Source organism: Malania oleifera, chromosome 3, assembly GCF_029873635.1.
Source record: "Malania oleifera isolate guangnan ecotype guangnan chromosome 3, ASM2987363v1, whole genome shotgun sequence".
In the NCBI taxonomy this organism is placed as follows: domain Eukaryota; kingdom Viridiplantae; phylum Streptophyta; class Magnoliopsida; order Santalales; family Ximeniaceae; genus Malania; species Malania oleifera.
In genome coordinates, this window is record NC_080419.1 from 99,213,444 (window position 1) to 99,284,598 (window position 71,155).

General features: G+C 35.6%; 2 protein-coding genes across 3 annotated transcripts; one reads left to right on the forward strand and one right to left on the reverse strand.

Annotated features, from left to right (window-relative positions):
• The first annotated feature begins 26,200 nt into the window (after window positions 1-26,200).
• LOC131151904 (cyclin-A2-1-like) lies at window positions 26,201-35,532 on the forward strand. 2 transcript variants are annotated; one of them, XM_058103379.1, is made up of 12 exons: window positions 26,201-26,323; window positions 27,953-28,308; window positions 28,591-28,846; window positions 29,634-29,767; window positions 30,208-30,300; window positions 31,178-31,311; window positions 31,733-31,808; window positions 34,004-34,080; window positions 34,196-34,229; window positions 34,316-34,465; window positions 34,567-34,701; window positions 35,063-35,532. In XM_058103379.1, the coding sequence occupies exons 2-12, from the start codon at window positions 28,015-28,017 to the stop codon at window positions 35,114-35,116; spliced, it is 1,437 nt and encodes a 478-aa protein (XP_057959362.1). In that variant the 5' UTR covers window positions 26,201-26,323; window positions 27,953-28,014; the 3' UTR covers window positions 35,117-35,532. The 2 variants fall into 2 exon arrangements, with proteins under 2 accessions (XP_057959362.1, XP_057959363.1); XM_058103380.1 differs by having other exon boundaries at window positions 26,233-26,318.
• Window positions 35,533-37,671: 2,139 nt separating this feature from the next.
• LOC131151905 (serine/threonine protein phosphatase 2A 57 kDa regulatory subunit B' kappa isoform) lies at window positions 37,672-51,185 on the reverse strand. The gene is made up of 2 exons (XM_058103381.1): window positions 49,178-51,185; window positions 37,672-38,364 (listed from the first exon to the last, which is right to left on the reverse strand). The coding sequence occupies exons 1-2, from the start codon at window positions 50,321-50,323 to the stop codon at window positions 38,008-38,010; spliced, it is 1,503 nt and encodes a 500-aa protein (XP_057959364.1). The 5' UTR covers window positions 50,324-51,185; the 3' UTR covers window positions 37,672-38,007.
• Between the last annotated feature and the right edge of the window lie 19,970 nt (window positions 51,186-71,155).

Below are 71,155 nucleotides of genomic sequence, written 5' to 3' on the forward strand. Positions count from 1 at the left end.
AATGCAAACGTTTACACAAACGAATTCCTTCCTTGATTGCTTTTAATTCCGCACTATTATTCATACCATTGCCAAAATAACTTAAAAAAAAACCGCTTTTACCATGTCATGACAATCCCGAATAATTCCTCCACCTCCTGAAGTACCTGGATTGCCCCTACAACTCCCATCACAATCAAGTTATCCACCTTACTAGAGGTTTAATCCACGAAATAATTTTTCTAGGCCTGTCACAAGCTCCCTGATGCTTTATTTGAAACTCATTCAAAATCTTAATATCCGACTTCTTCAATTTTTGAAAAGAATCATTGCTCTCGACAATAAAACTAACCTAGAAACGAACATTTCTCCATATCTGATCTGTACTTTGATAAAATTTTTCCATTCTCGCTTTACATCTTCGATTCCATAGGCACCACGTAATCAAACACAGAATCAACCCGAATAAAATACCTTTGATAGATGATTTTTTAGCATAGTGGAACCAATTTGCCATTTTATTTTTCTAGGGAAGGGATCGTTGGAAAGAAATCCCTGACGCCACACTAGCCCGATGCCAAACCTCTGAAGCCACCTCACCTAAAGAAAGAATATGATCAATGTTTTCCTGACTTCTCTGAATGCAGCAATCACAAGCTGAAGCTATCGATATTCCCTTGGCTTGAATTCTATCATCTACGGCCAGACATCTAAATCAAGCTCTCAATAAACACATTGAGATTCTTTTAGGCAATAAAGAATGTCAAAACCAGTCATTCCACACAAAATTATCACTTCTACTCCTCACTGTCTCCCAAGCCCTTTTTGTATAAAAATTACCATTAGGTGCAGGCTTCCAGACAAAAATATTCTGCCCACTTTTACCTGCTGGCACCTGGTTCAAAATTTCCCTTGTTTTATCGGTACCAACCAATTCAGTACTAAATCAGAGTTTCAATTATTATTTAGCCAGCAATCCTTAATACACAGTTTCTTGTTCAAAATATTATCAGTACTCATAGTTAACAGGCCTGATGACAGCCACCTGTCGAACCAAAAATAAGAGTTCCCACCTCTCACCAAAATTTTAACATTATCCATAACTTCTGGAATGGTGGGCATAATTGATTTCCAAAACCAATAGTCATTTGGTCTACCCTTTCTTATTAATAAATGCTCATTTCTGCAATATTTCGCCCTGAAAAAATCTACCCACAAATTGTTAGAGGTGAGCAATCTGAAGGCAAATTTCATGAGAAGAGATTTTCGAACTTCTTTAAGATCTCTCAAGCCCAAAACCCCTTTCAAGGTAGGTTTACAAATTTTTCTCCAAGAGCACTAATGAATCTTCCTTTTATCTTTCACCTCTCCCCATAAAAAAAATAGAAAAAAGAGAGTTAATGCGAGAGTAAGCGACCTGCGAACCTTAATAACAGACATCAAATGAATAAACATGCTAGACAACACATGCCTTAATAAAATCAATCTTCTACCTTGCAAGAGCAACTTAGATTTCCACCTTACTATTTTCTTTCTAATCTTCTCCACGAGAGGCTCCAATGTCCTAGAAGACAATTTTCCAGACACCAAAGGCGTACCCAAATAAGTAACTGGGATTTTACCTTCCATGAAACCCGTGATTCGCAATAGACCACGCTTCCGAGCAGGAGTGATGTATTTCTAAAAGAATAATGCTAACTTTTTCTTACTGATTTTTTGACCTGACCACTTCTCATACATTTCCAGAGCGTAAACTAAATTTCTAATAGACCTCTTCCCACCATTCGCAAAAATAAGAATATCATCCGCATATAACAAATGTGAAACCAATGGGGCCCCAATCGGATGATTAAATTGACCAATCCGACCAGTCTCATAATTTTTCCTAAGCAACCTTGTCAAAACCTCCTCCATTATGATGAATAAATAAGGAGAGAGTGGATCCTCTTGTTGTAAGCCTCTCGTAGATTGAAAAAACCTTTTAAAGGTTTTGTTCATCAAAACAGAAAATCATGGGAACTCCACACAAATTTTTATGATATTGCAAAACCTCTCAGAGAAACCAAAAGCCTTAAGAACCTCCAGAAAAAAAATTCCAATTTACTCTATCATAAGCCTTAGTCATATTGAGTTTTACCATCACATTGTCGCCAACCATTTTTTTTATGCAAAGACTGAACCATTTCTTGAGCAAGAGTAATATTTTCAAAAATGCTACGCCCAGGAAAAAAAGCGCCTTGTTCATGCGAGACTAACTTATCAACAACCTCGGTTAGTTTAAAAATAATAATCTTGAAAAGAATTTTATAAGCCACAGAGCATAAACTAATAGGCTGGAATTTATCAAAGCTAGAACGATTATCCACCTTTGGAATTAAAACAATAAACAAAGAGGAAAAAAACTTGGAAAGAGTAGTGTCATGAAAAAAATCCATTTCCGCATCCAAGAGATCTTTTTTGACAATGTCCTAACAAGATTTATAAAATTCAGAGCCAAATCCATTTAGTCCCAGACTGCTTTCTTTGGGAATAGAGAACACCGCTCTTTTAACTTCTTCTTCTGTCGGTTTGGTGTAGAGGAAATTATTATCAGCATCTGAAATTTGCCTATAAATTAACTCGAAGAGATCGCAGGGTTCAACCGCTGAAGACTCTAAAAGAAACTTCTGGAAAAGAATAGCTGCTTCATTATGAATTGCTTTCGCACCCTCCAAAATCCTCCTGTCATTTAGAACCATACGGTCTATACGACTCTTATTCCGCTTCTGATTGATAACTAAATGGAAGAATTTAGAGTTTTGATCCCCCTTAATCAACCATTTTTTTTTTCGCAATTTGACCTAGGCGAGATGCTTCCCTATTCTCCCACACCTGAATCTCCACCTTTGTAGTCAAATAATCAGCTTTGACGTCCTCAGAAAAACCTGCTTGCAGTTGATTTTCTAAATAATCCATCCTTTCCTCAAAAGCTTTTAAATTTTCTCTCACTCTCCTAAAGACATTTTTATTCCATGCACGTAATGCAACTTTAGTTCTTTTAAGGTGAATAGCAAGTTTCAAAAGACCCGATACCAAGTCATTCCTTATCTAGGCATCTTTAACGCACGACAAAAACATATCATGCAAGCTCCACATATTCAAGAACCGATATAGGGTAGGGTCATACCGAGAGAAAGACGTATTTTTATACACCACCGGCTATGATCTGAGGATTTCTGACTCAGATATTTGAATTGAGCTGAACCATATAGGTTGGAAAAACCATTATTAATAAGAACACGATCAAGCATAACCCAACTACGAGCCACCCCTTCATGGCCATTGCACCACGACATTCGTGAACCTGTGTTTGATAAATCAAAGAGACCACAATGATGTAAGCATTCATTAAACTCCATCATAGGTAACAGTGGTCTTGGATTTCCACCAATTCTTTCGGTATCCGTTCGAATAACATTAAAATCACCCAAGACCAACCAAGGAAAATATGATTGGCACTCCTCCAGTTGCCGCCATAATTCTCTTCTTTCAACATAAGAACATTTGGCATAGACAAAACTCACCAAAATTCTTTGTCCGTCTTTAAAAAACCACATGGAAATCTTCTGAGTCGTGATTGAAATCACCTCAAAGGCATTAACATCCTTCCAAAACAACCACAATTTACCCCCCTGATTTTCATTGGATATAAAATGGTGATAATTCAGAAAATTACCCTGCATTACAATCCACTCCTCAGCCGCGAAAGGTTCTAAAATAGCAAACAACCTAACATTAAACTTCTTAATTAGCTACTTTAACCTACCTCTAGACCTGCCCAACCCCCTAATATTCCAGAAAAGAATTGTATCCATCATGAATTTAATTTATGCGGTCGGATGAGAACCCTCTGAGATCTCCTCACAGAATTTTTTACGGAAATCCATCCTTGCCCTGTATCCGACTCATACATTTTTTCTTTGCCCTTTAAAACTGATATTTCACCTTCCTCTCTCTTGGACAAATAACCCCGAGCCAATTCCTCCTTATGCAAACCTTGGTCCCTACCTTTAGTTAGTTTAAAACTATCCACATGATTCACTTCCTCTTGAGATATAGGTTCAACATTTGAAACCTGAGGATCATCATCACACCCGACTTCCTCACACTCCCCTACATTCCTCTCTGTTGAACCTTCATTCCCATTATTTTCCAATCCTTTTTGCGGTATCTCAGAATTTTGCCTTGCATGATTGCCTTTTCCTTGAACCACAGGAATTTTCGCTATTTCAGGGCCCCTATCATTAATCTGCTTCGTCATACACACATTACTGAGTCCTACTTCTTGCACCACCTTCTTTGCCCCTTTATCCACGTCGGTACCAGTTTCTATTACACCGTCATTAGTCTTTGGTTTCCATATCTTTTTTTCTTTATCTTTTCCATCCTCCCTTCGCTTCTCTCCTACCCTACAAACAATTGAGGTATGTCCTTACATGCAACATTTAGAGCAGAAAAACCTCATCTTTTCATATTTGGCCTCTTGCCAAATACATTGTTTCGGAGATAAAACAAGAGGAAATCCCTTTACTGGCTCCATTGTTAGGTCAACTTCCACGCAAATACTTGCCCCCGATGCTCTTTTACGATTGATTGTTGCGTTATAAGTTCCAAGATACCAACCAAAACGAGTCACTTATTTGAAGAAAATTCGTTCGGCAAAGATGCATTGGTAACCCCGGTAAGAAAATCCATTGAGGAGCCAATGGAGATTCTTTTTTGGTATCAAAATCCTTCTTCCACTTGAACAACCGAAAAGAATTGGCTTCCATCGTTCTACCTTCCCTTGCCCAACCATGCAGAAAGTCATGTTCATTTTTCATGTGAATTAACACGTGATAATCATCCATAATACTGATTGTTGGAATTTCCATCAAACCCCATATTTTCACAATCGATAAACAAATTTTATCAATAGATGGTCGATTCCTAAAAAAATTCATTACAATTGCAAAACGAAATTCTTCCTCAGCCTTAACCATCTCTGCTTATGAGAAAATAAATCCCAATTACCCATTGATATTAACGGGCAATCTCATAGGAATTTTGAACGCAGGCATCTCCACTTTTTTATTCACAACTTGCGCATACGACTGCACCCCGGGACTAGCCGGGACGGCATTCCCTGCCGACGGTACGACCATTGGCAGGGGACGACACTGGATTGCAATATATTGAGATTAAAGTTACAACTTGTTTTTAAATGGAAAAGGGATTGACCTGCATTGTTCGGCAACTCCCTGAGCAGCGACGGCGTGCAGTTTTCGTGATCTGTCCTCAACAGTGACGACTCTCAGTTTTGTCTCCAATCATTGTTATTCTTGATAATTAATTGATTGAATAGAGTCTACGACCACCAGTCATAGACCAAAAAAATTATTAAAAAAGAAAAAAGAAAAAAGATAATCCTTGACAATCACAACACTATATGAGTAATTATCTAAATTACTCTTACTTCAATACGCGAATTAATGAGTGAATTATTTCTTAACTCTTTTATCGGTCTTTGTCAAAAAAAAAATAAAACGGCTGATGTGATGATCCTAATTCAAAATTTTCATAAGGGGAACACCCCTAGGCCCATTTAAAACTCAAAATCATTTAAAAAAAAAACAATAATCATTATATATATATATATATTTAACTTATTTTTGTATTTAATTGTTAAAATATAAAAAAATAAAAATAAATAATCAATTAATGAATAATAATTTAAACTTATACATTATTAACATTTGATGTCTTCATAAATTTTAATCAATTTTTTAAAAAATTTTAATAGTATTAGATATTAAATATAAAAATATGTTCAACCGGACTTACTCAAGTGGTAAGGATGAACTTATGACTTTGGTGACTCATAGGTTCAATTCCCCATTTGCAGTTTGTACAATGAATTATCAGGGGTACGTCAATGGGCAGGCGGCAACATTTCTACCACCGTAGGTTTGGTGCCACACTGGGAGTTCAAAGGGCTCGTTGGTGGCTGGAGTTTCCACATCATTAAACAATATATACATACATATATATATTTCCTCTTTTAAAAATTAAAATCCTTAATCAAACCTTATAAAAAGGAGTTTTTTCCCGGATTAACTTTTAAAAAAAAAAATATTAAATAATACCCCTTTCTGGGAAGTATTTCCCAAAATGACTCTGACGTAATCTTGCTACTCCAAGTGGCGAGATTTTCCATGTGTTGACCTTAAGCAAATCTCGCTACTTGGAGTAGTGAGATTTGGTTGCCACACGTCTTTGCCAGAATGGGTCTGACATTTAAATCTCGCTACTTGGAGTAGCGAGATTTTCTGTGCACCAAGTTTTCATTATTAATTAAATTGTTTTATGAATTATTTGAGTGAAGAATCAATTATTAATTTAAATTTTCACTTATAATAATTTACAGTTTGTAATTTAGTTAAAAATATTTTTTTATCAAAAATTAATATAACAGACATACACTATAAATATATACTAATTATATTTAATTAAATAGGGAAATCTTCATATATTTTATTGAGTAGGAAATATTTAAATATTAACATGTTCCATTGGTTGCCGCTATCTCTAGCACAAAGAGAGCCGCTAATCCATCAATTTATCATACTGTTCCTTTTGATGGAGTTAGGATTTTAATTTCCGCATTTCTGGCATTTCGTATTTTGTGTTTGTTCCTCTATTATCCTCTCTCTCTCTCTCTTTCTCTCTGTTTCTGTTCCACCATTTTCCCTATAAATTCTAATGTCATTTTTATTTTGCTGATATGGGTGTTTCGATTTTCTTCTGTTAAGAGTTAACCGTTTTTTAAAAAAAATTACAAAGAAAAATGGAATGATGAAGAGTAGAGAATAAAATGTTGATCATGAGGATAACTAAAATATTGGGATCTACCTCCATTTATTTGGATTGTTAAAATATTAGGATCATGGCTACCTCCATTATTCTCTCTCTCCATGTGTCAACTAATATATTAGTTATTTGTCATTACTATAATTAATTTTGTTCCTTGGGAGCAGTCAGGTTGTGGGATGACCGCCTATATGGCTTATAGGATGAACAACTTGGCTAACCAAGTAAAGACTTTGACCTCTAAAGAAGATAAGACATGCGAGGATGATAAATTGAAGCAAACTTCAAAGAAAAAAGTGTACAATGGTAGCAATAAGAACAACATTGTTGCTATGGAAAAATGACCTCTTGGGTTTGTTAAGGTTAACATGGATGGATTGCCAATAGGGAGGAAAGTGGATTTAAATGCTTCTTCTATATATAAGACTTTAGCCCAAGCATGGGAGAACATGTTTGTTAATCCAACCACAAGCATCACTTCCATTCGTGAGTGTAATCTTTATTTTTTATATTTTGTTATCAGTAATGTATAATTTACTTATTTTCTATCAATTCGATCTTAAATGTTTTGATGTGAAACTATTGTTAAATCATTGTTGCATCTCAATCTAACGACTAACTTTTAGAACCAAGTTGTTTAAGATGACATAAACATTTTGATAATCAAGATCAAATTAGTAGGACTAGGACAATAATGAGTTGCATAGATAATTCCTTTCTAGTTTTAAAATGTAATTATGATTGTGTAACTAGGTTCGAGTGGAGAGAGTGAGCAATCAAGAAAGGCCACCAAGCTTTTAAGTGGATCATTCGAATTTTTGCTCACTTATGAAGATAAGGAGGGGGGCTTGATGCTCGTACGAGATGTTCCTTGGGAGTATGCACCTTTCATTTCATTTTAAATGATTATACTAGTGCAATATATTTATACTTATGTATATATGTTTTTTTGAATGAGTCTTTGTGTGTATATATGCACATATTTATGCCTGATGTTTGTATATGCACTACTAAGCCCCAAATGGCATCCCATCAAATGACAAGGCTAGCCTTGTGGAAGACTAGTTGGTCTATTTCGAGCAACATTTTAAGGTGTAGGAGCAGTAGCTGCACTACTAGTAACGTAATATTAAACATTTTGGACCATGCTTTTAAGGGTTGTTTCATTCAAGTTCCTAGGTACTTTGGACAAGTAGAGGCCTATGTCGTTGGAAAAGACAATATTGTCTTTGGAAATTTAGATGTTATGTAAATGCTAACAATATATATGGTAAACATATGTTTGTTAGTTTGTATATAGGATGTTTCTCAACACAGTGAAGAGGCTTAGAATCATGAAGACATCGGAAGCTAATGGACTCAGTACCTAAGATTATATTATGAAGACATCGAAGTTTGGAAATGCCTAGATGATACGAAATTATATGCTAACTAATTTATTTAACACAATTATAAAAATCAAGAAAATGTCAAACAAATAAAGGAAAAACACTTTAATACCTATAAACAAAAATAAAAAATATATTTACCATTGTACTAATTACTCTGCAATTACGTTTATGAGTCATGGAATGGAATTGCAGTAAAGGATAGTGGAACTAGCATTAAGGTTAGAAGCTAAGGTTTCCAAAAATCAATTTAGTTTTATACTTAGAAGCTCCATTACAAAAGTAATATATCTTCTAAGAAGATTGAGCATATAAAAATTCAATTCACCAGTTTCGTACACATTCAACCTATCAAAATACTATAAAAATTTTGGCAAAGTCCTCTTTAAAAATTAAGCATATCCATCCACGCACCTGTGCAAAGAAAACATTCTTCAAATACAATTGATACCAGTATGTTCACAACGTTACATTCAAAAGTTTCGTACACATTCAACCTATCAAATTACTATAAAAATTTCGGCAGAGTCCTCTTTAAAAATTGAGCATATTCATCCACGCACATGTGCAAAGAAAACATTCTTCAAATACAATTGATACCAGTATGTTCACAACGTTACATTCACAATTTTCATATACAGTCAACCTATCAAAATACTATAATAATTTCGGCATAGTCCTGTTTACAAATTGAGCATATCCATCCACACACTTGTGCAAAGAAAACATTCTTCAAATACAATTGATACCAGTATGTTCACAACGTTACATTCACAAGTTTCGTATACATTCAACCTATCAAAATACTATAATAATTTCAGCAGAGTCCTGTTTACAAATTGAGCATATCCATCCACGCACATGTGCAAACAAAATATTCTTCAACTACAATTGATACCAGTATGTTCACAACGTTACATTCACAAGTTTCACAGACATTCAACCTATCAAAATACTATAATAATTTCGGCAAAGTCCTGTTTACAAATTGAGCATATCTATCCACGCACCTGTGCAAAGAAAACATTCTTCAAATGCAATTGATACCAGTATGTTCACAACGTTACATTCACAAGTTTTGTATACATTCAACCTATCAAAATATTATAATAATTTCAACAGAGTCCTGTTTACAAATTGAGCATATCCATCCATGCACCTGTGCAAAGAAAACATTCTTCAAATGAACAAATTAACATGCTTGCCAATTTACATATGGGTCCTCTACACATTTAGAATTAAGAACAAATACATTATGTACAAATGAAATAATGAACAAATACATTATGTACAAATGAAGTAATGAACATATATATGATGTACAAATGAAAGAATGAACATATACATGTTGTACAAGTGAAATAATACAACGATCATCTCCTAGTCGGTGCTGTAGGGAGGTTGTCTCTGGTGTTGGGGTGGCTGCCGTCTGCGTTTGCCCTCGTTTGGCTGCTCATCTGCATCTACCGTCCGAACACATCGATGTGCTGTATGTCTGTCGTCTCCGCCCAGAAGGCACCACTCCTAACAATCTCTTGCACATGCGGTGCAATGCTCCCCCCTGACCGGCGCCTCCCTCCTATACTAGTCCAATAGTACGACCAGTGACGGGCATCCCATCAATCGGCAGCCTGAACAACACTGCCACATCCTATAGGGTGATAGTCGCCTCCCTATGTAGTAAGTGGAACGTATGTGTCTCCGGCCTCCATCGCTCCACCAAGGTGGTCACAAGATGCTAATCCAACTGGATATGGCCAATCTAATATATCCTATAAAAGCCCGCCTCTTGTATCCAATCAACAATGCAGGGGTCTGTGCCTATCCTGTTGTGTATGCTCTGAGTGCACCCTCAACAATATAACACGTCAGCGTGCGAATCGGTCCACGCCCAACTGGACCGGTGATGATCATCCATCATCAGTACACTAGGATCGGACGGCCCTGGATTGATCCTACAAACAACGCAGCATTGTTAAAGAGTCAACATAACAATAATCAGAATTAAGTATCTGTCAAGGCTACTTTCTCTGGGGTGGAACTGAACGAAAATCTCTGGTTTCACCCTAGATGTGAACAACTAAAAATATCCCACCTAACTTTTGTTCTCAAGATGCATTATTCCCCTTGATCAACAGAGTGATTGAATTGCTCCAAGGCCACCGATAGCATGGAAGGAGATGTGTTCACTGAAAAAGGAAGGCGGCCTGGGGCTCTTAGATTTGGAATCCAGGAATAAGGCTCTCCTTACCCGAGCTCAAGATCTGGAATCTTGGGCTAAATGGATGCACCAGATTTATTTGAAAGATTCACAGTTTTAGGATGCAAAGGCTAAGCATGATGCTTCCCAACTGTGGAAAAAAAAAAATAGTTGATCTTAAAAATCGCCTTGTTCAGAAGGAAGGAAGTAGTATGGCAGCTGAAAACTTGTTGAAATTATGGGGCCACAAATGGGCAAATTGATTCATCTATGGCCTATGGAACGTGTGTGAAACAAAGAGATAGAAGTAGTATGGCACAAAGATGTTTGGAAATGTGGTAGTATCCATAAGCATGCTTTTATCTTACGGTTGACGTGTGGCAGCACCCATAATCATTTTTTCGCCCTTTTTATGGCAATTAAAAGTGTAGGACACGTCATTTAACCTATAAGTGATAGGTCAGTGCGAAGGTCTAGCTGTATCCCCAGGTTGTGTCCTTCTTGGACACTTCGTGCGATTATGTCCTTCTTGATAACATATGCTACACGCGATATTTTTCCTACCTTCCTGGGCGTCCATCTCGTTATGTATACGTGAGCTCCTAGGCTGACCTTTATGTCGAGCATATGCAGGATTTGCCTGCAATTTTGGCAACGAGGAAGCTGGCCAATATGCCTTATGTATAATCGGATGAAAATCCACAGCATATGTCGCATAGTACTCGGCAGTGCTTCAATATGACTCAACATACTGGATTGCATTTAGTCATGTCTCGACACAGGCGGCGAGAAGGTGGGAGCAAGGATAGTGTAAAGATTGCCACTTCCCACAGGAGCATTTGCGCCTCTGAATGCTCAAAGTTTGGACATTGTTTCCTTTATGGGGTCCCAACTACATGGTCGTGATGCTAAAAGTACCCCTAGACCGGTTGAACGTCGTGACTCGATGTCCGGTCACCTTTAGCTTCCTTCTTTCCATTGCTAGCAATATATGCGGAGTTAACACATTTCCTCCGAGTATTGCATTACGAGTAGCCTACCAGTGGCTATTGAAATAATGTGCAACGCGATAAAATGTTAGTTGCACGAGGGCCATTATGGGGAAGGCTACGAGCACCTTTTAGGACAGCGTTGAAACATTCAACAAGGTTAGTAGTCATGTTCCCATACCTCTTTCCACCGTCGTGGCACTGAGTCCACATATGAGGAGGGATCTGATCAAAGAACGACTTCGCTGGCTCCCCACCCTCATCGAATATCCTCTCCATCCACCTGTCAAATTTTCTCACCTGATGCTCCTTTCTCGCTCGCTCAACCATTCGCTTCTAATTGACACTCCACACTTTCATATTAAAGTTGCTCACCACATGTCGAAGGAAGAATCGGTGGTAGGCACGTGGTGGTTGCCAATCAGGATTGCGCCGCACTGCAGCGAGAATCCCTGGATGTCGATCTGATATCAAGCAAATGTCGTCCCTATTGGTAATGGAACGTAAACAACACAAAAACCAATTCCATGTGTCGAGGCTTTCCACTTGCACAATAGCAAATGCAAGGGGAAATATTTGCCTATTTGCATCCGGACACGTCGCAATAATTAGTTTGCTCTTGTACTTACCGTACAAGTGTATCCCGTCCACACATATAATGGGAGGGCAGTGACGAAAACCATGAATAGATGCTGCGAACGACCAAAATACGGATACGAAGGTTGGTTGTTCTCGCTACTTGGAACAGGAGTCGACCTCCACCTGACTATAGTCCCCGAGTTGTACACGCACATCACTTCCATCCACTTCGGTAACGTTCCATAGGATTTCTCCCAATCGCCGAATACTTGGGCAATTGCCTTCTGTTTGCCCCAACCAAACCTTCTTATAAGAGATTGAATAGCCGAAGCCACGATCTATGAACTCCTTCAATGTGGCGATCGACGTCGACGCATCTCCCCTTATCATATTTACTATCTCCCTAGCAATGAGGGACGATGTGATTTGGTTATGGTCCTGTAACAGAAGTTTGTTCAGACATGTGTGTGGACCACCATATTGGGTGATTTTAAATAAACGGTGTTTCATCCAATACATGACACCCAATCTCTACACGCAATCGTGGTCCTTACACCTAGCAATCCATAAATTTGGGGTAAACCGCACAATGTGGAAGTCATGGTAGGTGTGAGCATGATATATCTGCACTGCGGTGATCAGCTAATCCTTTGATCCGAAGAGCATCCCCCTTCTCAACTCAGAGGATTCATCCCAACGAGTCACGCGTATAGGAAGCTCATCCACCGCAATTAAATCTGCAGCATCTAGGTCAATATGACCGTACATCAAAGGCTCACCCATGAATTGGGCGTCAAACGTTGCGTCATCCGTGTCACGGTGGGGTAAGTTCACATCATCGAGGACATCATTTAACCCTTCACCCATTTCCTGCTCTTGCATGTCTTCATCTTCAAGATAAACATCGTTCGTAATGTTCATGCCCTCGTCCAATGCGTCGTTCGCAATGGCGAACAACTATGTTGGTCCCTCTGTCGGGACATCTTCACAACCTCCCTAAGAAAACGTGTCAAGAACAGGTGCTTCGTACATCGACGACTTGAATGACGATCCCGAATATTCATTAAAATCAACCGTAGACATACCACGAACCACCGCACTAACATCGAGATGATGTGTTTGTTGGGTGTCTTCACCGACTTCATCCAAATGCTCGCCAGGCAAGTCTGGTTGCCTAACCGCGATTACACCCATTTGAGGAATGGTCTCGACATATAATTGCACCGTTAAATATGTCTCACCTATGTAGTGTGTGTCCAACACAATGCGCAGACCATAATCATCAGATATGGGAACAGCCTCATAGAAGACTGTATTATTTAACCCTCGTAAAGGGTATCTTGCGGTCACCCGCAATGCATATTGATTTAGATCAATATGCAAATATTTATATATCTTCGTATATAATTTATTTAATTTACACCTATGGTCAATTGAAATAGGTCGAACTGGCGGGCTACTATAACTAACACCATCTGATCTGGCTATGATGTCCCCCCCTATATGTAATAATACCGCCACCGAAGTACTGCTTGAACTTCCTGCCATTTAGATCGGCGATTAGGAAATAAAAAAAAAACTACGCAAAACAAAATTGTATGTATAATTGATATGTGTTACTTGTAGTAATTAAGAATTAATTTCACTAAGTTTAGTCATCGTATAACTCTATTATGATCATTAAACTATCTTATAGCTTTTAAATTTTTGTGTATATAAATTGTAGAGTGTCTTTATTTAATTAAAAAAAATTTTGATCTTAAATTTGGATTTGGATGTATTTGAATAATTTGTAATATAATTTTCCATTACATTTTATTTAAATCCAATGCAAATTCACATTTAAATCCAAGGTCTCTCCAAAGATAAGGTAATAATATTTGTTTATCATAAATTCCCTTAGTGACATTCATATATCTACTGCAAAGTCACTTCTATTTTAATACTCATCAAAACACTTCCCTAGTTACTCTATCATGAACTTTATTTAGTTTGATAACTTAATTCTTTTATCAATTTAAAACGAGGTTCACTCGAGTTGAATTTGAGTTCAAACTTGTGCTTGAACTTGACTCGTTCATTAAAGTGAAATAAGTTTTAATTGATTTGAGTTTAAGTTATATATTAACCGAGCTCAAATAGGAAACTTTATGCTCAAGTCAAACTTGAACTCATTTCTTAATAAACAAACCAAGCTTACTAGCCATGGCTTCACTTATTTGTAGCCATAGTTTTGATTCATATTTTTTGTTCTTTATATTTGTTTTTGTACGTTGAATAAACATATTATGAAAATTATTTATTTATATTGTTGGGTTTTTAGTTATTTATTGAAAAAATAAAAATTAAATTTATAGTTTTAGATGTTTAAACAACCTACTATTAAGATACTTTAATATCCACAATTTGAAACATAATTTCAATTAAAATTGAATAAAAAAGAATTAGTAAATTTAAAATGTAGTTAAAATAAAGCATTCAAAATTTTAAAAAAAAAAACTTAAAATGATAAAAGTCAGCTAGACGTATATTTATTTTTCTCAATTTTCAAGTCATAATTACGTAAAACAAACTTAATAATATTTATTTTTATCATAATATTTTCAAGATCTGTTATTTTATAATTTTATTATTGTACTCATATGATTTTGATTATTGTTTGTTTCATAGCCAAAACCCAACATTTATTCAATCAAGTTTATTTATTTAATTATTTTAGTTTTAAAAAATATTAACTAAGCATGTCGTTAGTTTTCAATTCATTCTTTCTCATTTTAATTTTTAATTTTCATAAATTTTTTTTATAATGATACCAAAAGTAATTTTTATCATGATAAGCACTAAACTTCTTTTATATATATTTTTTATCAAGCTTCTCAATTAGCTAGAAAAAATAATAATAATTATTCCCAATTCTCTTAATTTATTTTATCCATAAAACATACCACAAACCTATAAGTTTTATTAATTTAATAATTTTCAAATGGTTTAATTTTGATGATTATATTATTCAAATTTCATCAAAATCTTTGTCTATATATGTCATACAAGTTGAAGTTAAAATTTTAATAATTTTGCCTGCATAATTAGAGTTTTGAAAAGCTAAATGTGATTCATAAACATTTATAAATATTTTTAAATATTGAGATCTTCACACAATGCATCATACTTAGATTAGGCGCTTCTCACAATTAACATGCTATAAACAATTGAATTTTATGAAACATTCTTACAATTAAAATTTGAGATTCTTACACTAAAGTTTCCGGTTCTAAACCAAAATAATAGAAAATAAAAATACAAAATCTAAAATGAGTAAGTAATGCTTTATAAATTGTCATATCACAATTAACATGCTATATACACATACGTATTTAGCAATGCAATAATCAAATATTTATGCAATACGAATCTAAAATTTATGCAAGTCCACAACTTAAAATAAATAATAAAGTATTATTATCAAATTTTACCATTGGAATATCGGTTTTATCATATTCTATTTCATGATAGAATAATAGAAACTTTTACAATATTACTTGTTTTATAATTACAATAATTTATTTTACAAAAATACATAAATTTTTTTACTATTATCATTTTTTTCTTAGAATAAATATTCCGCAGCCCCAGTTAATACAATCTAAGTGAATTATTATGTGCTAGGTATTTTTGCAATTTTAAATATTTCACTTTCAAATTCAAGGCACAAAAAGTTTTATTCAAAATATTCATCTACTATTCAAATATATGTATACATAATGGGAATTGCTTGTGGACATGGCATTAAAAAAAAAAAATTAAACTTTTGTTTCCACATATTTTGAAAAACATACCATCTTTATTTTATCATAACAAAATTTATAAATATTAGAGAGGCTAGTACGTTTATTGATTTTGGTCAATTTCGACCATTTAACATTATCATCCTACATTTTCAAAATATAAATATATATTGCATACAAAATTAACTGAAATAATGTGAATGAAATAATTTTCAACTATTGTATTATGTTATTATTATATGATAATATTATTATTTTTATTTTTCTTGATTCATATTATGCTATAAGAGAGCATAAAAATCCAATGAGATTCGGGCATGAGAAACAACATACATTTCATTCTAACTAAATAAAAACATGCATTCAGACATAAAATTGTTACTATATCATAAAAATACAAACAAAAGAATTTCAGCACTCTAAACAAAAAAATTTCTTGTATGTTTTTGTTTGGACAGTATCATAAAAAAATAAAATTCAAACACAAAAAAATTCTAACCTTAAAGAAAAGCGTTTCCGAACAAAACTTTCAGCACTCTAAACTCAATCAATTCCGATTATCAAACAAACTTTCGATCAAATAAATTAATTTCAAAATTTATGAACAATGAAACATTTAGAATGTGTCTTACTCCATCTCGAGTTTATATACGCACGCCCTAACGGTTAGGACCCCTCTCATCGCAACAGTAACCTGCGCAACACGTCCGGCCTGTCTCCTTCAACGATAACTCGCAGCTCTGCTCCTCCCCGTCTCTCTACAAAGGTATCACTCTCTGTTCGCTAAGACAATGGAAGGAGGAACGACTGAGTAATGGCTGAAGCAAATCTCGCTGGTTCATCCAGCGAGATTTGCCACGCGTCGATAGTCGAGTGGATGGGCATTTCAAATCCGAGGCAAAACCAGCAAGATTTGCCACGTGTCGACATGAGTCCCGTCTTTCAAAAGTAAATCTTGCTATTCCGAGTAACGAGATTATATCAGAATCATTCTGGAAAATACTTTCCAGAATGAGGTATTATTTATTTATTTTTATTTTTTTAAGTTAAAACAGGAAAAGACTCTTTTGAAAAGCCCAATAATTTTTTTAATAATAATAATAAATGGGTTGATGGAACAAATCATTGGCGTGGGGGGCGTGGGATCCAGCACGTTCTATTTTTCAATTTGAAAAGGGTGGCGCTGCAGAGCGGTGAGTGGGGGACAATTTAATAATTGCACAGTTCATGGTTGGCAGAATTGCAAGCTGCCATAAATTTGCTCCAACCTTTTTTAATATTTTCATTATGTCCTGGCATTAATTTTATATTAGATTTTTTTTTTTTGGCTGACCAATTAATTATATTTTAGTTAACACAACTTAAATAATATGTTATTAAGGTCAAATGGCTTTAGTTTTTTTGTTTTCTTTTAAATCCAACTTCGTTGCCAAACATGCCCTTAGAGCAATAAAAAGAAAATGTGACCCCCACAGGCATGACGCGGTGGAAAGGCATCAGCACACGTAAGAATGTCAATTTTAAGTAGATACACTCACGGAACCAGCGGTACCTGTGGATGATGAGAATTTACTCTATAAGCCAACGGGGACCATGGATGGTGAGAGTTCGTTTTGTGAGTCAGCGAGAATCGTGGATGGTGAGAGTTTTCTGTGAGCCAATGGGGATCGTGAATGGTAATGGAGATGTGTCCAAGGGGTCGGGTTGGCCGAACGTCCAATTGATGCACGGAAGCCGTGTCTGCATTCCGGACTTTACTTGATCAGCGAGACTTAGGAGGAGAACGTTGATCCGTAAGTTTGGTGTCGCACCAGGGGTCCGAATGGCTTATTGGTGGCTGGAGCTCCTATGTAATAAAAAAAAATGTGATAAAACTTATTTTTAATATTTGATTATTGAGGAGAGTTATAGTAAATTAAGAATGAACCCGCATTTAATTTACACATCATTAACTTTGATTTCCCTAATTTTTTTTTAATCATATTGCAACAATTCCCTTTAAAATATTATTTTTCTTAACTTTGGTTCTCTTATTATTTCTTTTTCTCAAGCAAAGTGTTATAAAACGTGCGGTAATTATGATGAATACTATGAAAAAAACACAAAGATAAAGCAACAAAAATACACAGATTTAACGTGGTTCGACATTATTCCTATCTCCACAGGAGTGAGTAGTGGCTAGATTTCACTATCTCAAAGTAGGATTACATCATATGTATTTATACTAACTTTAATTGTTTCGAAGTATTAGAAAAATTCCTCAGATACCTCATGTACTGTACCCGCAACCTATTAATCATCTCAATCAATAAAACAATAAATTACAAGTTGAAAAGGCAGATGTCATTGTTCCACTCTGCTTCACTTTCGACATCAGTCTGATTTTTGTGTACACGTATTTTACTCGATATGAATCACATACTACAACACAAAGTATTTAAATAAAACTATGAGGAATGAAAAGAGCTGACATGATTATTTACTAATTTTTTTAAATTTCAAATAAAGTGTTTAACATTCCTTAATTGAATTAATTACTAATAAGGAAATTCCAGCTGTCTTTTATTTTTCACATACATTCGTGCAAAAAAAAAAAAAGTATCATTGGAAAAAAATACTTTGACAGCTTTAACACTCATAGAAAATAAAGAAAAGGTATTAGAAGATTTCTATGTAGATTCATGTATTTAAAGAATTCACACTTTATAAGATCTAGCATTATAAGATAACCCACTAATGCCTAAAATATTTCCATATATTGGTCCAATAAAATTAAAACTACTTACATAACGAATTAAATATACAAAAATACTTCCAATATATATAACACGAAATTTTTTTTCCCCCCTGAAACTCTTAATGTTTATATTTTAAATAATTTTTTGATAAATTCAGGCATTTTTTCATATTATCATTTAAAAGTTTTCAAACACTAAGACATTTCAAAAGTATTTTTATAAAAGAAAAATAATACCAAAAAAATCATTCTCGATATTTACAATTAGCTATTTTTAACTTGGCTAACAAGTATATTTTTGCGCTCGTGTGGGGGCAATGTGTCATGTTAACATAACGGCTACGAACTTGATCAATTTGACTGACCCAATTAATAGTTTTATCATTTTTGTCACAATTTGAATTTTGAAATCATAATTTTTAATGCATAATTGAGAGTGAATATATATATATATATATATATATATATATATGTATATAAGTCAACACAAGAAATTAAAAATACTACGAACACTTAAAATATGTTGAAGGCATTGAAATAATTCAATTTAGCCTTTTGAAGCCACAATCAATGCATGCTTATCTTATGATGAGATTGAAGAGAGAATTTTAAAAAGCAAGGCATTATTATTTATAGAAATTAAGCAAGAGAGAGAGAGAGAGTTTTGTGTATGCACAGTTTTATTGAGATTTGTTTGTAAAGAAAAAAACAATAATTTAATTTTTTTTTTTTTTGAATAAAATATAATGATCTTTGAGGTTCGATAAAAAAATGTTGGTTTTACACTAACCTCGTTGAAAATTTGATTTTTAGAGGATTTATATTCTTTTCATTAATTTACTCTCAAGTGGTCAAATGAGATTTTAAAAAATTTATTATCTTGCCTTGAGATGAATAAAATGATATAATAATTTTTTTTTCATTTTTTTTTTTATTTTTCATTTTCTATTTAATATCCTTAAATCTATCAAAAGAAGTAAATTGATGGAAAAAGATTCATATAACTGACCCCACTTAGTGGGACTAAGACTTGGTTTTTTTGTTATCATTTGTAGTTGTTGATGATGCTATACAATCCTCGTAACACCTTGTTTTCTTTACGAATCAATTTACCAAAAATATAGAAATTTTTTTGCCATTTTAGATTTTTTTTTTTTTTCATATCGCTTGAGAAATAATTAGGAGTAGAAAAACGGGTTAACATGCTAAGTTCAGACGGGTTATAAATGGGTTGGGGTAAATAGGTTCGAGTTTGAGTTGACCCGTTTATTAACAGGTGACTACTATGTAAATCCAAACCCGCTCATTCAAAAAATATAATTTATTTATTTAAAAAAAATTAAACATTTCATATAAAATAACATATATATATATATATATATATATTAAAAAAAACACCCCATTTTATTTTTAAAAGGGTCGATGGGTGACCCAACCCAAGCCCGCCTAACCCGTTTAATAAACGGTTTGGGTCCGGATTGACCCATTTATAAATGGGCCAACTTGTAGTAAACCCAAACTTGGTTTAAACGGGCAGCTCACGGGTTACCCGTCGGGTTTCGATTCGTTTTGTCACGTCTAGAAATAATTGAGCAAAAAGGCTAAAAGAAAGCTAAGTCAAAACCTTATGAATTTCTTTAACAATTAGGATTTTTGGGTCATTTTTGGATAAAATTTTGGAATGATCTCTTCAGCCATACTATAAAAGATTTTGCATATAAAAAAAAGACTATAGTAGAAATGTCATGACCTTCGAGTTCTTTCTTACTAAAAATTCCAAAAATTAGTTTAGAATTTTTTATATGAACTCTTTCAAATCCAATGCACTCAAAATGTTAATATTTCGCTCTCAAAAATCACATAAATGACACACTAAAACAAAAATAGAAGGATTTCACTTTGTGATTTCAATTTTTGTGTTACACCCTCCACAATGAAAGCAACAAAACACAAACATTATATAAAAAAAAATGACAGACAACTAAATAAAAACAAGATAACGAAATAGTAGCATCTTTAGCATTTCATTTTCAACTATTTAGTACACATAAAAGTCAATTTCAATTTCGAAACCAAAGACCAACTTCTCTCGAATTCTAATTAAGGGTTGATTGGACCTTAATCTCGTTAATCTGACCTAGTCAAGCTCCAATTCTCAAATCAAAACCCATAATCACTCCATCTTCAAACTCAAGCCCAACTGCATCCCTAATGCACAAATTCAAGTCGAACTTCTTCCAAATTCCCCAAACCAAAACCCAATTGATCACAAATTCTCAAATTGACGCCTAATTGAACCCTCTAAGTCGAGCCTATCTCAAACTAACCCAGACTAATGGCAACTTGAGTCCAAACTCCAGAATCATAGTTTGATCTCACCCTATGCCCTCAAAATTAAACCTAATGGAACCTTAATTGCCATATTGGACCTCTATTATACCTTAAGCCTCAACATTGAACTAACTAAATTAATTAAACATTGAAACTAATTCCACCATAAATCCTCAAAATTGAACCTCATTGAGCTCCAATTACAACATATACTTCCAATTTCACCAAGTTAAAGCCCAGTTGGCCTCTAATTTTCAAAATCACACCCCCATTTGATCATATTCCATAAACTTCTGTCTCAACCTGTCGACCACAAATTGAAATCTAATTTCTCCTAAACCATTCAATTTGAACTCAATTTCATATCCATAATCGGACTAATTTTGCTATAATAGGAAATAATGAAAGTCAAACTTTACATCACTCTATGCAATCTTATTTCAAATACAAAATTGATACCGAAATCATTTCATGTACATGTTCAAATACAAATAAATCCTCCTGCACAAAATGCACATCTCCATCCAACCAGCAAAATCCAAGTTCAAATGTTACATAAATTTCACAAGCGACTGCAAATGCTAATGGAATGACATCCTTGAAATCCCACAATTCCTACATTTCCTCTAATCAAGAAAGATTCTTTCCTCATCACCTCATCATTTCCTTTTGCCCAACTAAACAATAATTTGATGTTTTCTCTTCTTATTTAAGGAAGAAAGCCCGACCCTCCTAAGTCCCTCTCCATTTTTCCCCCATTAAAACCTATGAATTCCCATCCCATTTCATTATCTCGGCACATACAAGAAGACACGAAGCTTAGATTTGGGAGGAAGAGCCCAAAGAATAATCCTCCCAACAACCTAAGATTTAGGAGAAACATATATATTGAGGGGGAGTAACTTATTCTCGAAGTTGGATTGAATCGGTCAATTCAACTAGTTGGATCGCGAATCGAGTTACTATTTGATTTGGATTGAAGCCATTTGTTAGTAACACCCTAACTAAAACTAGATAAAATTGAAAACCCGGCCAATTTAGATAAACTAGACCCAACTATAACCAATTTGTTTTTGTAAACTATAGATAATTTCCCCCATGCACACACTCATTTAACCCTTGTCACTTTTAGGTTCTCACTTCTCTCATATGAGTTGTGGGTTTGAGACTGCATCTGCAAGAAATTGAGCTCAAGCAACTATTGAAGCTACCTCTTAACAACCCAATTGGTCATCATTACATATATATATATATAATCAACAAACTTTTTTTTTTCAATTATTTGAATGACAAACTAAAAAAAAAAAAATGAAGAAAAGAGTAAACTTGCAACTCAAAGATCCAAGAAAAAATTTATAAAGATAAGGGGTAAAAAAAGAGAAGTGGCGAGGCATATATTTTATGTGATTTGTGGTAGTACAAAATGAATTAAAATTTTACTGCTAAGTATACCATGTCAACGGAGGATTTGTTAATGAATTACGTTTACTTCAATGTTTATTGCTTGCTTGCCACGACTTTCCTGAATTGATTACTGTTTCTGCTGCTATCTGAATGAATGTTAATGAAAGTGCTTCGTGGAGTAAACGATAGGTTGGCTAGTTAAGTAAGAGTACTTTAGCTAGCGCCGCACAGCCCTTCACAACGGTGTGAAATAGTCGGACCGTGACACTTGGTATCTTTTTATACAGTTGTATCGGAATTGGGTTTCTCCTATAGTTATCCTTTTAATCCAAACTCTTAACCCGAAATCATATTTTGATACCACTGAAACATAAGAAAATTATAAATTACAAATTTTTCTCCACTATACATGCATACACATACTACATAAGTATTCACCTATATAGATTTTCATGTATGTGCATATTAATTGTAATATGACATAGTATGTATTGTAATATTAAAATATTTAATATCATGCATGTGCACATCTATACATGCATATAATATTTATTGTATCACGTAAAAAATGATATTAATATTAAAATGTTATTAAATTTAAGAGATAACCGTCATCTTCATTATCATCACGACTGATATTTGTTATTAAGAGAAAATATACTCACATCCCTTAAGTTATACAATCCATTACATATAATCTCACACACTTTTTAAAAGGACGCTTATACTCCTAAACTATCGAAGTGGGTAATGGAATTAACATCCATTAACTAAACTAATAAAATACTTCAATACCCCACTCTTATTTGAATTTCACTTCATCTTACTTGGTAGCAACTTTTCAATGACAAGAATCAAACTACAATCTTCTACTTCCACATGCTTACCAGTACTCTTACGATTCAAAGCGATCTTTAAAGTTTTGAAAGTAAATCAATGATTTAAATATTCATGTCCAAATATTATTTAATACAATAATAGAACATCCGTTGAGTTTCAATTTATATACATTATGTATAAAATGAATTAAAATTTTTATAGACAAAAAAATTATTTTTTTAAGTTTTTTTTTTGAGTTTTCGGATATACAATGTAATTTCATAAGTTATATGTAACGTGAATAGATAAAGATTGTTATATATATAGTACATGCTATTTTATAAATGTACACTATAGTACCCATGCAATATGCAAATTTAGTATATTTTTATTTTGTAAAATTAATTATTTAATTTCTCAAAAATTTATCTCTTTTTTTTTATTCCTACAATTCAATTATTTTTTTTAATTTTTTAACATGTTATTTTGTTTGTCATTTGAGCCTAAAATAATTTTTTTTGTTCTTTTTTTTTCCTTGCTGCATCTTTGTCGCACTTATATAGTAAAATTTATCAATAATACTATTCCTAAGGCTCATAAGGGCAATTTTTGTCTAAAAAATTACTAACAATTTTCATGTGGCATAAAAATTACAATAATCCATATTGTATGACTTTTGTTAAACCGTCCTTTGACCGCAACCACTTGAAAGGAATCAAATGAGAATGACTTGGAGGACCGAGATGTACTCCGGGGGATCACTTCGATGCCTAAGTTATGAAATTGAAGGTTCAAATTGTAATAGTAAGTGAAGAATGATCGAGAATGAGATACTTACCTCTTCTTGAGATCCCCTTTTTATAGTGGTGAAGACATACTTCCCTTCAGCTCGACATTTATGAGCTTGCTATTATGCTTAGGGGGTTATCGGTGATTCAAGGCAGCTATGCAAGACATCAATAGTAGCGCTTGTAACCGCATCGAGGGTTATGAATAACCTAAAGGCGGTTATGCGGGACATAAAATGCAGTCCATTGTTAGCCATACAACTATCCCCCCTTATAGACATATATACCTGTCAATTTCGGGTGTACCAATTTTGGGTGTATTAGGTTTAACTACATTTTATTGACAAAAGATGTTTTTGCAACCATGAAAATAATTTGGAGAGTATAATTGCACTTTTAGAAGTTTAAGGAATCATGTGTAGTTGATAGTATAATTTAGGCGGTGCAAGTGCTTTCATTTTTTCCTTATTATTTTCAGCATCATAGTGTTATTTTATATTAATATTATTTGTGCAACAATACTATTATAATGTTATAACAAATTAAAATAATACAATACTATGAAATATTATTATTGTGCTATATCACTATTGATTTAATATATTATTATTCTATATTAATAATATTATACTACATTATATTATTATATTCATCAAAACACATAACCAAATGCAATAATCTTAAAAAAAAAAAAAAAGATAATATGCAATATATCAATGCCATATTAGTAATAAAATACAATGATAATAAGAAATCAAATAAAATATAAACTGTAAAGCATAATAAAGTACACAATGATATTGGTATTAATATTAATATATTTTAATTATTATATGCTTAAATGTAAATATTATAATATAATAATTTATTTATGACATTATTATTATATATATTTATATTATGCAGATTCAAATTAAATTAATTCCGAGTCTTATATTATATACTAAACATTACAATACAATACGAATTTGGTTTCAATTTATCATCATATTTTTTATTTAATTCCAATCACAAACCAAACAAGCCCTTAAACTTCTTGCTCCAATGAGGAAGAAGGCACATATACATTCCTTTTCTAGCTACCTAAGCACGTTTTTTGTTTCTTTTTTGCTCCCCTAAAATATAGATCAAGATATCTTTCAAGCTTACAAGAATATTTTGCATTTGGACATAATCTTTCTTTTATTCTTAATCATAAATAAAAGTAAAAAAATTTGAAAAAGAAATTAGTCCATATAATATTAAAAACTGATGTTATTATCTTTTACGAGCTCTACATCTCTTGTTTTTGTTACCGAGTGATTTAAAATCATTGCAATTTTGTTTAGTTCAAAGAGGGGAAAAAAGTGTCGTAAAATGAGGTGACGAGTTTCGAGCTTCAAGTCGAGCAATGCTACCCATCCCAATAAACAAGTTTCGTGAAGATAAATGCACGAGTTGGGACCCACTCCCGGACATTGGGTCCACCCTGAGCCTGTGCATTTCTTGGAATGCTCTTGGAATACACTTTTCAAGAGGAATAGTGTTTTCATTCATATCACCCGCGTGCACTTATGATGTATAACCTACAAAAATATTATTTTTTGTAGATTAAACAATATTTATTTATGAATTTAAATTATTCTGAGCCTTTATATAATATTACTATTTTGAAAATTTTCTTGGCATATAATTTAATTGATTGAAAACTTCGGTAAATTCAAAGTACAACTAAGAAACATCTAATTAGCATATGCAACTTTCTTGACCAATTCCTTGACTAAAAGACAAAGAAAGTAAAATTGTAAAATCATCGCCCCTAATTGACATTAAGTCAAAATTAATTGAAAATCACCTTCACTTTTTTCACATTAACAAGTCAAATCTCCATCCCCCTAGGCCCTAAGTTCAATTTTTGAATTGCAAAATTTTCCATAACCAACTTAACCTAATGGTGGGGGCACCTAAAATGGTGGGGGGAGGGCTGATGTCATCACATTGTCAATTTTTTATATTTTTATTTTGCTGACTCAGCATTTGATTATGCTGAGATGGCAGTGTATGAGGGGACAAAGGTAATGCAAGAGGAGGTCAAATGCTGACGTGGCAACAATTGAGTGGAGAGTGGAACATTACTAATCGTCTCCGGCTGCAGGGTAGCTAAGTCCACTTAAATTACTGAAATGGTTTTTCAAAAAAAGAAAAATCTAAAAACGAACATAGTTCTGGAAACACCGAAACGACATTAAATGTGCCGTTTTTGGGTTTGGACTTCGGAAGTTTGAACTGCACCTTCGTCCCGCTCACGCTCCCCTTATATATCGGTACTCACAGTCACTGACTCACTCTCTCTCTTCTCTCTCTCTCTCTACTGCTGCATGATCGATTTCCATGGAAACCCTACTCTGTTCTCCGGACCGCAGTTGAGGGTTTCGGAGCTCGGACAAGCAGAGTAAGGTCAGGTCTCATGCTGCTTTTTTTTTTTTTTTCCTCTCTCTCTTTTTCAAAGCATACGCATATTCTCCGTTTTCCCTGCTTTTTGTGACTGTGGACTTCGGTGCTGCCTTGCAATGTCTTCGTTTTAGATCGACCATAATGTTCAGATTCGTTTGAAACTCTCACAATGTTTGAAGTTTCACAATGTAGATCTGTTAGGTCGATTCTATTTCCTTGTATGGTTCTTGTTTTTTCGAATGTTTGGCCTGTTTTTTTCTTTCTTTCTTTCTTTCTTTTTTGCGTCAAATTCTTCAGCATTGGTGCATGATAGCGTGGCTTGTCTCTTGCATTTTTTGAGCTTTCGTTGCAGATTATGGTTTGAAACTATTGAAGAAATTTGAGCGGGGTAAATGCTGGGAAAACGTTTCGTTCTCTATTCTTTTGTTGTTTCCGACACTTCAATGATTTGGTTTTTATATGAGTTTTGAAACGTTTGATGATGAAACCAGCGAATTTCAAATAAAGGGTTTTGAAGGCATTTTTAAAGCTTTCTGTCTGTGACGTCTTTTCTTTTTTCTCATAACCAAATTTGAATTTTAGATAGTACTACGATTTCCATGCTGTCGAGCTGTTTAAAAATCTTAAATTACAGGTACATATTTGGGTGTGAAGGACGAAAAATTTTTTAGGAATTTTTACATCATCGTCTCAAAGCTCTGTTCTAAATGTATGTACCTTAAAAGTAGTAAGCATGTTCGCTTCTCTTTGGTTCTTCCGTGGATTATGCTGATGAAAAATTAATATTGGGTTTAATCTTTGAGAATTTTCTTTTCAAAATATTAAAAAGATAAAGCAAATGTTCGTCTCTACAATATTAATATTGGGTTTAATCTTTGAGAATTTTCTTTTCAAAATATAAAAAGATAAAGCAAATGTTCGTTTCTACAATCAATTGCAAGCACAAGATTTGCTAGTGCTCGCTCATAGACACGAAAATTTATAAGATCGTCAATTCTGAGTTCCTCATTAGACATCAATGCTTTGCGTCTGCATCAGATCTCTGCTTCTGTTCGATTGGCATGTTAGTCCACATAATTAGAGCGAGATGGATGAAATTAAGAGATTCCCTTGATTGATAGTTTCCAGAATTAGAATTTTTTAAGGCCGTGAGACTCATTATTCATGTCCTAATTTATGGTTTAGATAATTTGCGAATAAAGATATGCATGAGTATTAAGAGGATGTTAAATTGATGGGAATCAAGAAAAGAAAGGATAGATTCAAAAGGAAATGCATTGGATAGATTGAAATTTTTGTAATTTGGTTCTGGTTTGTCCAAAGAAAACTACTTTATAAGCATTCTATCATTCATTAAGAATCAAGGACTGCTATCGTTCAGAACACCACTATATGGACGAAGGGAGCATTGAAAAGAAACAGGGTATAAAGTATGACGATCGTTCATACAGTTAGCGCTCCATAAGTATCTGAAAAACCAGAAAAAGAAATTAGTGCCAAAAGCTTTCTGAGTTGAATGTTTTGTGTAGTTTCTTAAGGAGTACATTATGATGCATTCCTATTACACTTACGGTTAAATTCTAAATTCTTCCCCCATTATTTTTGACATTGGATTGGTCATATTGACTGCAGGTTTTTAATGGATATCATTTTTGTTTAGAAATTTGGATTTCTTTTCTACAAGGCACGCAAATATGAACAAGGAAAATATAGCTGCTGCTAAATTTGAAGGGTCTACCGCTCGAATCACACGGGCTCGGGCTAAAGAACTAGGCTCATCACGAGGGTTAAGACCACCAAAACCTTCCATAAAACAGGATCAGAAGCGAGTTCTTCGATCAAATTCAAAAAGAGCAGCAATGGAAGAGAATAAATCCACTGACACTGCCACTTCCCATCTTCAGCATAAGAAGAGGGCAGTTTTTAAGGATGTCACTAACATTCTCCGTGAAAATTCATATAACTGCATGAATGCAGCCAGAAGTCAGGCAAGGATATAACATTGTTTCTCTTGTTCTTTTTCCTTATAGTTAGTAGAATAAAGCCTGATGTATTTTTTTTTTTTCATGTACGTCGTCATTGCCAATTCACAAAATTAAGAGATGGTTGGTTCTTGAAATAACCAATGTTTTTCCCTTTTTTTTGCTAGCTAGTCACAAGATTTGTTTGTCCCTATGATCTGTGTATAGAAGCTTTTCATTTTTACACATTAGTTCAATGGTCCAAACACACTGCCTGTTGATGCTGATACTTGTCAGCCTGGTATGCAGATTAAAAGAGGTCCTGCAAAGAGGACTGCAAAGGTAGCCCCAGATACTGTTGCAGAGACTTCAGAGGTTCAAGAAGATGTCAAGACGGTGATTGCTGAAGAAGTATCCAAAACAAAGGCAGTTGAATTACAAAAAGAAGCTATGCCACCTCAACCGATGACACTGTGTAACGTAAGAGAATGTGATGTACCAGATCTGATGCTTGCAAAACAGACCCCAAGAAAGCCTTCTCAACTTCAAGGCCCTCTAAAGAAAGGTTATATCTGTCTCAACTTTCTCCTGTAGATTGTAATGCTTCAGATAGAAACATGATTTGGCCAGCTAAATTGCAGAGTGAGATGCTCAATAATTGATATAGGCAACTTTTGTGCCATTTCATAAGGGTGATGGGTTCTGTGATCTTACTATGAATAAATTTGAAAAGATTCCGTGGGTTTGTAAATTCATTGAATGGAATACATGTGGATGGAAATCGTTATTGTGATTGTTTGTGCTTGATCTGGATAGAGAACAAATAGCATTAATATAATGGCATCAGCCAATTTGCTTTGTAAGTTCTCTGAAAGTAGTAGGCTAGTAGCCAGTAGGTTCTCAAAATTTGAAAATGAACTAGAAAGCAGTTACACCATCTCAAAAGTTAGTTACTCTGAGTTGCTAGGATTTGTGCACGTTAAAATGAATTTTAAAAGAGTGTTTAGAATACTATAAAATTGTTAAATCTGTACTCCTGTTTTGGACCGAATTGTGGAAAATTGCAAACCAACTGCTTAAAAGTAAAATTGGGGAAGTTGCAGTAGGTTGCCAACTCTATATGGCAGCAACTACTCAGAGTTTGCAGATAAAATGATTTGGGCAGCAACTGTGATAAGCAGAAAATCAATCCATCATGTTCAAAAATCGGACATGCCAATCACATAAATTATTTCCTCTAGAGGCTGACAAGTTTATTTTTTCTGTGGATTTAAGTTTTTAGTGCAGCTAAGCTGAAAGCTAGCGGGAATTAGCTGCTGTAATTGATGCCTTTTTTTTTTTAAATTGTGCAGAAGAAGATAAGCTTCACAAGAAATCATTAGGCTCAAAGGGTCTTGGAATTGCAGATATTGATTCAAACCAAAAGGATCCTCAGATGTGCAGCCTCTATGCCACAGATATATATAATAATTTGCGAGTTGCTGAGGTTCATTTGCAGTTCACATATTTTAGTACTTGTTGCCATTGTCAATCTTTACTAGTTGGCTAATTTCTCGAATCTCGATGCTCAAGTGCAAGTATACTGTAGCTAATAGCAGTGTTAGGAGCAGAATAATTATGTTTGTTTTGATTATTTAACATACTAGCAGTACATGGTGGAACGATTGAGTTGATGCTGTTGCATCTTGGTTTGGTATACTTTTCTAATGTTGACTGTGACGTGGCATTATTCATGAATCATTATCAAATAATTTTGCATAATATTAACTTTCTACTGAACTTTGTTTGGCAGAAAGAAATTCAAGTCTTTTGTTTTTAAATTAAGAAATTATTTTGATTCTAAGATGGAAATTTACCAAATTATAGATTCTTGTTTATTAAGAAGATATATGATGCTTGCTTACATAAATGATCTTCTTTCTTCAGCTCAACCTAAGACCTTCTGCTAATTTTATGGAAACGCCGCAACAAGATATCACTCAGAGCATGCGGGGAATTCTAGTTGATTGGCTTGTGGAGGTTAGTGTCATACTGTCATCTAAATGTATACAAGTCCGAAATGATAAATGCATCTTCAGCTTCAAGACACATTTATCGGGTTCTTGGAAGTGCAAACACATTATGACCTAAAATTTTCTTCTGAATGTATACAAGTCCAAAATGATAAATGCACTTTCAGCTTCAAGACGCATTTATTGGATTCTTGGAAGTGCAAACACATTATGACCTAAAATTTTCTTCTTCTGAACGTTGAATTAGGGACTTCTTTCTGTTCTAAAACTCTCTTAGTTCAGATGATTACAACTAATAACTCCTTCTGTTGACGGCATAAAAATGGAGTTCTCTATCTTTGGCAACTGACAGTTTCTGCTTAGGTTGCATTGTACATGCATGTGTCGTAGGATACACGACAAGAGCAAGACACCAAATATTGTCCATTCTTCCTGTTATGCATATGGATAACAGGCCATAAACTTTCATCCATTTTTCTGAGTTCTGAAAATTCTAATTAGAATTGGAGGTCTTTTATGAACACAAATGGGTTGTCACTTCCTATACTACTCTCAGATACTATCTTCAACCTTTTTATCCATTCCGAAATCATTTATTCTTTTTATATGATTGGCATCCATCATAGAGTACCATATAATATTTAGCATTTGCAGCAATGATTGAAAAGTTGAAAATCAGTTCAGCTGTTATACATTGAAATCCTACTGTATTTTGGAGTGATAAATCAGACTCTCCATGTAAGACTATCTAAGATTGTACTTATAGAGCTTTCAAACAATATCTGAATTCTCTTGCTTCTGAATGAATCATATATTAGGGTCCTTTAAGATTAGTAGTGGATATTGATAGGGGCCGCCATAATTAATTATTTCTCTTCATTCAGGTTTCTGAAGAATATAAGCTGGTTCCAGACACACTTCACCTTACAGTGAATCTCATCGATCGGTATCTTTCTCAAAATCACATTGAAAAACAAAGACTCCAACTGCTTGGTGTTACTTGTATGCTAATTGCCTCGTAAGTTCTCCATTTGGGATAGTCCAACTAAACTGGAATGCATTACTTTTCCTTTAAATTAAGAGTTAAAAAGGTGTTGTCATTGACAAAGATAATTGGAACTCAGAATAACAGCTTGAATTAAGATGTGGCTTGCCACTTCAGTGATGGAGAGTGTATTTCTTCATTAGAATCTCTCTCTCTCTCATTTGTGTTCTTGTGTCCCTGTGTTTTGTCTTTTGAAGAAGCAAAAGTTCTCTTTTATCATTTTAATATCATTATATTGCTCTTAGACGTGATTCTATGTAATCTAGCTTGATGTTTATATACTAAAAAAAAACTTAATGCATTAATTGATACATGGAAAAACATGTCTATTATTTTCTAGTTCACTGACAAACTTTTTTTTTTTTGTTTGCTTCTCAACTCTTGTGAATTGAAGAAAGTATGAAGAAATATGTGCACCCCGTGTGGAAGAGTTTTGCTTCATCACAGACAACACTTATACCAGAGAGGAGGTATGTTCTAATCAATTTTTCAAACATGCTTCAATATGCTGTAATATTTATGGCATAGAGAAAATAGAGAACAAATAGGAAGTGATTCATTAAAAATGGAACATGACAATCCTATCCCTTCAAGGTCACTTGAAAGTTGAGGCTACAGATTTAGAATTTAGTTCCTACTTTGCTGAATTTGAAGTGGATTAATTGCCACATCAAGTAAATTTCGTAATGTAGGTTGTAAAATCTGGAATAAATAATCCTGAATTTTTTCTGAAATTCAAAGAAATTTTTGTTCTTGAATGAAATTCAAAAATACAGATCTTGGGCTGTTCAAACTTGCAGCTGGAAATCAGGATGAAGTTGCAGTCAGAACAGTGAAAAAAGCTGACCTTAAAAAGGACTAGTTTAATTCTGTACTTCAAAATAATTTTTCCCATGTTCTTGCAAATTTTTAGTCCACTGCTTTCAAGATATAGCTCTTGGTATTTGAAATATTCAGCTTGTCAGAAAATCCTTAATGCTTGGTTTTGAGTCCAAAGCCGTTATCTAAATTGCTCTTTGGTTGTGTTTGGGAGTACGGATTCTAGGCCTTGAATTTGGGTTTGCATAGAGTTGAATAAAGCTTGGTACAATTTTATATTGAATTTTTATCCAAGTCCATGCAAACACAAATTCAATGTCTAAACTCCAAGCTCTCATGTTACTCTTTTTCAACTTAGCAAAATTTGATCTTAAACTATTTTGGGTAGCTATACAAATCCAATTCTGCCTTGTCCACTTTAAACATGGCTATACTTTTGTCATTTTCATGTAGCGCTTCCTCACATTCTTTTTGGCCTTCCTGCCTCATTTGTCTTCAAAGTCCTACTCATTCAGTGCGGCAATTGCTGTTATTATTCGTGGCCATACCATTAGTTGAATCTCTTACAATTTTAATCCCCTTGGATATTTTGAGTGTGTTAATGGATGCTTATCTTATCTTTTTCCTTTTTCTTTTATCCAAAATGTAAATATATTGATCAAAATGGATATGTACAGAATCTCTGGACATACCTGAGAGGAGGGAGCCAAACTCCCAAACAAGCAACTAAAGCAATACAATCAAACCTGGGTACACCCAAGAAATGCCAGTTACAATCAAGAACACAACAAATGACATCAAAACTAACATCAAGTTGTGAGGAGAACTTCAGAAAACCAGACAGCAAATTAATCTACTCCAACACCACTAACAAACTTCCAGTGAAGGCAGCATTACAAACTGCCCCCAACAAGACTGCAGAAGAGCAGCAACTACTTCTCAACCAGCTACTTTCCAGCACTTCAAACCAAACCAGAAAGAAAACAGTAGAGCTGCAGTAGTACAACAGCAAACTGCTCAAACAGTACCAGAGCAGCAGCTATATGCTTGTCTTTTGCTGCAGCTGTTGTTGTCCAGATCATTCTGCACTAGTATTTTGTTAGGTCATTTTCCTAATAACTGTAATTAGTATGAATGCTAAATCATACATATGACTTCACATATGATAGACTCCAAGTATCTAAGAAACAAGGTATGAAAGGTGACAGCAAACAACTTCTGTGGCCAAAGTTTTTGGAAAGGGCAGGAAGCTTGGAAAGTTAGAAAAGTATATCGAGCCCACTGTTTTATGAGATTCTAGTTTCATGTCCTGTCATACTCATTTTCAGGAATCAGACCCAAGTATAAGGGGAACCTTCTGAATTTCACAAAATGGGAAAAATCCAAGGAAACAGCTTCTCTGCATAAAAAGCCTGGGTAAGGCTGCGTATACTATGATGACCGTCCCCCATACCCTTGCAAAGCAGGGGGCCTTGAGGCCCAGGAACACCCTTAGTCTGAAGTATAAGGGAAAAAAGCGAATTTGTATTTCGTATCTCTTCATTTTGGCAACAAACATATTTGCTGTATCAGCCACTTGCCTCTAACTAGACTCAAGATGCAAGTAATACATCTGATGTGAACATTTTGTGATGATGCTTAACCTTCTAACATTTTGCTTTAGTTTCAACTCAGGAGTAAGAGTCATATATAACACTTAATAACATTATGCATTTCTATTCATCTAAATCTTGTGCAAGTTTTACTCTATATGATTTTTTCATACCATGCTAGAGCCTTGCTCCTTTTTTTCCAAGGTAGTTGCCGATGCAAAGGTAGATATTTCCTGACTGATGTAGCACTGCAGGTTTTAAAAATGGAGAGCCAAGTTTTGAATTTTCTGCACTTTAAATTATCAGTACCCACAACAAAAACATTTCTCAGGTATTTAGTACGCCATCATTTTCATCTTTATTTTTTATATTCATTTCACTGTGAATCCACTGATGTGTCTGATCTACCACCATTCCTTGGGGTTTTCCCACTTTGTGAAATTCAGAAGGTTCCTTCAAGCAGCACAAGTATCTTCCAAGGTATGTTGGATGGTATTTGTTTTTTGAGAAATTTATTGAAGATAGTGAACGCTAGAATGTAAATATAAAGTTTGTTTTATTTTCAGGTTCCTTGTCTAGAACTGGAGTTATTGGCCAATTATTTAGCAGAATTGACTCTTGTTGAGTACAGCTTCCTTGAGTTCTTACCTTCCTTGATAGCTGCATCTGCTGTTTTTCTTGCCAAATGGACACTTGATCAATCCGAGCATCCATGGGTCTGTCTGCATTTATTGTATTTCTTGATTCTAACTAACCTTTGTTTCATTAAAATAAAATTATTTTTTTCAATAACGTTGATTGTTTATTATTCTCACAGAATGCTACTCTTGAGCACTATAGCAGCTACAATGCATTAGAACTAAGAGCCATAGTTCTTGCAATGCATGATTTGCAACTGAACACCAGTGGCTGTTCTCTGAATGCCATACGTGAAAAGTACAAGCAACAGAAGGTAATTTATAAGCAGTTTCCTTTTCCATTTGCAGTTAACTAATTAGTAACCACATGTTCAAGTTAGTTCTCATGATGCTTGTTTGAACAGCAGTCAATTGTTTTTAAAACATAAGGGCCTGTTTTGAAATATCATAAAAATGCCGAGGGAACTTCTTCGGATATCCTGTCTGAAACAGCATTCATTTTGGTTTAACATGGTAAAAATATGGAACCCATCAAGAAAGCTTGCCTCTGATCAGAGAATTCCCCCTGCTGAGGCTTTGATGTTCCCGAAACAGCCTTTGTGCATTAACATGATATTGATGGTATTATCTTAGATATGTAACTCTAATGAAAATATTGTTATCATGACATGACAGTTCAATTGTGTGGCCACATTGTCAGCCTCAAGCCCAGTTCGGTCGCTCTTTTAGAGATTAACAACTTATTTTTACTTGCATAAGAGATGCTTTTTAACATATTCCGTCAGAGCTGCTCGCTCAAGGCCGGTAAATCTGATGATGCTTCTGATTCCTGATCCAAATTCACCCTTCAATTTATTTCCCCCACATTATTTTCTAATTTGTTTGTCCTTGTTGTATCATTTTACCTGGTTCTTGTAATTCCAGACCTGTATCTTTGTAATGTGGAATTGTAAGAGCATAGCGCGGTGGTAAATTTATAAGTGCCTTCCGCCGAATTATTTCTTTTAGCTTCATAGCTTGTGGAAAGTCATTGAACCACACTGAATCTCCATCAGTTGCGAGCTTGCAACGAAGAGTGTATTCATATGAAGATACTTCTGTATCTGAAACCTTAAAATATTCAATCAATTATTTTTTTTCTGTCACATTCTCTTTCTCTTATCATTTTTTTTTTACGGTTTCCGAGAGAGAGAGGTGATAGAATGACTTGAGCATGAGGGCTTAAACATACTTTTGTAATATAATGTTCTAAATTCATTTGCTTTATTCTTGTACACTTGATATTTTGAACTAGAGCAGATCTGCAGAATTGAGGTGAATGATTTCCCATGCAAGATCCTGCACTAGAACAATAGGTTCTCTTTTCTGTATTTATCAGCAACATAGGGTCCTGGTTAGTGACAGCATTTACACAAGAAGGAGATGTTCACCATCTCTGCTTCATGCTTTTGGGACTGCAAATGAGTTGAACCTAGCTTTCGTCAGCTCGAGCTTTGCTTGATTGCTTGAAAGAGAGAGCTTGAGCTTAAAGTTTGCTATTTGATCTTGGCTTGAGCTCAGCTCAATCGTTTTATAAACGAGTCTAACTCAAGTGTAGGTTGAAAGCTCGAGCTTAAGCTCAAACACAACTTAACTCAACTAAAACTCAATCCAAATTAATTAGTAAGCAGAGCCACTAAACTAGTTAAATATAATTAATAATTAATAAAATAATATGAGAAAAAAAATATATTAAAGTTTAAAATATTTAATAGACTAATGTTGAATTAGTTTAGAAGCTTAATATCAAGTTTGTTCACCAACGAGCTTGGCTTGTTTTACTTAATAAACAAGTTTTGCGTGAATCATAATCAAGTTAAGCACTGAGTAACTAGTAGTTTAACTCGTTTGTGACTTTACTTGCTTTTCATATCTAAGGCCTTACTAGGAGGCCTCTAAGTCGACTATTGTGAAGGTGATCAACAGACCTATAGGTATAGATTATAGCACCTACCACTCATTGAACTCAAGTCCATTGAACAATTTGAGACTAACATTTAGCCATTGTCGTGGAGGTTAATGCTAGTCCATTCTTTGGGGGACTCAATTAGGCTCCGAGAAGTCCTTTGTCATGAAAGAGGTCTGGCTCAATTTTCGAATGCTGAATTGAAAGGTCCAGTTTCTTTCAAGGAAGAACCAAAAGTGAACCGAAAGTGATTTTTTCTTTTAATGAATTTGGTTCAAACATATTTGGGTGGTTCAAATTTTTTATTTTTTTTATTTTTGCGGTCTAAAACTGATTTATTTGAATATACTTTTTAAATATAGATAAATGGTTCAATCAATATTTTATGCATTAATGCTAATGAATCCAGTTTTTTCGCTTTGGGTTAAAAATCAAAACCAAAGCTTTGCTTAGTCTGATTTACCATAGTTTTTGTACATTCCTATTGTCCTCCCAAACTGGCCTCAAGTTAACAAAACGGAGGAATGGGGCATATTGAATAATGAACTCATCAAAGAAACCTCCCTCCCCCAAACCGTTGCATAAATCACAATATGTATTTCTATAATTAAAACATCAGTTTCCTGTTGGGATCTCTCGGGCCAGCCCTGCACTGCACCAAATGGTTTTGGGCCAAGGGGAGAAACCCAGCTGATTGGGTTTTAAAGATTTGATCCGTTAGAAGAAACAAAAAGATGGGATCTCATGAAGGGTGAGACACATTTGAGGCCTTCAGGAGAATAAGAGCCTATTCTTTGGCGGCTGTTGATATTCCCAGAGCACATTTCTCACAATGTTGGAAGTCATTTCATTTTATTCTTAACTATTTTCGTGGGAGCAAATTTGTTGGTTTTGGAATTGGATTCTTCTATTATTTTTTTCATGTCATGTATTTTATTCTCATCAAACTCCATCTTGTGCATGCATCTTGCAAATCATGTGTTAACTAAAGCATGAGTAGTCATTCTGAACACAGGTTAAACTTCAAAACCAACAATTTGTGACAGATGAAAAGATCTCAAAAGACCCGAAGCATGTCCCAAATCTAAACGTTGAGCTTTTTGTCTGATTGCTTTAAGTGAGCAAGGTTTGTTGTCAGCTAGCTTGACTTTGATCTTCATTGCTTGTTTGTACGTTATCTACTTTTTGTTTCCCTAATTCTTTCGAATTCCCCTGTATATGCTCGTGTCTTAATGAAAAAAAATCTCAAACCATAATTGTGCCCCATGAAGTGTAAGCCCTATTCGAAACATTTGGCAACATGAGAGAGAGAGAGAGAGAGAGAGAGAGAGAGAGTAAATAGCCAATTAACAAGAGCCAATTAAAAGGAGATGGTTAGTACAAAATATTGTATAACCCATCACTGGCCTTCCCTAACATTCTAAGAGGAATCAAATCGTACTGAGAGTCCATACAGGAGTAAAAATGGAACACAGTGGAGCAGAACAACTTATACAAACAACTGGCCATTGACAAAGGACCCCATCCAAAAAATTTCCCACCCCTGACCAACGGCCAATTTCATTAAAACATTCTCCCCACATATATATCACAGGGAAAAGGGAGCAAAGAAACAACTAAACAGTGGGACAACCGTTAAATAACCAGTTAAAAAACCCTTAATTAAGGCGGCTGCTTAACAAGCAATTGAAGTCGCTAAAGAACTAACCAGAACCGCAGTATTTCCAACCGTGGGCTGGAGACTAGCGTCATTCTCCATGCGTTCCCATATTTCCTTCCGCTTCTCTGCAGCCAGTCTCAGGCTTGCTTCTTCCTCCCTAAACTGGGCATGGCAGGCCAGGAATAACATGTCGTCCATCTCCGAGAACATCCTTCTCACATTTAGGGTTAGGTTGAGCACAGCTTGGTTCCAATGAGATCTGGTATTCCTCTCCAAGGCCGGGAATATGATTGGCAAGACGACTTGCCGGTTATGTGCTATGAGGTTGACGATCTGGTCATTGTTCCATAAGAAAAGAGCCCTTTCAGCCACCTGAAAAACAGCAAAATAAAGAGTTTAGGAAGAGAGAAAGCCGCAGAAGGGGTAGCAACAACAAATTGACTTGACCGAGAGGCCATGAAAAGGATTTTTTTTAATAGTTTAGGTAGCGTTTGGGAGAATGATGTTGAGGTTTAGATTTGTATTTGTGTGGATTTGAAAAAAATTTAGTATCCATTCTCCCAAACACTACCTCAGGGAAATCATTGTCTTTCAGCAAATTGCATTAATTCAACATATAAATTCTAAAATATTCTCATTTTGAGTAGAGAAAGGGCAACAAAATTGCATTCAAGTAGAGCAAAGCCAACACCAGAGAGTATAAAAGACAGGCATAGAATGAAACCATCATGAGCATTTAAAATTCTTCCTACTCCACATCAGCCAATAATGCCCATGGATCAGCCATCAAAATTAATCCAATCAAGTGAAAAGAAGGCGGCATTTTCCAACAACAAAGCCCTTAGTCTTGCTAGAAGAGTCAGCTCCATGAATCCTTTTCCGCCATTCTATGCAACATAGCCATGTGGCCAGTTATCTAATGAAAGTAAGAGTGATGCCAAAGCCTACATTATCATGAGTCTCAATTCAAGCTATTCTAGAAGCCCTCCCACAAGGCTCTAAGACAAATTAAATCATCTTAATTGGATCATTATTTTGTCCACATTATAAGTTCCTTGACCATCTTAAACCCCCTTCTCTCATCTACGCCATATAATACTCCTAACTTATTATGAATGTTGCTTCTTAATTGCCCAAAATTTTGATCCATAGCATTGCTGGTCTTATAGCATTCTACAGACAGAGACCTTCTCCAATATTTAAAAAATAATAATAAAAGGGATCTTTGGACACCAAATGCAACAAGAAAAAGCCAGAAAAATACATCTTTACTAGCTTCTTAATTGGCTCATGATAACTTTTCAAATTATTTTCCTCCCAAATGAACCAAATGGAGCTAAATGTTTCCACCAACACCTAATGTTGGAGCCTCCAAAACATGGGAATTATGAGGCTATAACAAGCTTAATAAAGCATGAGCCAAAATCACAAAGAAGATAAAAATAATCATTGATCATCACTCACATTTGCTGCATGGAGCAAACCCAGAACAAAATAATCATTGAAAGTCATCTCTGCACAGAAGGTCTGAAGTGGTAAATTCTTCCATGGTAATCTGTTCAAAGGTAAGTAGTGGGACAGCTGACATGAGAACTCAGATGAGGTTATATTAAAGAGGTTGAGAGGTGTTTTGGGCAAGAGGTCACTGTCCACAGCTCAGGCTGCGTTCATTAAATATAGACAAATCTTAGATGCAGTGCTTGTGGCTAATGAGGCGGCTGAGGATGTGAAGGGGCGAAGTAGGGGCTTATATTCAAGTTGGATTTTGAGAAAGCCAATGACATGGTGAGCTGTGGTTTTTTTATAGTAGAGTTATGATTAGAAAAAGCTTTGGAGTCACATGGAGGAAGAGGATGAGAGGCATGAGTTCAATCAATTTGTTGGTTATCGTCAATGGCCAGCCCAGCGAGTGGTTCAAGGCCTCTTAGAGTCTCAAGGGCCTAGGCAAGGGGATCTGCTAACCCCATTTTTGTTCACCCTAGTCGTAGATGTTTTGAGTAGGATGCTTATGTGTGCCCACAACCTTAAGAGTTATTAGCGATCTACCAGTGGGGAGGGAGAAGGTTGAGGTGACTCATCTCCAATTCGCTGACAATAGAATGCTATTCCTCGAGGACAATATCATGACCTTAAGAAAGACCATTATCTTGTTGAAAATCTTCAAAAAGAATTTGGGTTTAAAAATCAACTGGTCCAAGAGAGGGGTAGCAGATCTTAATCTGGAGGATAGCATTTTAGAGGGGTTTAAGGATTTGGCAGGTGCATTTCCTCATGCTGGCTGCTTTCCCATCTTGGTCTTCCCCTTGGTGGCAACCCTAGGCTTGTGGCTTTGGGACACAGTGATTGAGATGGTGGCTAGGAGGTTGTAGTGGTGGAAGAGAGTGTACTTATCTTTTAGGGTCCGTATCACTCATTAGTGCCTCCCTCTCTAGCATCCAAATTTATTTATTACCCCTTTTTCGAGTGCCCATAAGCATCGCTAGGATTCTTGAGAGGTTGGTGCATGATTTCTTTGGTTAGATGATGAAAGGGACAAGAGAGGTCATCACATTAGCTGGGAAGTAGTTAGGTGTACTAAACCCGAATGGGACTAGAGCTCATTGATGTGGTTTTCAGAAACATCTCTCTAATATGTAGGTTTTGGAGATTCCCCTTAGAACTTAACTCCCTCTGGCACAAGGAGATAAGAAGTATAGACTTCTTAGGAATGGGTGGGATGCTAAAGGAGGTGGCATTCCTTCTCACGCAAGTCCCTTGAAATTCATCTCCCAGGTTGCTTGTCTTGCCTTCCTCTCACTTCAAAGCGGGTAATGTAACAAGGTTCGGTTTTGGGAGGATGCTTGGGCAGGAGAGAGGTCTTTGGAGTTGGTGGCGCCTTGTATTTTAAGCTTTGTTTCCTTCACAAAGCACCTATTAGCTCTTTCTTTTCTTCTTAGTGTGGGGTCTCTTGGGATTTCCACTTTTCTAGGAGTCCGAATGAAAGAGAGGTCAATAAGCTATCCACCTTGCTTACTGTTTTGGATCACTTTGCTCCATCTGCATGTGGGATGAGAGGGTGTGGAAGGGTGTTTCTCAAGTCCTTTTTCTTCCAGATCCTTTTTCCTTGGAGCCACGTCATTTTGAAGGCAAAATGTAATAAGAACACACTCAGAAAAAATTCATTAATCTTCAAGAAAAGGCATACAAGAACAAGATATATACATGGAACTCTTACAAGATGAATTCTTACAAGAGACTTCTTTGCTCTCACTTGCTCTGCCTAGCTAGAGGCTGGAACCCTCCCTTATATAGATGAGGAGTGAGGGAATATGCCATGCCATCTTGGAATATGCTTCGACATATTCTTTTTCCTTATCTCCTTTTTCATAAAGCTTACAAAGATAAAGATAAGATTCTCTTTACCTAAACTAATTTTAGATAAAGCTGACACCTTTAATGACAAGCACAACACAAAACAATAACAATTAAAGATACACTGACATCTCACAGGAAATGAAAACACAATAAAAGTAAAAGTTGTGACTGCTTCAGAGATCAACTTTTGATTTGTAATCATCTTCCTCTTCAGTTGGGTAGATCGCCATTATTTCCAAATCCTCAATTGTCCCATTACTTCTTGTCTGTGCCAACCTATTTGTCATGTAGGTGCTGTAAAAATGAAGAAACAGGATAGGGTAATGAAAGCTCTTGGCTTTTCCATCATCTTGGAAATGCATTGGGTTAAACAAATCTTATGGTAATTTGTCTAGGTCCACATGATTGATGTAGCATAGGTTTTTTCTTATGTCAACCCAATTATGTTCCGATAGACGTGGGTCCACAAAAGGAAAATTCGTATCCTTTCACAAATGGCAAAGATATCGACATACCTATTTCCTACTTGGTTTTGGATCTCACTTCTGAGGTGGAAGGTGACAAGTATGGGGACTCTGATATGAAATCTAATTGTTCAACCCATTGTGCTTCTATCTTAAAAAATAAGAGTCTGACCATAAGGTAGCTGTACAAGCGTGGTCTTTGCCTCTAGGTTGTAATTAATGCATAAGTCCATGGTTTATGCAGGATCATGCCGATTCGATAGGCCCTGGCGAGGTACCAAAGAAGAAGGAACGCTTTTTTGGGAAGGTTAAATAGGATAATGTGGGGACCCAAAGACCATTAATATATTGAAAAAGAGCGTGCTAGTCTAAATATTTTACTAGTGCAGCAACCAGTCCAAACTTTGAGAGGAAAAGAGATTGGAGACCTTGGATCATTTTGTTGTTTCCTTTGTTTATGGTGTGGCCAAGAATGTTATCTTGGATATCACTGGGAAGGGTATGGACAAGCTATGATGAGATTGGGTTTTTGGGCGAGATGAGGATGCCATGAGAAAAAATACTTGGCGATGGGTTGGTCTTAAGAAGAAGTCACTAAGGATGTTGTGCTTTCCTTTAATGTGCTTCACCTCAAATTTAAACTGTGAAAACCAGTTTACCCATCTAAGAAATTGTCCTTGCGGGAGGATCTTTTGCTTGAATTGGATCATCTTTAGAAAGGATGACATATCCATTTAACAGTGAAACTATGTCCAATTAGAAGGAATTCAAACTTTTCAATCCCTCTTTTTACAGCCAAAATCCCTTTGAAGGTGGAGTGATAGTGCAATTCTGATTATTTCAATGCTCCATTTTTGTATCCACAGATATGTCTAGTCCCATCTTCCTTTTTTTCTATTGACGTTGCACCCCAGAATTAGGCACTGGCGTCAATTTGCAAAATTCTTTTACCTTTGTCAAGAATCTGGAGTGGTGGTAGCTTCATGGTCATCCTTTCGAGTGATTTCATCGCCTCTGTGCGTTTGGATTCCCAAGGGGACACATCTTTCTTTTTTAAAAGTTGGTAGAGAGGTGCTATGTAGATTGCCAACTTTGGGAAAAAGTTTGTCATATAATTGACTATACTAAGGAATTGTTGCAATTGCTTTGTCGTCATCTAGCTGTCCGGAAAAGTGTTAGAGCTCTGTAGCAATATGTGGCTGCACCTTGTATTTTCATTGGCTAATCTTCATTCCAAGAAAGTCGATTGCTTCAACACCATTTTTTTTTTTTTCTGAGAGCATGATTCCATGATGTGCCACAATTTCCATGAATTGATTCAAGAGCTTTGTGTGAGATGTTGTATCTTTTAAAAATAGTAAGATATCATCAATGTAGATCAAGGCATGATGAAGAATAGGCTGAAAAATTTTAATCATCTCTTTGAAAGATGGACAGGGCCACTTTAAGGCCAAATGGCATGACAGTCCATTGGTAGTGGAAATTGGGTATGCAAAAGGCCATCTTGGGCCTATCATCTAGGTGGATGCCTAATTTCTAGAAGCCCGCTTTCAAGTCAAATTTTGAGAAGACCTAGGCCTCTAACAATTGCGAGAATAAGCTGGCCCGATTTGGCAACGGGAATTTGTCATCAACAAGAAAATGGTTGAGGGGCTGGTAGTTGATGACTAGTTTGAGCCTTCCTTAAATTTGTTCAGCCTTTTTGTTGACACAGAAAGCCTCGCAAGCCCATTGCGATTTTGTTGGCTCGATAAGCCCTTCTCCCTGTAGTTGGGTCAACTCATTTTGAGCCAGGGAATAGTGTTATGGATTCATCCCCTTGTGACTTGCCTTAGTTGGGTTGATATCTTCATTTTTTTTAAGGGAAGACTAACAAAGAACTTTGGATATTTCCACAATGGTTTTGAGCACTTCTTCAGAAATTCACTATGGCTGTTTGTACAGTTTGCTTGAATCAATTGAGCCCTAATTTCTTCTAAAGATTAGGTGATTTGAAAGAGATTAGGGATCTTGGTCCATTGAAATAAATATGACCTAAACTTTAATCCTTGTTTTGTCCACTGGACATTTTTCAAGTGCTGAATAATGTCAAATCCAATGAGGTCTTTGTTTGGAAGATTTGATCCAAAGAATGTGGCTTTGATTAAGCATTATGAATGGTGCTTAATATAGATTGACACACTTTTTAATTTGACATGGAAATGTTCTCCATTTGCCGCTTTGAAACCTTGGTTACACAACTTCCATTTATCTTCTGGGAGAATGCCTGGCTTTAAGAAGCCACACGCTGCTCTTGTATAAAAGAATGCAATGACTTTGATTGGTCTTGAGTATTTATCAGCTAGTACCCAAACTAGAGCAGAGGGTGAAACATAGTCCCCTTTCTTGAACTGTGTTGATAATGATTCTTGAATAGAATAGAGGTTGTGAACTTCTTCTGTTGATGCTATCGGGTAGCACTCATTTTTAATGGGTTGGATATGAGAACATTCTAGTGGATCATCCAGATAACTCTCGAACTCTTCGTCTTCATCCAAAGAGTCTGAGGGATCAGTCTGTTCACACTGTTGGAAAACAAGGATAAAATCTTCATTTTGTCAGTCATCAATGGAGAATACGAATTCAATGTCGTCATCTGAATCCCAATCTGATACTTTGTGCAGCATTTGAATTAATTTATCCTCTTTTGTTTCTGGGGACACCTTTTTGCATAATGCCCCTTTTGACAACAGATGTAACATCGATGATCTTTTAATTCTTTCTTATGTCTCTCCTTCTCATGCCTCCTCTTTCTTAGATATTTCCAGCGTTTCTCCTTGTGTTTTGATCCTCTGGATTTTCTTCGGAGATAAACATCTTCTTGTTCTCCTATTGGGCATGAGCATTGCATGTTTCCTTTATACTTGATGAGGAGATCCTTCATTTTGCAATCCTTGGTGATCTTCATTCCTGCTTTTTGGACTCATACATGTCATATTTTCTGCAAAGCGCATCCAGATTCATAAGAGCACTCTGATATAGTTTACCAAGGGAGGTGTTTTCAAGTCTCTTTCCACTCATTTGAAGTTCTTGAAGGACTTCGTCTCCTAATGGATCAGGCAAGTTGTTAAGATAGGCTTGCTTGAGGTTGATATCATCTGGTCCGCAGAGAGTGTAATATCTTTCAGAAATAATATTATAATGCTTCTCCAGATCTTTTCGTATAATTGAGCAGCATTTAATCTTCATATATTCTTCTCTGCTTTGGTAACATGGTCTTCCCAAGCACCACAGAACTCTTCAATGATTGTGGATATGAAAACATCCAAATTTGGAACTTGCGCTATCTGCAACTGCTTGTAATCTCCAAGGTTTATCCACCAAATTCTTAATCTTCCAATAACTGTAGAAACAACTCTTCCAATGACCTCTTTGAGGATAGTCCCTTTTTTCTTTAGTTCTGTTGTGCACCAAACATGGAGTTCAAGGATCTTATTCCTCCATTGGCTTGGAGGAATTCCTACCAATGAAATGGTAGGTCCATTTCCATTTGCACTGATTGAACTTTGCATGGGAATAGCAGATGAAGTATTGTCTGAGAGATTGATGTTGTATCCTGTGGATGGATGGCTAGGTCATCATCGTAGATCTTGGAGGTGGTATCTCTTCTTCAGACAAATCATCATCCGTCATAATGGCAAGTGTTGATTTTGGCGCTTCTTCTTGATGTAGGGGATTAGCCATCTTATCAAGAAGTTTGGAGATAAGAGTTTTCCTTTTCTAGAACCCCAATTTGTGATTCTCGATCTGGATCACTTGATTCTCCAATTTTTTGCTTATCCTTCTTCTTTTGAGCAGTGGCTACTACTGTTGCTTCAACTCGCTGGGTTTGGGTTGGCCTTTGAGTGTGCTGCCTTTTCTTGAGATGGGGAGAAGAGTCACTCCCTCTGAAGGACGCCTACATTGATACGAGCTAAAACGTCGGTTGAGGAGAGCTGAAAGCCAAAGTAGATGGAGGGAAAAGAGGATCAATCCTTGCCTGCCTATGCTGCTGCTGCTGGCTTTGCTTGAGAGAATTTAGCTAAGCTTTGAGTTGCTGCATTTCTACTCCCTTATTTTTGAAAGCTGGAGAGAATGTTGACATGTGCTCAATCATTAGCATCAACTCCTCATGCAATCTTTGGATGTGGTTCTGACATTTGTCGATGAGGATGGATGTGATATCGAACTTGTTCTCGACCTTGTTAGCCAACTCTCTCTAGTTATCCACGATTTGTTGTAGCATTTTATTCTAGGTCATGGCATTCTCTGATTGCCAAATGAGAGTTGCCTCTACTAAGGACACCTGCTTAGTAGATCCGTCTGGGTTGACGACAATTGGATCTTTGATCTTCCAGGAGCCCTTTGTTCGAGATCTCACATCTTCATACTCTATTGGTGGGAAGTCACCGTCATAGTTCGAAGGTCTTAGCATATTAATCTAGGGAAACTTATCATTTGTGGCTCTCAATAGGGTCAACATGCACAATTTGCTAGAAATCTACGAGTCTCTCAATGCTGATATCTATTGTGTGTGTTGTACTGTCATGAATCCGATGAAGCCAACACTCATCTTCTCCTCTACCGTTGAACGACAAACTATCTACGGAATGCTCTTTTTCTTGCTTTGGTGAAGCATGGATGGAAACTAGGAGTGTAAAATATCTTCTACTTTTGAGGTTATGGGAAGAGCAAGAATCAAACAGCAGTGTTGTGTGGTCTTTGCAGTCCTGTGAATTCTTTGGCTTGAAAGGAATGCACCAAGGGTCATTCTAGATCTCCTACCTCATTATGGGATACAGTGGTGTTTTTTGGCATCTAGTGGGCTCTTTCTTTAGGTTGTTTAGGGGAACTGTCTCTGTCTACCTTCAATGATTTTGGAGGGCAGCTCTAGCTTAGTTTGTTTGTATTGTTTGCACTTTCTTCTTGTTTTCTTTGAAGCTCATCTAATTCTCCATGGCTTGTAATTTCATTCTGATCTGTTAATAAAATTTTCTCGTCCAAAAAATAAAAAACCGATGAACATGAAAGAATATCTACAAGGAAAAATGCCATCACATTTGAAGAGACCAAATTCTGGAATCAGCTATGGAGGATAATTGGCAAAACCATCTTATGTTTAAATGAGGTTCACCACATGCTAAATGAGATCATCAGAAAAATTTAAATTCAAGGTTGCACAGAAGGATGGCACCCACAAAAACTGCTACCATTGCAGCTGCAGAAGAGTTGAAGAAACGATCCTTGAAAGGGGTTGTACCCGCTAACAGGAAGCTGTTCCCCCAACCAAAGGTTATTCATGGCTTTGTATATTCATACATATATGCATACATATGTATGCATGCACATATTTAAAATTTTGGACACCAGAGCAGCACAACTTAGAAAGGGAAAAAAGAATAGCACCATGCATTGGTTTATATTTTATAGAACTTCCATAAAGGACCTGATATTTCTGTTGACTAAGTTTGAGTCCCATCCATGAGTATGATCCCCATACTTACTAATAACCGCAGAATCCCAGAGTCATAAGGATTTTCTGGCAATGTCCTTCACCCTAAATGCCAACCAAGGACCAATTCTTAGATAACACAACCATTTCACTGCCACAATGTTAAAAACAAAGATCACTCACCAACATGCCAACTGTTACATTTCCTCCTTTTCTCCAGGCCCATATCAGAAAAGTCTTACTGAACTGAAGTATCTCAATCATTTTAGCTGGCATCTTAAAAGATGCATAGACCATCGTTTTTTCTTTTCTTTTTATTTTTCATAGGCTGGCGAGTAAGCCATATTACACTCAGGCCAAGAGGAAAGGCATCTGGAAATTAGTTAGTACTCTCAACTAGAGAAATCCAGTTTCTTCGACAAGATAATAGACACTTGCTACTTTTTAAATGGACAGATTCTGAAAAATCTAGTGCTATAAGTTCCCACAACTCACAATCAATGTCTTAGGGAGGCTGCTCACTTGTCACACACCCTCCCAATGCAACGGATAAAATCCAAGCCTATTCACATTAGCACCTATTAAGATGCCTTTACAAAGGTTGATTCAAAAATCAACCTCAGTTCATACCAATGAAGAACGATGCCTTGCAGTTTCTCATTTTCCCAGCATCCCTCGTCATTAAGCTTAACATGATTTTACATCATAGCAGTTCTTGAAAATGCTCCAATCAAAATTAACATTTCAGCACCAAATAGCAAGACTCTAGAATTTTTAATGATCTGCAGCCTCACCATCTGAACAAATGACAAGTGTAAGGGAGGTAGCCTCACCTTGGTTTATGAAACAGGGAACTCGGTACAACCTCACCATTCTAAGTTTCTCACCATCTGAGCTAATGACAATTGTAAAAAGATATGTTCTCCAGTGTTGCCCTAAACTTAGATGACTGGAATTCCAATTATATATATTTAACTAAATTTCTTCTTCGTTGGCAATCATAAAAACCTAGTGTCACCCTCTTTACTTTATTTAAACATAGGCGTTGTGTCCAGCTGCATTCCACAACCCCATGGGCATATCTATAACTACTGAAAGTACTGACATCACTGACTAACAGGCAAAAAAAATGCTAAAAATTGATTGCCAAAAAAATTAATAAAAAATCATCCTACGCATTTAAATTTGGTTTGTCACTCAAGGAAGATTCAATTTAAACTTAAGTAATGGTTTGGACTCTTTCTTTTCCAATGAAAAAAAAAAAAAAAAAGTTATCTCTAGCACTTACCAAGACAGCTTGGAAAATTTTCAACCTATACTCATGAATATATTATTCTGAATGCTTGAAACAGCGGATAAAACATCATTGAAGTTCATTGGGCAAGATTAACACCCACTATACAAACTTTTTTGGAAATGACTGTATATGGCAGTCAGATGGTGGCCAGCGGTAGCCACCGCAGGGGGAGGCACAAAATGGAAATAAATATAGATGCAACAACATACATTGAACTAGATAAACTATCATAACCTAGATAGAATAACATAGATATAGTTTTTGATTTTTTGAATCCAAAGAGAACATAAAAATAATAATTGAACCTGGTAAATACAACATAAAACTGAAGGGCGGTATCTGAAACAGAAACACAGTAGTTTGTGCTGTAAGTGTAACGTAAATATCGAAGAAATATGGCACTAACATTAGTAATTGTTGTGCACTTGTGCCATTTAGGAAGGAAAAAGGTAAGCTTTTTTGCTTGAGGGGGTGGGGTAGGAGGTTGGGGTATCTTTGAACGGCTGGAAAGGTAATTAATAGTAAGCAAAATATAAGATGCCTAGTCAATGAAAAGCTATTTTTCACATCAACTTATGCAGAGGACATGTAAAGTATTACCTGGAAGTGGAAACTATTGATGCAGCAACCAATCCTCCAGAACAATGGAACCATCACCTTTTGGAATTCCGTCATGTTGATTCCTTCCAGGATCTCTTCCAACTCACCCAGAAACATAACCTCCTTCTGGCTATTTGTTATTGGCCAATATTTCAATAGCCCCTTTATCACAGTGCTCGCTAGCTTTGGCTCCTTCTCTATAAACTGTGTAACACAATATGACAACTGTTGGAAATAAACGCCCAAAGATTTTGGCTTGTGGAGCGGAATCAGAGCCCTCCACAAAAAGATCTTGTGCTCCTCCTTTAGAGGCAACGCAAACCCACTAATTACACTCCCAAAGATCTCCAGTAACTCAGCAATTCCATTATGTCGCTCAGTCTCAAACACAAACCTGTAAAATATATTGCTTATAGCTTTCCGGACAAAAGGCCTGTGAACCATGAACTTCCCATATATCCTGTGCAGAATTGTTTTTAAGCATTCTCTTTCTCTAGGGTCTTCGGAATCAAAGAGGTCCAGCAATCTCAAAATAAACGAGTGATCTATGTACCTTTTCGCTACTTTTGCTTCAAGATGAGAAGAAGTAATAAATTTGAGCAACAAGTCATACACAATGTGTAAATGGGACCAAGAAGGGTCAAACACTGGCTCATCATCCTCATTTTCACCACCACTCGAATTAGACCGATAATTAGGTGGAAACACCCTAAAAAGATTAATTGCACACATCTTACACATTGCTACAATTGCAGGTTCAGAAAACCTCGAAGGCGCAGAAGCAACAAAGTCCACAAGCTCCATCAATGTTTGTCTTTTGATATCTTTCTCTACAGAATTCTTACTTGGGTCATTGAAATCAAACAGCACTGAGCATAGATTGAGCTTGCTAATAAAAAGATTCATCCTCTCTGAATTAGGCACATCTTTGAATGGAAGTAAAGGCTCAATACCTGCAACAACGCTTGCTGGAAACACCGCCGAGGACATGCGTTTAGCAGGGCTAGATCGGCTGCACACACCATTCCCATTGTTCGCCTGGTGGCTGCCATTAACAGCACCAGCGCCAGAACCGCCCCTCGGACTCTCAGGTGAATCCGATTTTAATGATTTTCGTGGGAGCCTACTGAGAATTTGTTTGAGCATCGTGAGAGAGGATCGGTTTGAGATCGAGCTCAAATCAAACTCATCAGATTTTCACGAATAACGCAACCTCAAAATAACCTCGAAACCCTAGATATTCATCGTAGATTAGGGGAAAGCGCCGCAGATTAACATTGCAGAAGACAGACGGGCGGTGGAAAAGAAAGTGCCATCAATAAGAGATATTGAAGAAAGATCAGATCTTGCATGTGCAGGAATTGTCGTTGATTTCTCAGACAATGATTCGGGCAGAAAGAGCAGAATTATGAAAACACGAAACCATCAAGAAAGGAAAATGATTGTGAAACGATGTGGATCCGAACAGAGCTAAAGATAGAAATCGAGATACAGAAAGAAAGAGAACAAAAAGAGGAAATTTTACATATTTACTACAAAAACTCAAGTCTGCAGCTTGTTAATCCCAGAAAGAAATAAGTTTGCAGAGGAAAATTTAAGAGACAAATGAAAATATGAAATTTAGAGAGAGAAAATCGGGGAGAAGGAGAGAGGAGGAGAAAAAAGGATATAATTTCAGCTTCAGATCACAAACGAAAACTGAAAGCCGTTCTTTCAATGCGCAAAGAAATCATTGGAGAGAGAAAGAGAAAGCTTAACATGTAAGGACACACGGAGTTCCGATGAACTTTTGGAGATGGAAATCTGTTCCGATTTCCTTTTGAGATCCCCACAGAGGGAAAATTTATGGACCTATTTCCTCGGCCGATGAGAATATATTTGTCACGGCAGAGACATTTTCCGAGAAAATGCGGGTAAAAAGTATCGTTTCCGGGAAAGAGAGAGAAAATGAAAAAATAAAATTAAAATTAAAAACCCCTGATAAAGCTCGAAAAAATAGTGAGTGCGGGCCATTCTACTCTGCGCTCGAGATGTACTTGATATTCTGCGACGCGTGATCTGGGCCGTCGGATCAAATGACAGCGCCGGGGCTTAAACGGGGCAGCCGAAACGACGACGTTTTTCCCTCGTTCCGTACAGGGAAGCGGCCAGCTGCTGACCTGTCCCGCCGATCTGCGGCATTGGATCCCTTTGCTGCTCACATGTTCAATACTCGAAGGTACGCCAGCGCGTACGCATGTCTTCGCCACGTCATTACCAAGTGGGTCCTACGTGTCCCATCTCACGTGTCCAAAACTCGGATGTGCGCCACCGCCCCCATGTGTCATCTCACTATATCACCACGTCACCGCCTACTCATTTTATCTTTTAATTTTCAACTCCTTTCTCTCAGCTCAGCATATTAAATCTTTTTTATTTTAAATAAATTTTAATTCAAATTGCTAAAACTAATATTCATCTCGAATATCTTCAAAAATACTTTAGCCCCGGTTTAGAATTTGATATTCAGACTTTTAGATTTATTAAAACTTCAAAAAAATTTATACTGAAATGATATTTAGGAGTGTGAATTTTAAATTTTATATTTGAATTAATGTGAGTTTGGATGTTTTTAAATTCGCATAAATTTAAATTCAAAGTTTATAATTCATACTCTTGTATACAATCTAAAATTTTTTTTCTTTTTTTTCATAAGGTTACTTTCAAAAATCCATTATTATTATTATTATTATTATTAGTATTATTATTATTATTAGCCATTAAGTTTATGATATATTCTCCTTTAAATATTCATTTCTCTTTGCTATACATTTGATAATGAATTTCTATATTTAATTTGAAATATTATATTTTACAACTTATTTCATATGTGTGTGTGTGTTTAAAGTTTATCCATACATATATGTAAATATATATTTTTGTTGACTTTTTGAGTCTGATTCATATTTTGATACCGACAAAGGACAAGTATCTTATGTATGCAATTAGTGTGTGAACAAGTTTACAAAACTACACGGACATAAGATATATGAAAAATGGAAGTCTTGACAGAACTTAATGCTCACATCATCCGGCATTTTTTCATCCACAAGAGTAAAAGAAAAAGAAGACGTTTATCTTTTATTGTAAATGCATTTAGTACTTAAGTTTTGGTTTGTAATAATTGCATTGCATGCATGATAGAATGAATAAGCTCAAAAGACCATAGAATGACCATAGGAATCCCTTAAGCTATAATGTCATACTTATAATAACAAGGGTAAAAATTATTAGGTCAAAGAGAGGCATAACCTTGATTCTTCAAGGGGCTCGGTCAACCGACCCCTTGGTGTTATAAATGTCTCAGTCAAGCGAAAAGAGAGAAAGTCAAATGTTTAACTTGTCTTGGTCGACCAAACGGTTTTTGAACTAACATTCCTCGGTCAACCGATACAAATCTTACTTTTATTCCTGCCTTGGTTGTCTGGTCATACAATTCAAAATTGCCTTGGTCGACCAAACATCATAGATGGTCAACCGACCTTTTGCCTTGGTCAACCGAACCCACGAAGGGTTCAGAATCGCCCAGAGATGGTCAACCATCATGCTTCTCTGGTCAACTGGGCTTTGATTAAAAATGCAAGGTTTACACAAATTGGTCGACCAAACCTCTCAGGTTGCTAAGTTTTTACCATGGTAAATCAAGGTTAATTTTAATTAAACCCAACTTTCTCCAAAATTCCTCTTATGTACCCAACGGTTATATTTTAAAGGAATTCTATAAATACCACTTCATTTGGTCAAATTAAGTGTGATTAGCATTTTTTATTAACAAATTTTTCTCTTTAAAATTCTTGTGCTAATCTTGATATTTTTACTCACATACAAGCAAAACTTTTGCTCCCTTTCATATTGTTGCTTGCATACATTTCTAGAAAGAGAACCCAAATCTCACCTTCTTCATTTGCATCTTGATTGCATCATGAAGTTAGGATTGAGTAAATTTTTATTGTTGTGAGGTTTACAAAGCATACTTCATAGCTTAAACTCTCCCATATTTGCATTTGTTAAATATTAATTTTTGAGAGTAGTTTAATATTTTCCCATTGTATTTTACTTATAAATATTGGATTGGGAAAAACTCTTCATAGCTTGAGGACTTGCATCCTTATTGCAAGTTTCATAAGCTTGTTTTGTGTTTTGATAAAAATATTTTTAGCAAGCTTAAACCCTAATATCTATTGTGCTTGATATTTGAAAAATACTATTGTGATATTTGCTTAGGGTTGTAGAGATTCTTTGACTACTGATATTGTGAATATCTTATCGTGAATCAAAGGTCTCACCTACTCACACATATACATATAGATACACATTGTTGTGGGTTGATATACTGATCTAACAAGATCTCACTTGAGCTTAATATCTCATCATCTATGAGTTCATTGTGCTGTATTGTTATACATATATGCTTATTGGAGAAGCACGTATATTGTACATGAAAATCATATTGATTATCTATTGTAATCCAGGCGTGGCCTAAGGTGGGTCTTCTCTATCTCTTTAAGGAGAGGTTGTAAAAGTTGGGGTCAGCCCTGCAAATTTGACCTGAGATATTTCCTCACCCAGTAAGGAGAGGATAGTGTAATCAGTGCCACTCCACCCATAAGTGGGCAAATCTTAGTGGAATCCTTTTACTTGTTAGCTTGAGGCAGGGACGTAGGCAGTATTGGCTGAACCCCGATATCATACCTTGTGTCACTCTCTTCCCTATACTCTTTAATTTCCGCACATGCATGTTAAATTATATATTGTGTTGATTGCCTTTCATACATGCTTTAATTTGTTGGGAAATATCGAGATTGAAATATTTGCTTTTTATATTTGCCCAGTTTAATATTGTTGGGAAATTGGTATTCGCTTGAGAGACCTAGGTTGTGATATATTGCTTATGAACTTGAACAAAACCTAGGAGAATTTTTATAATCTCCAATTCACCCCCCTCTTGGGAATACACCAATTCCAACAATTGGTATAGAGTCTCGTTGCAAAAAAGTTTAACCTTTTGTGTTAAAGATCGCAATAACTCAATTTGATATGTCCCCATTCGGTGAGGGACAGTCACCTTCCAGACCTCCTGTATTTTGTAGTGTTGATTACACCACTTGAAAAATTAGAATGAGCGTATTTATAAAATCAATGGATTGGATGGCCTGACAGGTGATTGTTAAAGAAATTTGTATGCCCTTGGATGAAAATGATATTAGGTTAATGCATGTGAATTCATATGCCATAGACATGCTATATCGTACTTTAGATTCTAATATTTTCGTGAAATTATGGCATGTACATATGCAAGAGATATTTGGGAAGAGTTGGATATAAGGTATGAAGTGCCTAAGGAGAAAGATACGATCACTCTAGAAGCTCCAAGCTCAAACGATCAGGTAGTGGCATTTTATGGGCAAGTTGCATTTGCAGACAGTAAGGTATATGATACTCACTCTATTTCTATTGATGACTCCTATTGTGAATGCTACTATATATCATGTGATGAATCTAATGTTAGATCTATTGATGATACATGCGATGATTCTTGTTGTTGACTTTGGTGCAATCCCAAGAGGGGGGTGAATTGGAAATTTAAAAATTTCTTCTTAGGGCAACCGGTCTAACAATAGTATAACACAACCTAGGGGTAGTCTAAATGTATATGAAATTGCAGATATGATATATTAAACAATTTTCAAAACATACAACCCAATTTTAGTATTTCCCAATCAAATGCAATACCGTGCCAATCAGATTTGTAGTATATTCAGTAAGGAAATTAAATCAAGCACAACGCAAAATATAATGCACGAAAAGTAAAAGTGACAAAGAATATGATATCGAGGTTCGGCCAATGCTACCTACGTCCCCGTCTTAGCTCATAAGCACAAGGATTCCACTACGGCTCACTTAACGGGTGGAGCGTCATCTAATACAACACCTTACTAGGATGGTACACCTAACTTTCCTAACCAGGTCAAAGCTAATTTGAGACTTTTATTAGGGCAAGTCTCCCTCTTCCAAACACACGTCGGGAATACATTTAATCAGATAAATTTTTACATACAAACAAATGTGCTTCTACACAAGTAGATATATACCACAATAAAGTCCAAATAATAATACACGCATAGATGATAGTAAATATGCTCAGTGCCAATAACGTGTGCTAAACACTCAATCTGATGTAAATGTATGATCAAGACCTAGAGTGTATTTCCAAGCAATCTTTGAAACTAAGTATTAATGTAAATCAATCACAACAAGTTTTAAAGAGTTCCAACAAGTGTATTCAAAATATCTCAAAAATAATTTTCTCAAAATAATAGCTCAAGAGATATTTGAAAAATAAATAAGCTTGTGAAAAATATTTTACAAATCAAAAATCACAAGTTTGATGAGTCTTGCAACAATGATACAAAGACTCACTAGCTACAAGGATTTTCCCACACAAAGATTTATTAATTAAATCGGAGAAAAAACCCTAGCTAAAACTCTCAATCAAAACAATTTTGCAATCAATACAAAGAGAGTTTAAGCAGGTTCAAATCACTCAAAAACACTCTTAGGAAGTTGAATTTATCAAAGGAATGACAAACAAAGAGTGTATGAGTTTGGTATATGAAAAATATGCTTTTGAAGATTCAGAGGATCTTTGGCTTAATGATATTGCTAATCTCTCTTAATTTTTGTAAATGAACCTATATATATAGAGAAGGCCAAAATTATAACCGTTTGGGACATACATGAAATTATTAAAAATATTTTAAATGTGTTTAAGAAATTAACCATGTTTTACCCTAATAAACTGTCGTAAAAATTTGGCCAACCCGAGAGTTTCGATCGACCGAGCCATAGGTTTGATCTCCCGAACAGACACAACAGAAAAAGTGGATTTTGAACTTCAGGTGCCTGACCAAGGTGATTTTCCAATCTATTCGAAGTTCGGTCGCCTGGTTTAAAGTTCGGTCTGCTGAACTTGAACATTTGGTCCCCTGAGGTTATTTTGAACGTGAAGTTTGGGCGCCCGAGTTGTTGAAAAAGTCAAGCGTGCGAATTCGGTTGCCTGTGGACGCTACGGTCATTTGAGTTCCGTCGCCCGAAGTCAGGTCAACTATTTGACCAATCCACAGTTCGGTTGACCGAGACAATTTGACTTGCCAAATTCGGTCGCCCGAAGTCCTTCCATTTTAAGCCTAAGGTCCATACTTTAAATTAAATTCACCCCTGATGACATGTGAGTTTAGTGGGATTTTTCCTAAGTGTTTGTGCAAGGACCTAGGGTCTATCTAAGGACTTTTTACTTAGTCCCAAAAATTCAGTGTCGATCAACCGAAGGGTGATCCCTAAGGTCATTCTACGATCTTGAGCATATAGTCCTATCATGCATGTGATGCGGTTATTACAGACCACATTATATTACAAATTAAGCAAAAATTGAATGCAAATACAATATCAAATATGTCTTCATTCTTTCACTTCTTCAGATGTCATATATATATATGAAGCATGATCTTTTCCATCCGCATGGCCTCCTTGAGTTCCTACCATCAGTACATGCAAAGGATGAACTTGTTCAAAAAGCTCAGTGCACAGGTGAGAAACATTGATTTTGTTATAATCAAAACGGAATAAGACTCAAAGAGCCAACACTTGTAATAAATATTGCTATTTTTTTTTAATGATACATCTGATGGCTTATGTGATACTTCCTGTAATAACCTATGCAGTGATTCATATGATAATTATTATGTTAAATTCTGTAATGAATCACATAATGAATTTAATGATGCTAGCATGCCTTCTAATAATAATGTAGAGAATGATTTATTTAAAATGCATAAACTGTTAGCTAGGATATCTAAGAAGAAATTTTTTTTGCAAAATAATAATAAGAATGTGGCAAATCAATTAAAAGAATATCATGCCACCATTGAAAGGAAAACGATTAAGAAAATTTTACAAATTATCTATTTGGAGAGTGAAAAGTAAGATAACTCTGGAAGTAGATCAAAGGCTAAAAATGAAAAGAATTATCATAATAAACCCTTAGAATTTGAAAAGAAAATATCTATTTTAAAAGGGTTTAGGCTTGATTCATAAATCCCAGAGTCATTCGTTTGCCTCATTTTACAAAAATATAATAAATAAGCATAATCTTACACGTGGATATAAAACATGCTTATTGTGTAGAAAGAAAAGGCACATTAGATACAATTGCCCACGTAGAGTTGTCAGAGGCAAAGACAAGAAAATGACATGGTTAATCAGGAAGGAGAATCCCTTAGGACCAAAGGAAGATTGAATTTAAATTGAAAGTACAAAATTGTCAAATTCTTCCTTAGTGCATAGGATTAGCTATAGGGGTTAGTGATGACTGTAGGCTTGAGAAGTGGTATGTGCCGAAAGAGTCAAATCTTTGTATATGCACTCACTGTACACTATTTTGTATACTAAGAACTCCAGATAATCAAGCCAATATGAAATCTCAAGTAACATATCCAATCTGAACTCAATGCATATATATCATCACGATTGGTTATATATGAAAATATTAGCTGTAGCATGTTAATTTTGAATAGGAAAGGAATGAGCATCATGCTTAAGATGGTATGTTTGTCTTTACATATCTAACATCATTCCTCCCTCTGCTCAAGGTAAAGGTTGAAGGCTAAACTGAGTAAAATTTTTGGAACGTTTCATTTTTGAGAAGAAATACATAAATCATATCTTGAATAAAATCTCAGAAGTGTGTTTGGGTTAAATCCACTTCCAAAATGGACATAGCATTCTTGCTTGGTAAATATTTCCTAATGCTTAACCCCTGCTTAAATCTGAAAATCCTAAGTTAAGCATACACTGTCTATTGCATAAAACTAAGATTTAGGAAATATATCATATATTAAGTATCATCTTATCCTAAGCTCATCTTGGAGCCTTAAATGCTAAATCAAAATTTAGCCACCAATCAGGTCATAAGCACTAGCTATCATAAATTCCTAATCTATTAAGTGCTAATTAAAAGGACATCCTTCTGCAATCAAATTAAGGAGCATCCACCAAGGAATTCAAGCTTTTCACTAAGTAATATTAAACATTCCTGTTGTGCTTAAACTCTAACATATCCCTAGTTTTAATTCATCTCCTCTATAGGAAATCTTTACCAAACCACGATCATATCCAGTAAAGACTCTCATATTCATTGGTCCGTATCCTTGCTTAAAATAGTGATCATATTTAAAGGATACTTTCTAATCTCCAAAGAGCTTTGTTCTAAAAATAATCATATACTCATAAACGCTCTTTGCCAAAATAGTTAGGACATATTCGCTAACACGAAAACATCTTAAATAATGTCATGCTTCTCTAAAATACTCTTTCGAACTCAATAGAGATTAAATCTTTAAGAGTATTTATCCTATTTCCCTTCATAAGCTCTCAAATAAACTCCCAATCATATAGAGCTTTTGAATGTGCTAAATGGCTAAGTTGATTACTATAGGTTTTAATCTAGATGATGAAACAAAATTTATATAAACCTATGCACGAACAGTAAAACTCCAAAGCCATTCTTAATTTGTGCCTCTCATACATTGAAATTCATAAGAAAAGAGGCAAACGTAAGCTTAAGACCCTCAAGAAGTATTGCTTGTGACTTTTTGGTCCTCTAAGCCGAAACATTCAATGCCAAGTCTAAATCATTGAAAATCTTAAAAATATTGGCTAATGGAATTAGAAAATTATGAAAAGGTATAAAATGGACTAGCACATAACTTAGGGGGAGCATTACACTTTCATGTCTATACAAATTAAATGCTCTCATTATCTCATAACATTCAAGCTCATATGTCTTAATGAATAACAATACTGCATGGAACTAAAAATTATCCTCTGTTCTCTACTATTTATATTCTTTGATGGATAGATTATATTTTATGAATTGTTAATTGCTACCTAATTGCATGCGTACTAGAATGCCTCCTGCATGGCGGATGCAATGATGTGAACTGCATGCTGGTAGTTCATTTTAGGTTGTTGCATGATTCGTATGTATATTTTGTTGAAAACAACCATTTATCAGGTACAGGTTTTATGGAAAAATATCCGATTTATAGACGGCATGCTGCCGAAATTTTATTAAAATTTTCCCAAGTAAAACTATGTACAAAGATGATGATGATGATAAAATGGAAGTTAAAATATTTTTGAAAGGATGAGTGAAAATCAAATCGAATAATTAAATATCATCCTCACATAATCATCAAATGATTAGAGGAGCTAAGCTCCTTCCCTATCGAAAGAGCTTAAAGAACTCATATGCATCACTTCGCTTTTTGAATATTGAGACTCTTGTGAAAAACCTTAAACATCATATCTAAAAATATATATGGATTGTTCTAGGTTATGAGCACTATTGAAATGCCTTAATGTATATTCTCCGACGCATTTGTGGCCTATAGGGATTACCATACTAATCAGAATATAGTTGATAAATCATTAGTATGGTTGGTTTAAAGGATTTAAAATGAATAGCTTAGACTCCTAGGCATATTGAAATTAGTCTTTAACTAGTATGAGCAGCTTATTATATCTAAGCCTAGATTCAAATCGAAAAGGAGAGCATCCAAAATTAAATTTTCATTTCTTATGCTCACCCTACCGTTGGTTTAGATTCATAACTTACTGTGGTCTGCACGTTCAACATAAATGAATTTCTTTCTACCCACAGTAAATCTTAAATCCATAACATCTAACCTCATACTCAAATTTATAGGGGGGGTCCTTGAAATTAGATTTCCATCTTATTAGGCTCTCCAACATCTCTAACTTAGATCTATTTTTAATTAAATGTGGCATGTGCTTAAAAGTGATGATCTTATTGAAAATCTTAATTTAAAATATATTGATTAGCCACAATTATTTGTGTAGTCATATGATCTTGCATTTGATTGTTAAACTTTTAGAATCTATATGGTAGTATTTTTCTAGTTATGTTTTATTTCTGTGCTTACCACTAGAAAAATTGTGCTTGCATTATCTTTAAAGTTTTTTTTTTTTGAAAGCACTCCCCCAGTACCTTTTTGCAAACATCAAAGGGGATTACATTTTTATGGTAAGAAATATTTTCACAACTTAAATTCCTTATATCTTATCTTATTATTATTATTATTATTATTATTATTATTATTATTATTATTATTATTATTATTATTATTGTATATTAATTGCTTATCTGGTTCATTGATTCTATATGAAAATGCATGTGAACTAGTTAGACTGCTTTTATTCGCAAACCTACTTTTTACTGTCATATGGCGCATTTTATGAACTCCATTCATTATGCGGGTCTTATGTATTGTTTAAACTGCAATGACTTGTGAATAGGACATTTTCCATAGAGATATGCTCCAGACCTGGTTGTTTACACTAAACAGTTCACAATAATCCAACTAGTAATGAATTTTATGAGTACACAAGACCTTCATATAATTAACATTACATAATGTAATGTGTTCATGCATCCCGCAAACAATTTATATCAGAATATAGTTCTATGAAGAAATAGAATGTGATGTTCATGGTTTACATGGCTTCCTTAGAACTCAAAAACAACTATAATAATCAATTAATGCAAATGAGTCCATGATTGATAGAATTTTCAATTAGCATATGTAAAAGTAAATTTAGAGATGAAGTTCAAAATTCATTTGAACTTTACTCATTCTTTCAAAAATGTTTTAACATTCATCACATTATAATCATTCTCGCAAATATGGTATATGACTTTGATTATTTTTAGGAAAAATTTAACAAATTTTCGGCAGCATGCCGTCTGTAAATAGACCATTTCCCAAGCCTGCAAGTCACAAAAGCATGCAAATCACAAGACTATTGCATCATATAGATACTCAATATGCTCAAGACAACCTTAGGACTCAAAAATAAAGACAATGATATGTATGAAAGTTCATAGGATTACATTTTCCAAAATTATAAAAGTTTAGAAAAATTTTGGCAGCATTTTCTCTGTAAATAGGATATTTTTCATAGAGATATGCTCCAGACCTGGTTGCTTACACTAAACATGTGATGACCCAAAAATATATATACGATTGAAGTACAATAATAATAAAATAATAAAAATGGTCATTAAGTTAATATCAATATAGAAGTATTTTTCTGTAAGATTCTTAATTCCATATTTGATGCATAAGAAGTACCTTATCTAAGCAAGTGCTCAGAGACCATTGCGGTTCAGTCACTCCTTGGAGGTCGGCCTGGTCAAAATGAAATTTCATAGGATAAAATAGGGTAGACACTGTTTGTATACGTAAATAAGTACATAAAATAATGTTTTGACTAACATAATTTGTAAAAATATATGATAAAATAATAATAATATAGGTATCCTATGTGGGGCCTACAAGACTGTGTGGGGCCAACATGAGTCTCGAAGCTGTGTGAAGGTTCACACGAGTCTTGAAGCTGTGTAGGGCTCATAAAATCGTATGAGGATTATTGGAGTTACGTAGGATTCACTTGGGTCTCGAAGTTGTGTGGAGCCCACAAGACCATGTGGGGCCCACATGAGATTTCAAAATTCAAATTTAATTCTTTTTCAAAAATAAATAATAAAATAAAATAAATACTAAAAATAGCTTAAAAATAATAATAAAGATTTAAAAAAATAAAATAATTAATTAACTAATTAATTAATTAAGTAATTATTAAAAATTTATTTAATGGGAATGATGGCAAGTATTCCCACATGGCCTCCATCCCCATCCCATACTCAACCCATACCTTACCCATCCTTTACCCATTCTTTAATTTTTAAAAAATTATAAATTCACCCCTCTTCCCACACTTTTACAGATACTCGGTACCGCAACTTAAAGTTTAAACGGATCAGAGTGCACCTACACTGTTTACAGAGTGGTTATTTATGTTAGTAAATTTCTTATGAGTGCAAACTTGGTTCCGGACCAGGACTTAATAAGGAAAATCTCACTTAATGTTTACGTATGTTGATTTAGTTTGGTCGGCCAGCCATGTAACGCCCGAACCTGGGTCTGCCAGGGAGCACTGTGTCTCTCCTCTTCTACTTGGACCAGACAACAGGGGGGCGGGTCTTATCAGACTAATGACTGACCCCACAGATCAACACGTGTCCTTTTTAGTGTGTTTTGTCTTCACTCACACACTTCCTGAGAAAACTTCTCAGGTGGTCACTCATCCCAAGATTGCCCGAAGCCAAGTACCCCGCAACATCCTCGTTGCGAACTCACATTTCTAAACCCAGGCGATGTGAATCTCATCACACTTTCGGCTGAGTGTTGGCTCTGATACTATTTGTAACGCCCCAACCTGGGTCTGCTAGGGAGCACTGTGTCTCTCCTCCTCCACCTGGACCAGACAATAGGGGGCGGGCCTTATCAGACTAATGATTAGCCCCACAGATCAACACATGTCCTTTTCAGTGTGTTTTGTACTCACTCACACACTTCCTGAGAAAACTTCCCAGATGGTCACCCATCCCAAGATTGCTCCAAGCCAAGCACGTTTAACTATGGAGTTCTTATGGGAAAGCTCCTGAAAAGAAAGGTGTACCTTATTGATATGGGTAGTAACATCTAATCTTTTTAAGTCTTTTCATCCATGGGGTATCACATTCTCCCCCACTTATAGAACGCAACATCCTCGTTGCAAACCCACATTACCAAACCCAGGCGATGTGAATCTCATCACACTTTCGGTTAGGTATTGGCTCTGATACCATCTTGTAATGCCCTAACCTAGGTCTGCCAAGGAGCACTGCGTCTCTCCTCCTCTACCTAGACCAGACAACAGGGGGGCGGGTCTTATTAGGCTAATGACTGGCCTCACAGATCAACACGTGTCCTATTAAGTGTGTTTTGTCCTCACTCACACACTTCCTGAGAAAACTTCCCAAGTGGTCACCCATCCCAAGATTGTTCCAAGCCAAGCACGCTTAACTATGGAGTTTTTATGGGAATGCACCTGAAAAGGAAGGTGCACCTTGTTGATATGGGTAGTAACATCTAATCTTTTTAAGTCTTTTCATCTATGGGGTATCACAAGCCAGCTACGTCTAGTCTTCAGACCGCACAACCCAGTCATAGGGGTAAACATGACTTACGGCTAACAGGCCTAAAGGTGGTTTTTACAATATATGTTTATACATATTTAATTACGTGTACAGAATTATTAATGATTTGAAGGAAAAGTATAAGTTGATATGAAAAAGGTCATTCTTGTGCCTAAATGACGATTTAAAGGAAATGTATAAGGAAAAGTATATGTATGTATATAATTAAATATTTTTATAATTTTAAAGTTAAAAATTTAATTTAACGGTTACAGTATATGGTCATTAAATTTTACTATTATAGTTGATGGTAAAAGTTTTATGCAGAAATTTTTAGATTTACATTTACTTTAGAAGCAGTTTTGAAGTTCTAGTATTAAATATTGTTTTACGAAATTTTTAAAAGCTCATTTTGGCCACACACTAATAATAATCTTATTTACTTACTGAGCGTTGTCTCACCCTAATCATATTTTACATTTTAGATGACTCTGAAGGGCATATTGGAAATCAGGCACAGCAAGCATGCGGGTGGGATAGAAAAAAAATAAGGATTTATTAGAAATATTAGTATGATGTCAGATGATTATCTATTGTGTAATTTTTCTTTTTTGAAAATAAATTATTGTAATACGGTTAATTAGCGCTTTGGTTTAATAATATTTGAGTTTATTTACTTCTGCTATATAATCAATGGTAAAAAGTAAATATCCCAGACCATTCGGGGTTGGGGTGTTACAAAACAACTCACAATAATCCAACCAGTAATGAATTTTATGACCTTCATATACTCAGCATTACATAATGCAATGTGTTCATGCATCCCACATACAATCTATATCAAAATATAGTTCTATGAAAAAAATTGAATGTGTTGTTCGTGGTTTACATGACTTCCTTAGGACTCAAAAATAATTATAATAATCATATAATGCAAATGAGTCCATGATTGATAGAATTTTTACTTAACATATGCAATAGTAAATTTAGAAATGAAGTTCAAAATTCATTTGAACTTCACTCATCATTTCAAAAATGTTTTAACATTCAGCACACTATAATCATTTTCACAAATATGGTATATAACTTTGATTATTTTTAGGAAAAATTTAACAAATTTTTGGGAGCATGCCGTCTGTAAATAGACCATTTTCCAAACCTGCAAGTCACAAAAACATGCAAATCACAAGACTATTGCATCATACAGATGCTCAATGTGCTCAAGACAACCTTAGGACTGAAAAATAAAAACAAATATATACATGAAAGTTCATAGGATTACGTTTCCAAAATTATAGAAGTTTAGAAAAATTTTGGCAGCGTTTCCTCTGTAAATAGAACATTTTCCATAGAGATATGCTCAATACCTGATTGTTTACACTAAACAGTTCACAACAATCGAACTAGTAATGAATTTTGTGAGTGCACAAAACCTTCATATAATCAGCATTATATAATGTAATGTGTTCATGCATCCCACAAACAATCTATATCAGAATATAGTTTTATGAAGAAATGGAATGTGATATTCATGGTTTACAAGGCTTCCTTAGGATTCAAAAACAACTATAATAATCAAATAATGCAAATGAGTCCATGATTGATAGAATTTTCAGTTAGCATATGTAAAAGTAAATCTAGAGATGAAGTTTAAAATTCATTTGAACTTCACTTTTCCTTTCAAAAATGTTTTAACATTCAGCACACTATAATCATTCTCACAAATATGGTAAATGACTTTGATTATTTTTAGGAAAAATTTAACAAATTTTTGGCAGCATGCTATCTGTAAATAGACCATTTTCCAAACCTGCAAGTCATAAAAAGCATGCAAATCGCAAGACTATTGCATCATACAGATGCTCAATGTGCTCAAGACAACCTTAGGACTCAAAAATAAAGACAGTGATATGCATGAAAGTTCATAGGATTACGCTTTCCAAAATTATAGAAGTTTAGAAAAATTTTGGCAGCATTTCCTACGTAAATAGGAAATTTTCCATAGAGATATGCTCTAGACCTGGTTTTTTACACTAAACAGTTCACAATAATCCAACCAATAATGAAATTTATGAGTGCACAAAACCTTCATATTAACAAACAATGAAAAACACATACAACACACAACTAAGGATGCTGCATAGCCTAATTGAGAGGAAAAGTGTCCCTAAACAACTCTCAAACCAAATAGAAAACCAAATTTGAGAGCCAACGAATGAAAGATAAGGGGAAAAATTAGTTATGTGTTTGGTCAAGTGGATAGGATCCGTACCCTTTAGACTGAAGATGGTTGATTTTAGGATTCATGGTGCATGCCTCATAAACATTATGAGGGAATAATCAATACCATCTACTTGAACATGTTAGAGGGTAATTAATGAACATGGATAAGAGTTGGGTGAAGGCTCAGAGTAGTTTTTTGCAGAATATGTTAAAGGGGTACATGATTTCATAGAGTCTGCGCGTCTTTGTGCAGACAAAGCCAGTAGAATAATACTTATACCCTTTCTTTGCCTACGCTAATTACATTTCAACATGGTTAATAGGAGACTATTTTCGTAGTAGTGGACAAGTAAAAATGAATGTTGATATTATCCATGGAGCAAAATCGGATATGTATCCGGTGTTTTTGTGGCTAACCTTGCTAGTGTGCTTGACACCACAAATGAGAATCATTTTTCAGTTTAAGATAAAATAGAACAAGCAACCTATGTTCTTTTAAGTAGAATGCTTTATAAGTTGACTTAAGATCCCCCTAAGGGTTGCATTATTAGTGTTGATTTTAAAAATCGCCTCTAATATAGTGGATTATTAGGGACAATTTTCTTTAACTGTCATTAATAGTGTAACTATTTGTAACGGTTATTTAAAGTTGTTGCTGATAATGCACATTAACGAAAGAACAATCTGTGTTTGATTAGTTGATTTTAGACGATGAGCTATGGTCTTTCGTTAGGTGCTTGGGTGCTTGTGAGCTAGTTGGAATAGGTTGTGTAGCGAAGTATCTGCCACATCGGGTGCAATTCGAAGTGGATCAATAACTTCTGGGCAAGGTTGACTTCTTGCTCGACCCACAAAGATCATTCCAAGTAGGGGTTTCCATTAGGTACCACAACTGGTGGAAGAATCATATGTTGACTCGAGGAAATTGTAGTGAAGTATGTGTTTATGAAGATGAGTAAGCCTAAGACTTCACCATCTGATCAAGCAATAATGCACAAGGAGATGTTGCGATTCCTCTGCATCGAGGAATCCTAGCAATCGTAGTGAAGGACCTTCCAAGATGAAGGTAGAGATGGTAAGTGAATGGATCAATGAGGAGGAAGATTTCCCTTCGGATACAGAGGGAAAATCCATTAACGCAAGTGAAACTAATGTCAAATCGAAAGTGGCACCATTGGTTCTAGAAAGTGACCTAACTGTGTGGTGGCAAACCTGTAAAACGTTGAACAAAGCCCTTTAAGATATCATAATATGACATTTCAAGTGAAAATAGGCTTCATACCCACCTTTGGATCATCATCATGTGAAATTAGAAGATGATGATCAAAGTCAAGAAAAGGATCAAAATCTCAAACAGACCTTGTAAGGGGATTCAGAGGTCCAGAATTCGAAGAAGAGGCTGACGCCTTCCAATTCTTATTCAGGTGCGAAGTAGGACACTTGGAAAAAATATGGTGGTGGCGGAGGCCAATGACAAAAGACTAGGGGTGGTACATCTCAGGGTACCACACCTTCCTTTGCTTGTCCTACATGTGGTAAGCAGTATGCGGGGAAGTGCATGTGGGGATTAAGTGTTTGCTACCGATGTGGCAGACCAGGGCACATGGTGCGTGAGTGTGGCACGCCAGGGAGCAACGCACCCCTATATAATCCATCTCAGAGAGGTGCTCAAGCACCACGTGGCAGATATCAGAGGGGTACAACCCAAGCGAGGGTGTATTCCCTAACTCCTGACGACGCAGAGAACGTAGGAGACGTGGTGACAAGTAATATTTATATGCTTTCAAATAGAGTTGTAGTATTATTTGATTCAGTAGCAACGCATTCTTTTATTTCCTGGGGATTCGCTAAATTATGTGGGTTAGAGGCACAACTATTAGATGCAAAGTTAGCAGTGGCTACGCCATCAAGGTCAGTAGTCATATGTAGTAGGGTGATTCGGGATTTCCCCGTGGAGATTTAGGAGAGAGTACTACCAATTAGTTTAATTATGTTTGATATGCACAACTTTGATATTATTCTGGGGATGGACTGGCTAGCAGCCAGTTATGCCAGCATCGATTGTCGCATGAGGTAGTACTTAGGCCTCCCGAAGAGCAGGAATTTAAGTTTGTAAGGTCGTGTGTGCGTTCTGCACCACGTATCCTTTCAGCTATTCTGGCTAAAAGGTTATTGCTAAAGGTATCCCGGGCATATCTAGCGTTTGTGAAAGAAATGCCGAGAGAAGAACTTAATCTTGAGGAGATTCCCGTGGTAAGTGAATTCCCAAATGTGTTTCCAGAGGACTTGCCGAGATTGCCTCCTGATCATGAGGTGGAGTTCGCTACAGAGTTGACTCCAGGAACGACACCAATTTCAAAAGCTCCATATCATATGGCTCCAGCAGAACTGAGGGAATTGAAAGTGTAGCTACAGGAGCTACAAGATAATGATTACATCCGACCAAGTGTTTCACCCTGGGGAGCACCGATGCTATTTGTGAAGAAGAAGGATGGGTCGATGAGGATGTGCATAAACTATAAAGAGATTAACAAGGTGACAGTAAGAATAGATACTCATTACCCATAATTGATGATCTGTTTGACTTACTACAGGGCACACAAGTCTTCTCTAAGATCTATCTGCAATATGGGTATCATCAGTTGAAGGTGAAATCGGAGGACGTATTGAAGACTGCATTCCAGACTAGGTATGGCCACTATAAGTTTTTGGTTATGCCTTTCGGATTGACCAATGCTCCTGCAACATTTATAGACTTGATGAACAAAGTGTTCCACGAGTATCTGGATCAATTCGTGGTTGTTTTCATTGATGACATCTTGGTTTATTCAAGGAGTCCTGAGGAGCATGCAGTTCATTTGACGTTGGTACTTCAAGTACTTAGGAAGAAGAAGTTGTTTGCGAATTTTAAGAAGTGTGGGGCATGTTGTGTCCAAAGAATGGGTATCAATGGACCAGAGTAAGATAGAAGTTGTAGTGGACTGGATGAGACCGAAGAATGTGCAGGAGGTCAGGAGTTTTCTGGGTCTTGCAGGATACTACAGACGGTTTGTAGCAGGGTTCTTTAGACTATTAGGTCCATTGAAATAACTCATGAGGAAGAACGTAAAGTTTGAATGGACTGATGAGTGCGAACAGAGTTTTCAGGAACTAAAGGAGTGGCTGGTTACTGCTCTAGTTCTGACCATTCTGTCAAGGGATGGTGGATTTGTTATTTATAGTGATACTTCTAAGAAGGGTCTCGAGTGTGTTCTAATGCAACAGGGAAAGGTAATTGCTTATGCTTCTCGTCAACTCAAGGAGTACGAGAACCCGACACACGATATGGAATTAGCGGTGGTAGTGTATGCATTGAAGATCTAGAGGCACTACATATACTGTAGTGACCTTTTTTTTTTTTGCCCCCTTTTAAATTTTCTTTAACACTCTTACTACTCTGATACCTTTAATATAAATCAACCAACATCATGGACCCTATAGGACACGTGGAATCTAAGACACAATAAATCACCTAAACAGCGGGAAGCGGAATACATACAACCATGCCAATATATATAATACCAGAGTGTCAATAATATTTTCGAAAATATACATACACAACAGTACTCAAAATACCCTTATCTGGACCTAGGGACTACTCAAGTTAACTACCCAAAAATACTCACCCTACAGTCAAGGCAGTACTGTAGTCCCCTCTACCTGCAAGCTTGATCTGCTCGCCTCACTGGTCACCTAAAAAATATTAAATCACTAGGATGAGACAACGCTCAGTAAGATTAAATATGCTATTACTAGTGTGTGGCAAGTGAGTTTTCATATTATAAAACTAATTTGGAAATACCATAAATAATTGAGTCTGCGAAACACATATAAACATTTCAATATAGCTCATACCTATGTTGCTTAACTTAAATTGTTTTTTCTGAATTTTCTAAACATAATACTTCTAATATTCATAGGTATATCTATGGTTTCTGTAAACTTGAGTATACATATATATAATAATTGAGAAAATTTCCCTGGATGGATAATTGAAAGTCATGATTTAACCCCTCATGATAGGGTTGTGCGGCCCGAAGGCGGGACCTATCCTAGCTGGCCGACCAGGGTAAGTCAACTGAACTCTGACAGTTAGATCGGCCCCCTCAACCCTTATCTGAAGGGGAGCCTGTCCACAACATAGGCACGATCGACTTCTGAATACAACATACTATCTGAGTAATGTGGTTGCGCTCTGAACTGAATATAGCTACGCTACCGTGCTCTGCTGTCTGAATCTGTCCATCAGGGTCTGATACTATATACATATGTAATTGATATATTCTATATTACTATTTTTCCATGATTTTATAATAACTAAAACATTGTAAAACTTATATGCTAATCTGAATAGCTAGCTAGACATTTAATGTCTGTATATCTAATTATCTTACTGAAGTCATGGTATTCTGAATATGCTGTAAATATATGTTTCTGTACATATACTGTAAATCATGGTATTATGGGAAATAGATAAAACATGGTATTCTGAATATTTTGTGAATATATGTTTCTGTACATATACTATAAATCATGGTATTCGTAAACTACATAAATACTGTACTAATTTACTATAAACTCATGCCACACAATTTAAATAAATGAGTTCACTTGTTCTAAAATCTGTATTTTCTGCTATACAAAAATATATATTATAATCTGGATAATAATAATAATATGGTAAAACATATAATTCCTATTGACTATCATACTAAAATTCCTAGCATAACATATTTCCCTTACCTGACTACTAGAAAGCCCCTACAATAACTAGGCCTACACCCGCAAGGTTCCTTATTCAACACCCTGAAAACAACATTTTCCTGAACAAAACTTCAGTATTTCTTCGAGTGCTACATTTTCTACAACTGTAGGAAAGCCAAATATTTAATATAAAGCCTTATCCTAAATTTGGAATGAAATCCAGGTTAGTCCCACCAACAATCCACTCCAGTAGACTTGAAGATAACTTCCTTAGGAGTGTCGTGGCAGCTTCGAATCATCGATCCGGCGAAGAATGGGCCCAAAATCTTAGAGAGAAGGGAGAGGGGACGAACAGGGAAGAGAGAGAGAGTTTGCGCGTCAAAATTCTGCTGGAAAATCAAGTTTAGGCTATTTATACACCTGCACTCGTCGACGAGCCACGTCACCTCGTCGACGAGGCCACGAAGGGAGTTCGTCGACGAACACTTACTCATCGTCAACGAAATTCAGAACTGGAAAAAATAGCCTCTCGGTATTTTTTCTTCAATGAGACGCACAACCGTTGACGACCCCAAAAAGCGAAGCGTTCGTCGACAAGGACTAGTTGTCACCTCCTTTTCAATTCCCTCTTTCCTTCATCTTTTATTATTTAAATAGCATAATTCTTCGGGTCTCTACATATACAGTGAAAGGTGCAAGATTTTTACCAATCATAAAAGTCCTAAATACTTTTTCACTAGAAGGAGTTGAACATGAGGTAGAGGAGATGGTTGGAATTGATTAAGGACTATGACTGTATCATTAGTTACCATCCAGGAAAAGCTAATGTGGTAGTTGATGCTCTAAGTTGGAAGTCAATAGATGCGTCAATT

Bases quoted from the DNA above. Each gene is read 5' to 3' on its own strand.
- LOC131151904 (XM_058103379.1), top strand. From the start codon at position 28,015: ATGAACAAGGAAAATATAGCTGCTGCTAAATTTGAAGGGTCTACCGCT. The intron at 34,230-34,315 runs GTATGTTGGATG...TTTTATTTTCAG, and splicing joins CAGCACAAGTATCTTCCAAG to GTTCCTTGTCTAGAACTGGA. The intron at 34,702-35,062 runs GTAATTTATAAG...ATGACATGACAG, and splicing joins AAAAGTACAAGCAACAGAAG to TTCAATTGTGTGGCCACATT.
- LOC131151905 (XM_058103381.1), bottom strand. From the start codon at position 50,323: ATGCTCAAACAAATTCTCAGTAGGCTCCCACGAAAATCATTAAAATCG. The intron at 38,365-49,177 runs GTAATACTTTAC...GCTGTTTTTCAG, and splicing joins TCAATAGTTTCCACTTCCAG to GTGGCTGAAAGGGCTCTTTT.